The sequence below is a fragment of the Myotis yumanensis genome, unplaced genomic scaffold (assembly GCF_028538775.1).
Source record: "Myotis yumanensis isolate MYYU_CA2020_CCGP unplaced genomic scaffold, mMyoYum1.0.hap1 SCAF_2, whole genome shotgun sequence".
NCBI classification, from domain to species: domain Eukaryota; kingdom Metazoa; phylum Chordata; class Mammalia; order Chiroptera; family Vespertilionidae; genus Myotis; species Myotis yumanensis.
In genome coordinates, this window is record NW_027223753.1 from 129,818,276 (window position 1) to 129,890,364 (window position 72,089).

Below are 72,089 nucleotides of genomic sequence, written 5' to 3' on the forward strand. Positions count from 1 at the left end.
AGATTGGATCCAGAATTTGTGCTTTCAATTACTACACTGTAATTCTTACTTAAAAACAGGTAATCAGAAGTACAGCCTGATGGCTATAAACTGCATGTAATCCTGTACAAACTTTGTTTCTAATGCATGTTGATGTTTACAGGTAGTACCAGTCATTGATAGTAATAATAATTCAATTTACTATGGGCTGAGCGTCTTACATACATCATGTCTAACAATGATGTTTCAAATCTATTGGGTGATCCTGTATACAGTATATGAATAAAGAACTTACAGAAGTTGAGTCTCTTCCTTAAGTTTTCATAGTCAGTAAGTGGAATCACTAGAGTTAAAGCCAGATCTCTCTGGGTTCAAAAATCAAATATATTATATGGTAGGATCCTTCTCACTTGGGACTATTTGATAAAACAATAATTGTGGTTCATAGTCCATCTAAGTCCTTTTTTAAAAAATATATTTTATTAATTTTTACAGAGCGAAAGGGAGAGGGATAGAGAGTTAGAAACATCGATCAGCTGCCTCCTGCACACTCCCTACTGGGGATGTGCCCACAACCAAGGTACATGCCCTTGACCAGAATCGAACCTGGGACCCTTCAGTCTGCAGACCGACTCTCTATCCACTGAGCCAAACCAGTTAGGGCCCGTATAAGTCTTAATAGACTGCCACCAATATATGTTTGTCAGCAGGTTTGGAAATAAACATGATGTAACAAGAAGGAAGAGAAGGAAAATAAAATTAAGGTTTCAACTTAAGTAACATTAACCTTTAGTCAGCGTGGACCAGGGAAATGGATAAATAGAAATTGACCCACAATTCCAGCTTTAGCTAATGCCATATTTTTTAAGAATAACTTCCAGATGCTGGCTTGGGTGTCCATTTTGCTATTTCTGGCAAAGAAAACTCTTTTGCATTTTGCCAGCCTAAAAGAAAAAGTTGATTAATCAGTGCCAGCCATAATTAGTTCTTTCAGCATAAAATCATAGGACTTTTCCTTGGAATGCTTTTCATTATAAACATCTTTTACTCCATTTCTGCCCACGAGGATGCACATTTATATTTGCACCATGAACTGTGTCAGAGTTTAGTGTTAGTCTGTTGATTTAGTGAATTAAGTATCATGTACCAGCAAAGTCCTGGGGGAATACAAGTAGTCCTAAAGCAATGGCTCTCAAACATTGGTATTTATTAGAATAACCTACAGTGTTAAAAATAACATAGGGTCTAGGCCAGGGGTGGGCAAACTTTTTGACTCAGGGGCCACAATGGGTTCTTAAACTGGACCGGAGGGCCGGAACAAAAGCATGGATGGAGTGTTTGTGTGAACTAATATAAATTCAAAGTAAACATCATTACATAAAAGGGTACGGTCTTTTTTTTTTTAGTTTTATTCATTTCAAAAGGGCCGTAGTTTGCCCACGGCTGGTCTAGGCTCATTGAAGTAACTTAGGGCCTGGGTCTTGGCATTTTTACCAAATTACAGTGATTCTGATACAAAGCAAAGTTTGAGGACACTGGATGGTGCATATCAGCCCTCTTCTAGTTCTCAACACTGAACCAATGTTGCTTCCCAGATTCATGTCTCCTTTCTCTACCTCATTCCTGAACGGAAGCAATAGAGTTTGGTACAAGTTGCCCTTACAGACCCAAATGGCCTCTAAACCAGCTTGTGAGTTACAGCTTCTCCCAGTCCATGTACCCAGTTCCCAACCTGAGCTTAGATTCCAATCTTCTTAGTGCTCCTGGAGTCATCTGGACAAGCGGCCCTTCTGTGCAATACCGGTTCCATGACCAAGGTTACTCCTTGTCTGGCCAGTCCCTACGCCTGGATCCTGAAATATAGTCACTAAAATCTATTTTCATATAAATATCTCTTAAACAATTTACCTACCTCATTTGTTTTTTGAATGCCATCTAACACAGTATTTTCAAACTTTAAAAAAAATCTTTATTGTTGAAAGTATTACATATGTCCCCTTTTTCCCCTATTGATCTCTCCCACGATGCCCCTGCCCCCACCCCTGACACCAGGCCTTCACCACCCTATTTTCTGTGTCCATGGGTTATGCTTATACACATATGAGTTCATTGGTTGATCTCTTCCCACCCATCCACCTTCCCTGCTTTCTTTCTGGGGTTTGGCAGGCTGTTCAATACTTCTATGTCTTCGGGTCTATTTTTGTTCATCAGTTGTTCATTAGATTCCACGTATGAGTGAGATCATGTGATACTTCTCTTTCCCTGACTGACTTATTTCACTTAGCATAATACTCTCCAGGTCCATTCATGCTGTTACAAATGCTAAGAGTTCTTTCTTGTTCACAGCTGGATAGTATTCTATTGTATAAATGTACCACAGCCTTTTAATCCACTCATCTGCTGATGAGCACTTAGGCTGTTTCCAAATCTTAGCTATTGTAAATTGCACTGCTATGAACAAAGGAGTACATATATTCTTTCTGATTGGTGCTTCTGATTTCTTGGGATATATTCCTAAAAGTGGGATCGCTAGGTCAAATGGGAGCTCCATTTTTAATTTTTTGAGGAAACTCCATACTGTTTTCCATAATGGTTGCACCAATCTGCATTCCCACCAACAGTGTATGAGGGTTCCCTTTTCTCAACATCCTCACCAACACTTGTCGTTTGTTGATTTGCTGATGATAGCTATTCTGACAGGTGTGAGATGGTACCTCATTGTCGTTTGGATTTGCATCTCTTGAATGGTTAGTGACTTTGAGCATTTTTTCATATGCTTTTTGGCCTTCTGTATGTCCACTTTGGAAAAAATGAAACTAGACCACCAATTTACACCTTACACAAAAATAAACTCAAGGTGGATAAAAGACTTAAATGTAAAATGTGAAATCATAAAAATCCCAGAAGAAACCATTGTCAGCAAAATCTCAGACATTTCTAGGAACAATATGTTTACCGATACATCTCCTAGGACAATGGAAACTAAGGAAAAAAATAAATAAATGGGACTACATTAAAATAAAAAGCTCTGTACAGCAAAAAAAAAAAACAACCCAAAAACCCATCAACAAAATAACAAGAGACCCCACTGCATTGGAGAACATATTTGCCAATGATACATCCGATAAAGGGTTAATCTCCAAAATTTATAGAGAACTCATACAACTTAACAAAAGGAAGATAAACAATCAAATTTTAAAAATGAGGAAAGGACCTAAATATTCTCAAACTTTGGTATGTGTTTTAGACAGCCTTCAAGATGGACCCTGATGATTCTTTCCTCCTAGAATTCACACCTTTGTGTAATTTCTTCATGTTGAGTGTGGTCTGGACTTCTTGATTCTCTTTTAATGAATAGAAAATTGCATGAGTGATGGGATGTCATTTCTGAGATGAAGTTCTGAAAACACTGAGGCTTCCATCTTGGTAATGTTTCTTTTCCACTCTCTCTCTAGGATTGCTTACCCTGGACACATACAGCTGCCATGTCACGAGGCAGCCTGTGAAAAGGCCCACTTGGGGAGGGAACAACTGCCATAAAACAAGTTGCTGGAAGAAATATGATAAGCCTTGTGTAGTCTAAAAAACCCATTGGACAATTTAAGCCAAGAATCGGTGTTAACGGGCTCAATGAGAATTGCTCACCTCTAGTTCTCGTTTTATGAAAGGAGATGTCCAAAAGAACAAACCACGTTAAATGTACAGCAACTTTCCACAAAAAAAACTGTTGGAAGAAATAAGATAAACCTTATGTGAGCATAAAAATCTATTATATGTATCTGCTAAGACTACTTCTGGCTTGTTCTAAAATAAATGTAGCCAACTTCTGGATTTTATACAAAAGGCTTCATTAGTTAAGAGAAAGGAACAGAGAATAAGGAGGAAAAAAAAACACTGTCTTCTTACGAATTATTGAAGTTCATCTGAAACTCGTGTCTTGGAACGAGAGAGCAATGTCTAAACCGTGACCATACAGCAAGGGCTGTGCAATAAAAATAAAGTAAAGCATATTGGAAATTATGATAATTGAGCCACAAATTTAACAAAGCAGGGAAAGAAATTTCAACATTGTGATGATATTGCACAGAACCCAACTTGTGGTTATTTCTATGAAAAGTATCCTAACGTTTTTCATGTGTAACCAACTTTTTAATCAAGTAAATAATCTCTAAACCCCCAAAAGTTTGCAATTTTTAAACTAACATTTAAAAAATATATATATTTACTTGCTACAGTTTTTTAATGTCTTTTTCTAGCTTTCAGATAATTAGCAATTGAGCAATTTTTTTATGATTGCTGCCAAAATTATATTACTATTTATTTTTATCTGTGTAAAACTAGATATTATAAACATGCAATTTCCCATTTACTGATAGAATCACATGTGTCTTCTGAGAACAGAACAAACTCAGTTTTATTTCTAGTTCCTCCCTCTCCTGAAAGTGAACATATTTCAAATATTCACCTATTCCAATCTACTCCAATACTACAAATTTACCCAATATAAAACTTGTGACACAATTCTTGCTGAATCATTGAACAAATTGAAGAAGGCAAGTGATATGCTTCTCAAAGCTATTTTAAATTATTTCATCATAAGGGCACCATACAATCCCCACAATCTCACCATACTTAAAATTTAATTTATAAACCCATAGTCCTTTCTATACTCACAAATTGTCTTCAAATTCAAATAAATGAGATGATATTGTCAATATTATTTTGTAATTGTATTTTTTTCACTTCAAAATGTTTATTTCATGTCTTCCCTTGTCATTAAATATATAGTATTATATTATCTGGATGTTATTACTTATTTAAACCTATTTCCTGCTATTGAATTGTTTGTAATTTTTAATACAATTAACTCCAGTAAATAATCTTGTGGATACATTTTTGTGTATATCCAAGATTATTTTTTAAATATTGCCAAAGGACCTTCCATGGATCTTTTTAGTACTTCACATTCCCATCTTTTTTATTGAATTTATTGGGGTTACATTGGTTAGAAAAATTACATAGCTTTCAGGTGTACAATTCTATTATACATAATCTGTATATTCTATTGTGTGTTCCCTAACTCAAGCCAGTTTCTCCCATCACCATTTATCCCCCCTATACCTCCCTCTACCTGCCTTGCCCTCTGGTAATCACCATACTGTTACTTGTGTCAATGAGTTGTTTTGTTTTGGTTTTCCCTAATCCCTTCATCTTTTTCACCCAGCCCCGTAACCCCCCTGTGACAGCTGCCAGTCTATAAGTCTGTTTCTTTTTTGTTTGTTAGTTTATTTTGTTCATTATATTCCACATATGAGTGAAATTGTATGATACATTTACACAATGATACACTACTCAGCCATAAAAAAGAAGGAAATATTATTTGTGACAACATGGATGGACCTGGAGAGTACTATGCTAAGTGAAATATTATTTATATCTTTATAAGAAGAAAAGAGACAGGCAGAGACTGTAGTTATGCTGTCACCAGCCAAGGAAGGCCTAAGACTACCAGAAGCTATAAGAGACAAAGAAGGATTCTCCCTTCAAGGAAGCATGGCCTTATTAATGCCCTGATTTCAGACCTCTAGCCCCCAGAACTGTGAGAGATACTTATGTTTTAAGCCATCTAGTTTGTGGCACTGTGTTATAGCATCCCTGAGTAACTAATACAGCATTATTTTCAAAACATCTGCTAATTTAGAAAATGTATTTGCCTGTCCTGATTTTCAAAAATATCTGTTAATTTAAAATGTGAGGATGGTATCGAACTGCTCTGATTTCCACTGGTTACACATTTGTGATGTGGACTAGACATCTATTTCCTTTTCTATAATTGTCTCTCAATATTTTTATATTTTTTCTATTGTTTATTATACCTTTAGTGTACTTTTTAATCAACAAATTAAGGTTATTACTTATTTTCTGTCCCATTTATTGTAACTGTTTTCCTCTAGCTTTTAGTTTCTGCATTACTCCCTGCCTAAATGTATAAAATAAACAGGAATAATTTTATAACATTCATAAAATATTTTTTACTTTAATAAAATAGGCTGTCAAAGTGCAACAAGCAGCAAAAAAATTATTTCTTGGTTTCCCTTATTTGATGATTTTGGCATAAAGCTCATTGGGATATATATATATATATATATATATATATATATATATATATATAGTATTAGTCTAAAAAGAAGAGTCTTTTGAGGGGAAGAGAAAGAAAGTTCTGCATATTTAGTTTTAAGTTAGGGATAGAGCATATTTTCCCATCACATTTATAACAAAAATATTTTTTACTCTCAAATGATTAGTATGTGGACAAACTTCCACTAAGCACAGCAGAATAGAAAGTTGTGTGATTATAAATAAGGTGAAGAAAACTTAACATTAAATTTTTAAAAGAAAGAATGCATATTATTATTTTCTAGAAGGTAGGAGTGAATGATGGAAGGGAGGACGGAAAGGGAATGAGGAAAAAAGCTCAAGAAAACTTTGAAGAAACAAAAGCAATCAGAATACTATTAGATAAAAAATAATGGTGCCTGTGATAAAAAGATGAAGCTAAAGGTAAGTCATACAAGATCTGCAGGAGTTATGATTCTGTCAGAATCCCCTCTCCATGATAAAAGCAAGGGGCCATGGTGATAAGCACTGTGGGAACCTCTACGATAAGGATTTATTTCCAAGAATAGCAATAAAAAGCTGACAAGTACAATTTAATTATGATAGAGTAGGTCTTGAACAGCTGTAAATCTACCACTGGGGTCTGTATAAAAATTAAGATGCAGGAGTATATGTTTTAATTTATTAGATTCTTCCTCAGACTGCTTATAAATCAAAAGAATAGCAGAAACTTCAAGGACAAAACACAGGCTTTGATCTTTTTCTGAGGCCTTCTTGGGTGGGTGAGGTTTTTCCTTTGATTCTGCACAGCCAGTGAGCCGGGATTCCCATGCTTACCCTTTCCTATTCCTTGTTACATCCTCATTCACAAGGCCTGATGAATAGCTACCATGCCATGACATGGTATGGAGTGATAAGATTTAATTGCAATATCTGTGAATAAGGAATCAAATAGAATCTTACAAACCTACTTAATAAATAAACCCTAACATGCAAAATAATACATAAACAATATATAAGCTTGGCTAGTTATGGATAACCATACAGATATTTTTCTGTGAAACACTCAAAACTATTTACTTAACCTTCACAATAATAAGAAGTAGGCTTTTTATCCACCCTTTTATGGCCAATGAAATATTGATTTGCCTTCATATAAGGACAATAGAAAAACAATGGATAATTTGTTCTCCCCCTTATCAAAGGAAAATGTCTTCATAAATCCAATTGTCATTAATGATTTTTCTTATGTTACATTTCAGATACATTGCTCTAATATTCATAATTCAATATGGATAAATAGTATGAAAATGGTTACCCAGTCCTAATTCTTATTTCTCCATCCAAATCTTTTAAATAGCCTCCAAGTTAATGAAATAACCATGTGACACAAAACTGGGGAATATATTGGTGTAGGAGCTTAGAGAGAGTTTCCATGATAAAAGCAGACTGGATGACTTAAGGTGTGCAAAAGACTTAAATTGGTGGCTGCCTAGTTCATAATAAATCAAGGATTTGATCTTCCCTCCAAATTACATCTTACCACTCTGCTCTAACATGACCTTATATTTCTGACCACAGTGATTAAGATTATGGTTATGGTTATGCCCAATTAGTGGACAATTCTATCCACCAAGAGACATTGGACATTTTAGAGATATTTTTGGTCACACAACTGTGGTGAGATGAGATACTAATGGCACCAAATGGATAAGGGCCAGAGATTCCGCTAAACCTCTTACAATATACTAATAAGCCATTCACAACACACAGCTGGCCCAGTATGTCAATATGCCTATGTGACTAATCCTGACCTAAGAACAAATCAAGCAAGATCAATCATAGCTCTTCTTTCTTAAAAGTTATTTTGTGTGTGTGTGTGTGTGTGTGTGTGTGTGTGTGTGTTTTCTTAATTTTAAAGATGGGAAAACAAAGCTCAGTGGTCCTGTGTGACAAAGCTTAGAAAAAATGTGTGTAAAAACTGCCTCACTGAGAAGTAGAGCTGGGAGCAGAAACCTCACAGCCCCGGGGACTTGCAATTCCATCTCTAGTTACATTGCTCCCAGTTACAATCCAGTTTGTCCTAGTTAGTTGTGTGTATTATGTGTGGCTCAGTTGGCTTGACTCCTGGTGACCCTCTGAAAGAGTGATGTTCTGTCCTCAAAAGCCCTGATCAGCTTCTATAAACTCATGCCTATGGCTTCTTTAATAAAGTCATTCCATCTTATATTTGGTCTTCCTTTTTTCCTGCTGCCTTCTATTTTTCGCAGCATTATTGTCTCGTCTAAAGAACTTTGCCTTCTCATAGTGTGCTTGAAATAGGACAGCTTCAGTTTTGTCATTTTATGTATTTATTAAATGTACTAGAGGCCCAGTGCACGAAATTCATGCACTCAGGGCAGGGGGCAGGGTATCCCTCAGCCCGGCCTGTGCCCTTTCTCAGTCCCGGAGCCCTCAGGGGACAACCTTAGCACTGCCGCAGAGGCAGGAGAGGCTCCCGCCGCCACTGCACTAGCCAGCTGTGAGCCTGGCTTCTGGATGAGCGGCGCTACCCCTGTGGGAGCCTATTGACCATCAGGGTGCAACTCCTGCATTGAGCATCTGCCCCCTGGTGGTCAGTGCACATCATAGGGAGTGGTTGAGCAGCTTTAGCATATCATTAGCATATTATGCTTTGATTGGTTGAATGGATGACCAGATGACTGGACACTTAGCATATTAGACTTTTATTATATAGGATTGGGGTGACATTGGTCAACATGATCATATAGATTTCAGGTGTGGGTTTCTATGTTATAAGATCTGTATATTGCACCATGTGCCCACCACCCAAAGTCAAATCTTCTCCTGTCACCATATATTAGTATCCCCTTCTCTCCTTACCCCCCTCCCTCTGACAACCACCACACTGCTATTTGTGTTCAAGACTTTCACTTTTATAATCCACATATGAGTGAAATCATATGGCTCTTAGTTTTTTCTGTCTGACTTATTTCACTTAGCATAATATTCTCAAGGTCCATCCATGTTATTGCAAATGGCACTATTTTACCCTTTGTTATGGCTGAGTAGTATTCCATTGTGTATATGCATCACATCTTCTGTATCCAGTCCTCTATTACTGGACACTTTGGTTGTTTCCATGTCTTGGCCACCATGAATAATGCTGCAATGAACATAGGAGTGAATATATCTTTGCAAATATCTGATTTTGAGTTTTCCAGGTATATATCCAGGAGAGGGATTGCTGAGTTGTATGGTAGCCCTGCCTTCTCATAGTGTGCTTGAAATAGGATGGCTTCAGTTTTGTCATTTTTTGCCTCCAGCAATGTTTCAGGTTTAATTTTAGCTAGGATCCATTTGTTTGTCTTTCTGGTGGTCCTGGGTATCTGTAGAGCTCTCCTCCAAGACCATATTATAAGTGAATCAAATTTTTTCGTATCAGCCTTCTTCACTATCCAATTTTAGCATCTATAAATAGAAACTGATAGAAACTGGAGGGAAGCGAGGGGAGGTAGAGAGGAAAGAGCTGGGGTGTGGAGGGAACTGGGAGGAGGTTGGGAAGGCAAAGGGAATGGGGCTCAGGAAGGATCTATCTCCAGGTTTCTCATGCCAATTGAATGGGCTCATCCTCAGGGCTCTGAATACCATTATTCCAGGCAGTTTGGGTAAGGTAAGCAAACCGCCCTTTTAAACATTGAGTCTAGGGCCAGTTTGCCTGGTTAGGTGGGCATAATGATCAGGGCCATAATAATCTGCTCAGGTGAAGGATCTGGGCTCAGGCAAAGGACAGTTTCTTTCTCTAAAGAGGAAAAATTCAATTACTTTCTGATGGGACATCCCTTTGATAAGATGCTCTCATAATAAAAGTCCCTATCTCAATTCAATTTCACATTACACACTTGAAGATGAGTCATTAAGCAATCCTCTCAACTGCACTTTACTCTAAGTTGGTGTTATCAATTTTGTGATGCAGAGAGAATCCTTTCAATAACTGTGTTTAAAATAGTGTAAAATAACACTGTTAGTTCTGGAGATATGCCTCAGGGGAAACAGTACTCCAAGGAAGATACTTTAAAGCGTATCCACCTCCTGACAGCCATCCCTCTGTCTCCTTTTCTCCCTCCCCTCCCTCTCGCTCCTGTCCTTTGGGCTCCAATGATAATCCTAATGAGCTGTGCTATATAAGTCCTTCTGTTCTTCTGAACTCATTTAGTTTTAGAATTTTCCTAAAAACAAATAAAAATCTTCTTAATATTTCCAGATTAATTGGATTTATGTGCAATTAGAATAAAGGCACCTATTAGCTATCAATTAATAATGACATAATTTTTTTGGTCTACTTTCTAACACTTTCCCTAATCAAGAAAGAAAAAAATAGAAAATGATGGGAAGAGTCCTAACCAGTTTGGCTCGGTGGATAGAGAGTCAGACCAAGAACTGAAGGGTCCCATGTTCAATTCCGGTCAAGGGCATGTACCTTGGTTGTGGGCTTGATCCCTAGTAGGGGGCTTGCAGGAGGCAGCTGATCAATGTTTTTCTCTAATTGATGTTTCTAACTCTCTATCCCTCCCCCTTTCTCTCTGTAAAAATCAATAAAGTATATTTTTTTAAAAAAAATAAATGATGAGAAGAATTAATTTCACCCAGGCCTACTCACTTGTCTGTGCCCCCCTCAAAAATAAAATAATTACCTTTATTTTATTTTTTTTCTAATTGACATTATAGATGTTAAATTGACATTATAGGTAAATCCTCACATCTTTAATAAAATGCACTGCCCTTGAAAATGGATATGGCATTTCTTATTTTGGTCTATATATACATATAAGAATTTAGAGCTATGTATGGGTTCTTATGTTGTTATATAGCAATCCTAAATGTTTTTCTATGACTTCTTCATAGAGGTAGGGTGAGAAGACATGATGTATATATTTGCCTTAGCAGTAAATATAGGGTGTCCCCCAAAATGTATACACATATTCGAATAATTATAAAGGCAGTGTTTATTAAAAGACATTTCCTTTTCAAAATTGAGCTATCAGCTGTTAAAGTGTGTATACTTTTTGGGAGACACCTTATTTATGAATGTTTCATATTTTAATTACAATTTATATGTCTTAAATTTTAATTACTATGAAACCCATAATATATATCTCTTACCCTTGATGCTAACTAAAATAAACACAATAAATTAAACTGTAATCTAACACACACACATGCAAAAGGCTATAAAAATTAAGGACCTTAACCAACTGAAGATCAAGATGACTCATGAACAAAGTGTACTTCCAAAAAACTGATGATTCCAAGGATCTGTGAGTATCTGTAATAAGAACTTTAGAAAATAACTTAGTAATCCCACATTGAAGACAGAATTATCCTTCTGAGCTGAATGTGTCTCCCTTAATTGCCCTTAAAGGTAAATACATTGCCCTTAGTGGTACATACAAATTAAATTCTATGGAATTTCTCTTTATTGGCCTGAATCACAAAAAGACAGAATTTTTGAGTCAAGGAAACTATTTTGAGGATCAAAGGTCGGAGGTATGCACATTGGCTCCTCCCCTGTATCAGACTTATCTGTCCTATAATCATTTCTTTAAAACCTTACTTTTTTTATATAAGAAGTAAATTATTTTGAGACTATTTTTTTATTACTGGTTTAACCTATAACTCTTCCCAGGTGATAGACACATAAGGGGCAACACCACTACTGAGGTGTTATTTTCTTGGTGGGAACTTCACTACTATAATAAAAAGTAATAAATTGAATGGTGGGACTTTAGGAATAAGGATAGATGGTAGAAAGATATTTTTGTCAAAGAAACTTTTTTTCTTAAATTAACTTATATAGACTGCAATTTATACTTATTTCTTGGCGTGGTCAAAACCTCAGTATGATAATACATAATAAATGTCTGATATCTTTGTAAAATGTACTTAATATAAATATACTTTTTGGAGGAGTATGTTCATATCTAAATTTATTCAACAGTTTCCAATTCACTATTAGTATTTTTCTTAAATTAAAAGCAACAAAATTTGAAGTAAAAATACATTCTTTTCTTTATTTCATTCTTTGCTATATATTTAAGAACAACATTTTTAGTATCTAACAATTTTATGTGTTAGGAGTAGGAAGAGGATTCACATGTTTTCTTGGTCTTCATCTTAAACAAATGTTAACTGTGTTTCTCAATATACAGTTTTATATTTCTGAATGCTTGCATTTAATGCAGGAGAAAATAAGAGAGTAAGGCTTTTATGTGGAGGAATCTTAAAAAATAAGGCTTTTCTGTAGATGGAAAAAAATGGGCAAGTTCATAGTCTGCTGAATTCAGGTCACAGATGTCAAATACCAGTTCTTGAAGGGTTGTTCCAATATGCCTAGAACAAGCATGTCAAACTCAAAGGCTGACATGGGCCAAATAAACAAGGTTTAAGTTTATGTGGGCCTCAAACAAACAAAAGCTTCAATTTTCATAGAAACATAGGTTTATTTCAATAGAGACATGCTGAATACAAAGGTCTGAAATAAATGAGTAATTGTTAACAGAAAATAATAGAACATTTAATTTTTTTATTTTTAAATATATATTTTATTGGTTTTTTACAGAGAGGAAGGGAGAGAGATAGAAAGTTAGAAACTTCAATGAGAGAGAAACATCAATCAGCTGCCTCCTGCACACCCCCTACTGGGGATGTCCCCGCAACCAAGGTACATGCCCTTGACCAGAATCGAACCTGGGACCCTTCAATCCGCAGGCTGACGCTCTATCCACTGAGCCAAACCAATCAGGGCAATAATAGAACATTTTAATAAAAATTAATATTTTTGCTTGAACATTAACTTACCAGACACTGAATAACTGTGCAAATTAATAAGCGTAATGCAAATAAACCTATTTTTCTTGTTCTCCAAAAGTGAAATATTTCCTGTTGTGCACACCAAACAGGTCAGTCCAAGACTAATGACGTGGCAATCAGCTGTTAAAATATTTGTTGCTAGTATTAGTGGAGAGAAATGGTGTGCCTGTGCATAAGGAGCAAAAGGTAAATAAATGTAACGCAATTATAGTAATCAGTCATTAGCGAACGTTGTAGTTCATTATTAATAACTAGAGGCCCAAAACACGAAATTCATGTAAGGGGCTCGACCCCTGCCACCACGGGGGCCACCTCTGCCTCAGCTCCCACTACCGCAGCTTTGTCCCGAAGGACATCTGGTCTAATTAGCATATTATGCTTTTATTATTATAGACTATAGGCCCAATACATGAAATTTGTGCAAGAGTAGGTCTTCCTTCCCCCAGCTGCTGGCACCGGCCTACCTCTGGCACCCGGGACCTGGGACCCGGGCTTCCCTCAGGCCGCCAGCACCTTGCAGAGGGAGGCCCCGCCCACCTGCCGCAGCCTGCTGGTTGGTCGGTCACAGCCGCCGCAGCTTGCCTCAACCCTCACAGCCCTGGCTTCATCCAGAAGGTCATCCAGAGGACATCCAGAAGGTCGTTTGGCTGTCCAATCTAATTAGCATATTATGCTTTTATTATTATAGATTATGTATAACAAGATATTGTCAAACTTAAGTTATGAAATTTTTATTAAAACGCTCCTTACATACCATTATATTGGCTGGGCTGCATGTGGCCCACAGGCCATGAGTTTGATATGCTTGGCCTAGAAGGTACCCAGTTAGTGAGTCCAATTGCCTCTAGTGACAACTGGTAATAACTGACCTTTCTATCCCCTTCTACTCACCATCCACTCTTCCGATGGAAAGAACTTGAAACTGGCAATTTCCAAAGCCCTTCACCACCAGGTTTCTCGTTGAGATGTGAAAAGTAGCAACACCCTGCCCTGCAGGAAAACCTGAAGCAGACGTCTGGAAACCAGCAAGGTTTGGGAAAGAGCTCTTTTACTTGGACTTCATAGAGAAACAGCACAATGGAGCACTGAGAACTCAGGCAGCAGGAGGGCCCTCCCATGTCACAAATGCAGATATTCTAGACACACGTGAGATATAAGGTGGTGAGAATCTTAAGGAAACAATCTAATCCACGGATCCAGTTCTAAAGGGGAAAATGGAGGAATGGGATTTTAATAAATTTAATCTCCAATGCATTTTCTCCTATCTCCCCTTCTCTTGACACTTGCTCAAAGGAAATTACGTTTAGACTTCTCTCTTAAGGCATTCTTTCACATGGAGACTCATGAGGGTTCCTAATTACACAACTGTGCTTTGATGATAATGATGACTTTCCAACCACTACTCATTCCCAAGGGTCCAGTTAAATTCCCACACCTATATGAAGTCCTCTCTGTCAATTCCAGCCCATTCTGATCTCACCTTTCCTCTGACCGCCAATGGATTGTCTATTCCATTCTCTGGTCAACTCACACATGCTTTTTTTTTTCTGTCACTGTCTCAAATTGTAATTTTATCTCTAATATCCTTTGTAAACATTTAATAATTGAGGGTTGGTCTCTCTAACCAGATTATAGAATTCTTAAGTGCAGGAATGTACATTGCTCATCCTTATTTTAATAATTTATAACACTCACCATAGGCTGAGTATGACATATGGGGTTCCATAAATTTTAATAAATGATCACTTATTTGCTCACTGTTCTTATTTTAAAGTTTACCTGATACAGCACATATTCTGAAATGAGGTTGCTCTGGAACACGAAGAACCCTTGAAGTAATGCAGTCTCACCCTGCTTCAGTTTCCTACCTGCAGCATAATAAGGTAACAACAGTTGCTGGTCTCTGCTGTGCTGGTAAATAAGAGTGTTGTTATGTGACATACACGCCTTAAGTGGAAGATCTGTAAAATGGAAAACACCTTCATTTTTTTCTAGGCCAGAACATATGGACCAAATTCTTGGGATTAAATCTTAGCTCTTTTGCTTTTGGGCTTTTGGATCAAAAAGATTCTGGGAAAAATCCATATGACCTTTAGAGTTGTAAAACTTATAGTGAGATTCTGTATATAAATATAATTATAAATAAGTAATGAAGACCAAGAGTTGTTATTTTTAATATTATAATTGAGTTCAAGCTTATGTCTAGCATATCATTAATCTGTTTTTATTGTTGTTATTTTTGTTCCTATTCTTTCTTTATTAAGAAAAATTTGAACTTTCCTGGTTAAATTCATTTTTTTCTTTATGACTTTTAAATAAACTTTTTATTTTGAGAAAATTATAGTTACATGGAGTTGTAACTATACAGGAAGATCCTGTGTACCATTTACTCAATTTTTCCCAATAGTAACATCTTACAACGCAGTACTACAACATTACAAAATGTATTGACCTTGATACAATACACCAGACTTATTCAGATTCCCTGGTTTCACATGTTGTACCCGTGTGTGTGTGGTGTGTGTGTGTGTATTTAGTTCTATAAAATGTTTTCACATCTGTAGCATCATGTATTCACCACCACCACTACCATATGTGTTGTTCTGTAAACTGTTCTGTGTACATCACAGTTGCATTGCCGCAAAGATCCCTCCTGTTGTCCTTTAATAACTATATCCAATTCCTGTTTGCCCCACATCCTCCCCTCCTTCTGGTCCTAACCTCTTGGAAGCATTAATCTGTCCTTCATTTCTGCAATGTTGTCTTTTTTAAGCTGTTATGTAAATGAAATAATACATTTTACAACTTTTTGAGATGTGGCTTTTGCACTGGCATTATTCCTTGGATATCAGTCAAGTTGTATGCATCATTATGTCACTCCTTTTTATTTCTGAGTTCTATTTCATGTATAGAAGTACCACAGTTGGTTGACCCATTCACTTATGGGAAAAATCTGCTTGTTTCCAGTTTTAGGATATCTACTTATATAAAAACCATGGGTGCTGTTCATCACATCCAGAAGAACAGCCGTGACTAAGCAGAAGGAAGTCAGTCCTGCAGGGGTTGTCTTGGCAACGGCTTCGCCCTCTCCCAAGCTGTTTCCCGGAGCTGTTTCCTGTAAGGGCGGGGTTTGAGGCAGGAACCCACCCTGGGAGCCTGGAGGCAGATCTTTCTAAAGTGTGCCGCTTGCCAGCACGGCCAGCGGCGAACCTGAGTGGGGGTGGCTGAAAGGCTTAGAAAAGACAGATAAGAGAATGAAAGCCTGGTCTCGGTGGGACGCTGCTTCTCTGAGAGACAGAGACCACGCCCACAGCCATGCCTTTATTTTATAGCAGATGCTACGAGGCAAAGTAAGGGCATGACCAAGATGTTTACAACATTCTCCTGGGTTTCAATCCTACTCAACTACATGCACCTGAACTCTATCAAGCCTATATCACTCAGGCACGTGGGGCCACGTGTTCAGACCATAGGTTCAAGCTTACAACTACAGCTGTTGGCTATAATTGTGATGGGAGGGCCCTGCCCTCCAAGCTGGGACTTGCACGTGACAATGAGAGGACTGTGCCCTCTCATCATCCAAGACAGGGGTCCTCAAACTTTTTAAACAGGGGGCCAGTTCACTGTCCCTCAGACTGTTGGAGGGCCGGACTATAGTTTAAAAAAAAACTATGAACAAATTCCTATGCACATTGCACATATCTTATTTTGAAGTAAAAAAACAAAACGGGAACAAATACAATATTTGTATTTGCATGTGGCCCGTGGGCCATAGTTTGAGGACCCCTGATCCAAGGCTTAAACCTATCCAAAATACTGTAGCGGCTCCCCACAATAAAGTTTTAATTCTGTTTCCTTGTTACTGATGTTGTGGCCCCACCCCATAACAAAGAAACAATTTCCAGAGGATGAGGCCCAGAAATCAGGATTTTAAAAAGATTCCCAGGTGATTCTAATGTGCAGCCAAGGTTGAGAACCACTGCTTTAGATAATATTAAAAATATATCTAAACGTGCAATTCTTTGTCCAAAAAATGAGCATGTTCAAAAATTAAATGAAGAAAATTTGGATATACTCAATGGAGATTTTCACACGTATTCGAGTGATGATTCCATTGATTCCACAGATGATGCTGAAAAGGAAAATTTTCCCATAGAATTTCTTAATAGTATTACTCCTTCGGGAATGCTGTGTCATAAATTAAAATTGAAAGTGGGTGCAATCATCATGCTATTGAGAAATCTCAATAGTAAGTGGGGTCTTTGTAATGGTACCAGATTTATTATCAAAAGATTATGACCTAACATTATCGAAGCTGAAGTATTAACAGGATCTGCAGAGGGAGAGGCTGTTTTGATTCCAAGAATTAATTTGTCCCCATTTGGGACTGGCCTCCCATTTAAATTGATTCGACGACGGTTTCCCGAGATGCCAGCATTTGTGATGACTATTGATAAATCACAAGGACAAACTCTAGACAAAGTAAGCATATTCCTACCTGAACCCGTTTTTGCACATGGTCAGTTATATGTTGCTTTCTCTCAAGTTTGAAGACCATGTGATGTTACAGTTAAAGTTCTAAGTACTTCATCACAAGAGAAATTAGTCAAGCACTCTGAAAGTGTTTTCACTCTTAATGTGGTGTACAGGGAGATATTAGAATAAGTTTAATCACTTTATCAGTCATTGTTTGCATCACTGTTGTTTTTATATCATGTTTTTATTTTCATATCATGTTTTTGTTGTATTCATATCATGTTTTTGTCATTTTCATATCATGCCTCTGTTGTTGTTATATCCTTTTGTTACTGTTTATGTATTAATAAATTTATATATTATTTTCATATACATTTTACTAATTTCCTTTCATCTCTCACACTTCTATTATAGAGAAAGGGCAAATAGCAATATTAAAATATCTCCGCTAATTAATTCCCTTTTTTAAAAAAAAATATTTTATTGATTTTTTACTGAGAGGTAGGGAGAGGGATAGAGAGTTAGAAACATCGATGAGAGAGAAACATCGATCAGCTGCCTCCTGCATACTCCCCACTGGGGATGTGCCCGCAACCAAGGTACATGCCCTTGACCAGAATCGAACCCAGGACCCTTGAGTCCGAAGGCCGATGGTCTATCCACTGAGCCAAACCGGTTAGGGCAATTAATTCCCTTTTAATGTGCATGAATTTCGTGTCCCAGGCTAATAGTTATGAATAAAGTAGCTGTGAACATGTGTGTGCAGACTTTGGTGTAAATTAAGTTTTTCTCTAGGATGAATGCACTAGAGTGTACTGGCTAAGCTATATAACAATTACATGTTTAGTTTATAAGAAAAGGCCACAATATTTTCCAGAGGGACTGTACAACTCTGTATGCCCACATGTATGGTGGGAATATATGATTGGCATCCCAACCAACATTTGGTATTGCCATTATTATTTATTTTCAGTAATAATGCACACATACCTACTCATTCATATGTATTTATATATACACACATATGTAAATACTACACACATTTTATTCTAGTCATTCTGTTAGGTAGTAGCAATGTCAAGTTGTAATTTTAAGTTGCATTTTCTTAATGGCTAATGATATTGAACAGCCTTCCATGTGTTTATTTGCCATCTATACAGCCTATTTTGTGGACTGTCTACTCATTTATTGTGCCAGTGTTCTTATTAGATTGTTTGTGTTTTTACTGATGACTGGGAGCTATTTATATATTTTACATACTTGTCCTTTGTCAGGTATGTGATTTTCAATTTTTTCCCTTGTTTATCTTTTCATCCTCCTCAGGGTGTCTTTTACAGAGCAAAAGTTTTTAATTTAGATGAGAACAATGTATCGATCTCTTCTTTAATGGTTAATGCTTAGATATCAAGTGTAAGATCTCTATGTCTAGCCAGGATCCCATAGATTTTTCATCTTTTTTTCTAAAAGTTCTATAGTTTTTAACCTTACATTTAAGTACGTGGTCCATTTTGATTTAATTTTTGGTATAAGGTGTGAGTTTTAGGTTGAGGTTCATTTATTTGCTTAAGGATGTTCAATTACTCCAGCACCATTTGTTGGAAAGGCTACCTTTCCTCCATTGAATTGTTTTGCACATTTGCCAAAAATTAGTTTGACATATTTTTTATAAATCTCTTTCTGGGTTCTTTAACCTTTTCAAAGTTTATGTGTCTATCCCTCCCTCAATACTAACACAGCTTTAATTCCTGTAACTATGTAACAAGTCTTAATATCAGGTAAAGTAATTTCTCTCACTTCGCTTTTATTTTCCATATAAATTTTAGAAAAAGATCGTCTCCTTCTACCAATAGCCTTTATTTTTATAAGTACTGTATCAAATCTATTAATCAATTTGGGACACTGACATTGTATTATGTTAAATTGTCCAATCCATGAATACGCTATTTCTCTGAATTTATTTAGGTCTACGATTTCTTTCATTGCATTTTTTAACTATCATGTATTTTTAAAAGATTTATAGCTAATATTTCATTTTCCTTAGAGCAATTATAAATGATACTGTTTTTCATTCTTGCTTCCACATATATATTGTAGCATAAAGAAATGTGTGTTGATCTTGTATCCTGTAACTTTGCTGAACTCACTTGTTAGTAGTTCTAGGACTATTTTTGTAGATCTATGGGATTGTCTATATAGACAATAATAGCATCTACAAATAGAGACAATTTTATTTCTCCTGATCTAATCAGTATGCCTTGTTTTCCTGTCTGTTTGCAGTGATTAGAACTTCTAAGACCATGTTTAGTGAGTCAGTGAGAAGGGACATCCTTGACTTATTCACATTCTTAGGTGAAAGTATGTAGTTTTTCCATTAATTCATTTTAAAATATTCAAAATGTAAAAGTTTCTGCATTTTATTTCCATTTCTGAATTAAATCTCCAAAAGCAAAAGTGACTCCAAATCAGATGAGTCAAATAAAACCAACAAAACTTTTTAACCCTGAGCGTGCACCAAGAGTTGGAGCAGGTATCAAGGAGAGAAGGTTTCAGATGAATTATAAGGACTAGTTTGATTACTTATGGAAAAAGAATAAAATGTATCTTAATGTATTAATGATATTCTGAGTTTAAATTTAAGGTTAGCATCTAAGTTATGTTGGTCAGAGACATGAGGTATTTAAATGATAGCTGTCAAATAGACAACAGTTATACATATATATAAATATTTATATTTCTAGAATGCTAAGCAAATTTTATAACTTTTTCATATGTATCCTCTTACAGAACACTGGAAATGAAAGGCTTTTTCTATATGTCCTAATTTATATTGCTTAAAAAGATATTAAAATATAGTGGTGCCAATTATTGCATAGAACATTAGTAAAAAGGAGTACTGAGCAAGCTTCAGTAGATACACATCATGTCAAAATTTATCAATAAAAGTAATAAATATTCTCAGAGACACTATATATAGAAACACATTGGCTATCCTTGACATGCCCAACTTCATAGCTCTAAAAATTAAATTTTGATGGAGATTGGTGAAATGATATACTCTGACTCATTTGCAAACATATGTAATTTTCAAAAATCAGAGTTTTCCTTTTAAATTTATAGAAATACATTTTAGTGTAGCCAAAATATCCAGATGTGTAAAATAAAAACATATGCATATTGGAAATGAGACAGTCACAATCTTCTGGTTTTCCATTTAAATTAGGCAAATATGGATTTGGTAGGTAGCATGTCTCCAAAAAATAGGGTTACATTTGATAAGAGTGATTAAGTGGCCCAGTGCTCAAAGAATGAGATAACGTTTTGAAGTCGGCCAAGAACTCAAGGAACCTGCAGAAAGTTGATGAGTGTTCTTAGAAGGATCTTATGAGCAGGTTAATTTCAATTTTCTGATTGCTTCAACAGGGAAAAAGAGACCACTACTGCCATCTGTTGGTCAAATAAAACATTATTATCTCTGGTCAACAGATCGCCTTGCTGCTAAAGTCTTCCTAAGAAATACAGAGTATTCTTGCTAACACTGACTGCTCTACGTGTGGGTAAATCTAATATTCTGTTAGAATACCAAACAAAAGGCTATATTTAAAACAGACTTCTCCTTTCTGCTCTGTGCATTTTCCTTCCCAGTGTTTTCTATTTAAAAGAGGAGCAATGTTTGCATTCTGACACAAACAAGAGATCTGCATAAACATTTTAGCAGAGAACTAAACAGTGGTTCACTGTGTGTGTGTGTGTGTGAGAGAGAGAGAGAGAGAGAGAGAGAGAGGAAAACGAAGAGATGAGTGGTGGAAAAAGAGGGAAGACAAAGAGAGAAGGTATAATCTAGCATATATTCCTGGTATTGGACACAAGTAGTTAAAAATACTTTTTTTTTTTTTTTTTTTTTTTTACCATTCAGAGCATTAACTTCAGAAAATGATCCTTACCTAAAATTCCAGAATTCCAGTTCCTTGTTCTCAAGGTGTGGACCCCAAACCAGCTGCATCAGCCTCACCTCCTTGCTCGTTAAACAAACAAACAGAACCTTAGGCTCAATCACAGAGCCATAATCTAATGCAGAAGTTAATTTTTCTGAATCATAATCTGCATTTTAAAAAGATATTTAGGTGATTTTTATGCAAATCAAAGTTTAAGAAATGTTATCCTAGTTTGCTCCCATTGATAAAGCAAAAAAGATTCTTTGACATGTTTGCCTATTATATTTATTATAAAATGCACACTTTAAATTTATGTTTAACATCTTTGAAATGAGAATACATATTATAATCTATAATGTCTGATATCTTGGCTAGCAATGGTGGTTGTTTTTTTTTTTCATTTTAGTGGTACATACTGTAATGATGCATTTTGAAATCGGTGGAAACTGATTATGTGAACTATAGTAGGGATCATTTTATTAAGCAGAGAAAAATCTAGTGGGATGAAGCATAAAGCAGGTAATAATAATAATAAAAGCAGTTAATATTTTCTGAGCACTTGCTACATGCCAAATGCATGCATTTTATATTTAATCATAAGAAGCATTATAATCAGCCATCTTTTATAGATAATAACTAAGACTTTAGTTAAATAAACTTCCACACCACCATACAAACTGTAAATGTTAGATTCTGATACATGGTAAGGTATAAGTTAAGGTATATGGCCTAAGAGTTGGAAATTTGTAGGATTGGAAATATTAGAATCGCATATATCAAAGACAATATGGTATTCAAATCTGCCAATGTAGAAAGAATTTTTAAAACTCTGATTATGAGGAACAGACACAAAGGGCAGGCTGGAGTGAGGACTGTGAGCTGGGAGTGGGGAAAGGTGTGCTGGAACTGACAGTAAAGAGGTACCTTTGGGATGCTCACCTTCCCTTGCTGTGTTATCAAGGGCCATCACTCTGCTAGTACTGGAAACACATGTGCAGTGAGTGTGTGGGGAACAAGTGATGGGAATTCCTGTGTTATGTCTGCATCTAGTAAGGTTTTCTTTTTTATTGTATTACTAGGGGACCAGTGCACAAATTCATGCACCTTGAAAGGAACTATGGGCCACGAGGCTGTGGTGGGCACAGGGGTGGGTCTCGGCACATCCTCCGTGCCCCCACCCATGGCCCCTCCTGCCATGGCCCCCAGTCCCCTCTCTGCCAGCAGCCCCCCTCCTGCTGCCGTCACTCCCACACGCTGAAGGTGCCAGCCCCACTCACACCCGTAGCCGGTGCTGGAGCTGCTGCTCACACCTGCTGCCAGCACCAGGCACTGGTCCTGATCGCTTGGAGCCATCAGTGGGTGGGAGTGGCGGTTGCTGCCCCGATTGCCCCTGAGGGATACTCCACCTCCCCCTGCTCCTGAGGGGCAATCGTGGCAGCAGCTGCAGCTCCCACCCACTGAGGGTGCCGAGCGATCAGGACTGGTGCTGGGTGCCAGCAGCAGGTACAAGCGGTGGCTCCATTGGTTATGCTACTATGCATGCATATAAGTCCTTTGGTTGATCTCTAACTCCCCCCTCCCCTGCATTCTCTCCAAGTTTAGACAGTCTGTTCAGTGCTACCTTGTCTCTGGATCTATTTTTGTCCATCAGTTTATGTTGATCATTATATTCCACATATGAGTGAGATCATGTGATATTTATCTTTCTCCAACTGGCTTATTACACTTAGCATAATGCTCTCCACGTACATCCATGCTGTTGCAAATGGTAGGAGTTCCTTGCTTTTTACAGCAGCATAGTATTCATTGTGTAGATGTACCACTGTTTTTTAATCCATTCATCTGCTGATGGGCACTTAGGCTGTTTCCAAATCTTAGCTATTGTAAATTGGGCTGCTATTAACATAGGGGTGCATATATCCTTTCTGGTTGGTGTTTCTGGTTTCTTGCAATATATTCCTAGAAGTGGAATTACTGGGTCAAATGGGAGTTCCATTTTTAACTTTTTGAGAAAACTCCATACTGTTTTCCACAGTGGCTGCACCATCTGCATTCCCACCAGCAGTGCACGAGTGTTCCTTTTTCTCCACATCCTCTCCAGCACCTGTTGTTTGTTGATTTGTTGATGCTAGCCATTCTGACAGGTGTGAGATGGTACCTCATTGTCGTTTGGATTTGCATCTCTCAGATAATTAATGACTTTGAGCACGTTCTGATATGTCTCTTGGCTTTCTGAATGTCCTCTTATGAAAAGTGTCTATTTAGGTCCTTCACCCATTTTTTTATTGGATTGTTTATCTTCCTTTTGTTAAGTTGTATGAGTTCCCTGTAAATGTTGGAAATTAAACCCTTATCTAAGATAACATTGGCAAATATGTCCTCCCATGCAGTGGGCTTTCTTGTTGTTTTGTTGATGGTTTCTTTTGCTGTGCAGGGCTTTTTATTTTGATGTAGTCCCATTTATTTATTTTCTCCTTAGTTTTCATTGCTCTAGGAGCAGTATCAGTAAAGATATTGATATGACATATGTCTGATTTTTGCTGCCTATGGTGTCTTCTAAGATTTTTATGGTTTCCCATCTTTTTTTTTTTTTAATATATTTTATTGATTTTTTACAGAGAGGAAGGGAGAGGGATAGAGAGTCAGAAACATCGATGAGAGAGAAACATCAATCAGCTGCCTCCTGCACACCCCCTACTGGGGATGTGCCCTCAGCCAAGGTACGTGCCCCCGACCGGAATCGAACCTGGGACCCCTCAGTCCGCAGGCCGACGCTCTATCCACTGATCCAAACCGGTTTCGGCTATGGTTTCCCATCTTATATTCAAGTCCTTCAACCATTTTGAGTCTGTTTTTGTGTGTGTGGTGTAAGTTGGTGATCTAAGGACCGCAGATTTTAATGTTGCACAAACAATTAATGGTAGAGCTGAAAGCTCCTAATTTGCATTTGTGTAAACTAGTCAGAGAGGCGGGTAAGCAGGTATAATTGAAGTTTCTTCCCATACAAGAAACATGGCCACAAAGGTGTCTATTTTGCATGTAACAGTTTGGTTTAGAGTTCTCCCAGGTTAATTATTAATGAAATGGGACCCCTACAACTATCAAAATTGTCCTGGTTGGCCCATAAACCATATGGTCAATCTCCAGATAGTGAACTATGATAGAACGAATTATCAGAATTAGCCCTCATTCTTAGTGAGTTTGGGCAATTCAGAAATAGTAGGTTCCATTCAGGTTATTTTGTGTACCTCAGTCAAGAATGTGGCTACCACATACTTAAATCAAAAAGATAAACAGAGCAGTATTTGTATGACTTGGCCCAAACCATATACAAATGTGATCTCTAACAATATCATCCTACAGCTAGACCATCAGGGCAGGGATTCTTTTTGCTGACACTAGCTTATATTTAAGCATATTTATGATGCTATATAAATATTGCTAATGACGGTGCTAATAATATGTTCCCATTACAGGTTGCACTTTTGGTGGTATAAGTCTCCTCCTACTGATAAATTGCCACAGGTAAGTGTGCCAACCAAGAAGAATAAAATAAGCACAACTTAAAAATAATTATGGCAAGAAGCCATTTCCTACTGTCATTAAGTGTTTTAAAGGTTTTTATAATATAATAAAAGCATGCCCTAGTGATTTGTTGTTTCATCATATATGTTTTTTCACAATTGGAAAATTCATTTAACATACAGTCTGTCATCTTAATTGGTAAGAAAGCATGACTGAGCCCTGAGCAGACTGAATTCCCTCAGGTATGCTTAAAAGATCTATTCAGCTTAAGAGGTGCTTTCATGCTCGGTGGGTGCACAGATCTCTCTGTCCCAGCCTGTTTATCTCTGTAAGTCTAGAAACACTTTCCATATTTTCATATATTTTCCCATGTTACTTGAATACATAGTGAAAAATATAGTTACCAAATGACTTTTTTAAATGGGTGAAATGATATTTTCAAAACATAAAAGTAGAGAAATACTAGCAGGATGGAACTTGAAACCTGGATATGTATCCTTAGCAGTAAATGAACCTGTAACCCTCCTTGTACATGCTCCAACCCACTGAGCAACCTGGAGGGCTATTGTTTTCACATTTAATCCTGCTAGTATTTGCCAGGCCATTTTGTTCATAACTTTATTGAATTGTACAATCAGCTTGTTCTTCCAGGTGTTATTAATATTTTTGTCCTCATTGTTGTTGTAAAAACTAAAATTAGTGTTGATGAGCCATTTCCCCAAGGTCATATATAAACAATTAATTGCAGCATAGTTTTCTCTGATTAAAAGGCTCGAATAAGAACTACCAGTTATTTAGGTTTACCATGTGCCATGCATTTTATAAATTATCTCAACAAAGCTGCAAATTATTATCATTTTTTAAATAATAAAGTACTACATAATTGCTCTTTTTTTTCCTCTCTCTTTGTATATAGCTATAATGAGAAGAAAAAGAAAAAGTTAATTTTACTAGTAAATACTCATTCTTTGCCTAATTTTGAATTGGGCAAAATTCAATAGTTTTATTAGCACATGGTAGAAATCATGTATATTTAAGTCCTGAGACTCTGAGAAATAAGCACATGGTAAACAGACCCTTATTTATGCATTTAGGTCATGTTCTTATTTATGCCTTAGTATTTTTAAAAATACCAGATAAAATTGTAAGCCCATGCATGTCTTCTGCATAACTGTGTGGGAGTTAAACCACAAATATTATCTATATTTATGTTTGGCTGTCCCACCCATTTGGCTGTCTCCATGGCCCTAGTTTACTAGGAGTGACACCCCTGGGTAGCAGTGGCGCCACTTCCATTTGGCATAGCTGTCTACACGGGACCTTTCTTTCTGTTGTCTTTATTTGGCACAAACCAGTAAATGAAATCATGCAAAAATGTGTGTCTAGTCATTAGAGATGCCTGGGACTACAACAATGGAAACTGCTAATCTGGCAGTGTACCCTAACAAATGTGTGCCAAGCTTCAATACCCAGGAGCAGTACACTCAGAACAGAGTGCATGAAGTAGTGTACCGTAGCAAAGAAAGTCACCTCAATCTTCCAGCTGGTTGGCAAATTCTCACTGAACTATACATATAGCGCTTTAATTTGAGTTTTATACAGACACTAGAGGCCTGGTGCACGAATTCGTGCATGGGTGGGGTCCCTCTGGGTGGCCTGCAGGGATCGGGCCGAAACCCACAGTCCAAAGCCACCCGCAGCTCCTACCTGCTGCTCCCGTTCATCCCGGCTCCACTGTGCCTGCCTCAAGCTCGTGCCCAATCACTCGAGACTGGGAGAGGCTCACACTGCCACAGCAGCACTTGCCAGCCTTGAGCCCTGCGTCTGGCACCCTCCCAAGGTGAGTGGCCTGCCGGATCAGGCTGAAACCGGCTCTCCAACATCCCCCGAGGGGTCCCAGATTTCGAGAGGGTACAGGCCAGGCTGAGGGACCCCACCAGTGTATGATCGGGCTGAGGAGGGACTGCAGGAGGGCTCCAGGGCATGTCCGGCCCATCTCGCTCAGTCCTGATTGGCCAGACCCCAGCAGCAAGCTAACCTACTGGTCAGAGCATCTGCCCCCTGGTGGTCAGTGCATGTGATAGTGACTGGTCAACCAGTTGACTGTCTGCCCCCTGGTGGTCACTGCATGTCATAGCGAGCAGTTGAGCAGTCAGCATATCATGAGCATATTACACTTTGATTGGTTGTTCGGTTGTTTTGCCATTCGGACTATTTGCGTATTACCCTTTTATTATATAGGATACTTTTTTTGGAGTTACAGAGTATATACGCTCTTAGTAAGTTCTAGGTAAACTGATAACCCATTTTTATCACAGTACAACTCTTTCATATACGTCTACAGATTAGTAATCTGAAAGAAGATACAGAAGTTTTCAGAGTGTTACAAGTCAATCATGCATACTTAAAGTACATACTATGTGCCCAGAATCTTAGAGAGAGAGAGAGAGAGAGAGAGAGAAAAGGGGGAGATTATTTATAGCCTGATTGTGGTGACAAGAAAAGGTAGAACTGGCTAAAAGTATGAAAAACTTTTAGATAACAAAAAAATTTCTTAAACCTCATAGTCAAGCAAGGTTTGGTGCCGCAGGCAGGTTGGAGCTGAATATTGAAAGCTGGCCTGGAGTCACAGAGGTGGTGAATTTAAAATATTAATAACATCAACATTTAGTGGGTATCTGTAATGTGCAGAGTACAATGTGATTGTATAAGATGTGGGGAAACAAAGTGATATATGACAATCTTTTTGCTCAGGATCTTATCATCTAATGAAAAGCACATATCAATAGAAAAACAAAACATATCCCAAATATTTTATATATCCAATGAGCACATTAATTAAATAGAAACAAAGTTTGTGTCAGGAATAAGTGGAAATTAAGGCAAAGAATTATGAATTATAGTGTAATAAATTTGAAAGGGACTAGAATATTATTCAGTTCAAATGTGGCAATTACTTTCACAACCATGAAATCTCTATAAAGACCCTTTACATGACAAGGAGCACACTATTAGATAAATTATGCCTGAGTTGTATTAGGACTATGCATGCCAGGCTTAAAAATTTACACATGACCCATTAAGAGGCAAAGAATCACTGCAAATACTTGAGTAAAGCAAGTTGTATGTTAAAACACATATGCTGGTGATATGTATTAAAATCTATCAATCAGCCCTAACCAATTTGGCTCAGTGGATAGAGCGTTGGCCTGCAGAGTGAAGGGTACCAGGTTCAATTCCGGTCAAGGGCATGTACCTTGGTTGTGGGCACATCCCCATTAGGGGGTGTGCAGGAGGCAGCTGATCGATGTTTCTCTCTCATCAATGTTTCTAACTCTCTATCCCTCTCCCTTCCTCTCTGTAAAAAATCAATAAAATATATATTAAAAATCTACTAATCAATATACCAGTTTTCTGATCCACTTAGAAGATAAAGCATTTCAATGAAGAGACCATTGAATTTGTCAAGCCATGAGGTGATGCAAATTAGATGAACTGTGGTGGCAGCAGAAATAGTGAAATGACGGTTCCATTATTGGGATTAAGAGAGGTTGAAGAAAATTATGGTTTCATGGGAATAAACAATTATTTCAGTTTAGGCATGCTCATTTTGAATTAACAGTGGAGCAGAACAGAAATTTAGTATAAAGGTAGACACATAAGACCAACACCTTTCAGAGTGCCTACAGGTAGATAGAGACAGAGAACTGGCATATTTTGGGTGCCTTTACCTTGATCATTGAGCATGGAGTGAGGTCTTCATCCCATATTGTAATGGAAGTTAAGACTGGGAGTATAAAAAGACCTCATAGTTATCATAAAATTGAAAAAATCATAAATATTTCTGTTTATAATACTAACAAATTGAACTTTAAATCCCATTTTTCTTCCCACATATTCAAAATGATTTCAGGTCTGTTTCATGTTCAACTGTGTGGCAAAATGCACCCCTGAGCTGGAACTGAGTTTTTCCGCTGGTGTACTAATTTACTGCTAAGTCTCAGATACAGCAATGCTGTTGCTTTGTTAAGTGGAGAGCAGCAGCAGAAGCATTTACATACAGTATATGTTTTTTCCTTGCAAAACAAAGAGACCTTAAATTCTGTTTCATCCCTCCTGCTTCCTGCCTTCCAAATACCAAGGGTTGGGCGGGGGCGGAAAGGGCATCAAATAGTAGGATTTCCCTCTATATATAACTTCTGATGAATACCCCAAAACTTGATGTGATAGTTGGCTAATGGTGAGCATAAAGCCAATAATGGAGAGATCAGTAAACAATATGGTCAAATCCATTCCACAGAATACTTTTATTGGACCATATTGAATTAATACAAATGCTTTTGGTACAAAAGCAAAATTATTTATGAAACAATAGAAAAATCTGCTCTAAAGAAGAAAAAAAGCACTGCACATGATTTCAGTGAAAAAAAGAACCAGATGTTACACATACTTAAGAAAAAAAAAAACCAATCCCATGTGCAGTTACCCATAAAATATTCAACACTTACATAGGTTTAGGGCCTACTGGCTTGATTTCTTTCCTCCCTCTCACCTTTGTACTAATCTTCCACATGTCAGCATTTCTTTGAAATCAGGGTGTGTTACTAAAGTAGAGTTTAGAGAGCCAATTGAGGATTGATTTCAGTTGAAATTTTTGTAGTGTGCCCAGGGATGTCCTCATCCATGGAAGAAAGAGGGTGCTGTCACTACGTGGGCGTGCAGGTCACACTGTACCATTTGCTATCTGTAAAACCAGAAGTGGATTGACCTCTGCAAAAAAATTAATAATTGAGCAATGCGTGTGCAAAAAAGGGGTTATGGAAATAGTCCAGATTCCTATGCTGAAGATGGAAAAGTAGATATATATGTCTGGCACAATGTCAGATGCTTTGCATATTTTTTTCCAATCCTCAAAACCAATCTTTAACATATATATTATTAATTCCATTATGTTGATAAAGGAGTTAAAAACAAAAAAAGAGCCTTTCAGTCAAGATGGTGATGTAGGTAAATGTGATACTTGAATACTCCCACAACCACAGAAAAATTATAATAACCTACAGTATAACCATCATTCAGAACCACCTAAAATCCAGCTTAATGGCAGTCCTACAACAAGGGATTTAAAGAAGAAGCCACATCAAGACTGGTTGAAGTGGTGGAAACATGGAAGGGACTGGTCCCACACCCATGTGTGGAGGTTTAAAATCAGGAAGGATATCTTAGAGGCAGAGGTCCCTCCTGAAAATCAAGGGGTCCCAGACCCAGACCAGGTCTCCCAGCCCAGGGTTCCAGAGCAGGAAGAAAAGTCCCTGCTGTAAAAACTAGTGAGGATTGTGGCTGAGTGAGATGGAAGGCTATTGGAGTCCCAGGCAGTTCTGCTTAAAGGGCCCATGCACGGACTTATTCAGACTTACTCCCTCTAAGCTCCAGCACTAGGGCAGTAACTTGAAATAAACTAGGGATATAAAGGGAGAAACTGAATTATCTGGAATAAGACAAAAGTTAGGGGCAGCTTTCTATCAGACAAAAAATGATGGCAGAGGCCATTGTTCCTTTTCTGAGAACCCACCAAAACAGAGCTGACAGGCGGATACCATATCTGAGTCTCCTTCAATGTGGCTCACACTGTTCACCCTGCACTGGTGATTCCCTGAGACCCTGCCCCACCCAACTTGGGAGCCAACCTAAGCAGTTTCCATTGGCTTTTCCATAAAACTGGCCTTTCTTGTGTCACACTTTAGACCTTCCTAAAATCTTTTAAACAAGCATAATCTGATCTCTGAGTACCCCTTACCCCTTGCTAAGTGGCCCCAGGCCCAGCACTAGCAGCAGCTGTCCATGGTTTGGCCACTCCTGGGTACCTGCAAGTCCATCACAAGTAGCAGCCATCTGCAGATTGCTCTTTAGCTTGTGCTGGGTGGCCCCAGGCAAGACACAGACAGTGGCTGACCTTGCACCTCCCTGGAGACCCCAGAGCCTATGCATGCAATGGACAGCTTCAGACCATGCCATTTTATAACACTACTACCTCCACAAGTGACACACTCAAGGGGACGACTGGTTGAGCACCAAAGCGACACTGAAGCACGTTCTGCTCTCTAGTGTTGACCCATGCACATCAGCTCCTCTCCTATAGTTGCAGATGGTCCTCACAGCCAATAGGCCTGGGGGTCAATTCCTCCCATTGAGGTGGCAATAGCAATCAAGGCTCAGCTATAACAGGATAGTAGACACATCTCACACCTGGATCATCCAGCTTGAGTGGCTGTGCCACTGGGACCTATGGGAAAACCTACTAAACAATACCACTCTACCAAATCTAGGAGATAAAGCTTCTCTACCTAATACATAGGGACAAATACAGGGAAGCAGCCAAAATGCAGAGACAAAGAAATGGGCCCCAAATGAAAGAAGAGGAGTAATCCCCAGAAAAAGAACTAAATGAAATGGAGACAAGTAAAATGCCAGATACAGAGTTCAAAACAATGGTTATTAGAACACTCAAGGAATTTAATGAGAACTTCAACAGCATGAAAAAGGATATAGAAACCATAAAAAAATGAACCAGTCAGAAATGAAGGCTTCACAAACTGAAATGAAGAATAATTTATAGGGAATCAACAGTATAGAGTAGATGACACAGATAATCAAATCAGCAATTTGGTTTATATGGAAGGAAAAATACCCAATGAAAACAGCAAAAAGAGAAAAGAACCCAAAAAACTGAAGACAATGTAAGGAGTCTCTGGGACAACTTCAAGAGTATAAACATTTGTGTTGTTAGGATGCTAGAAGGAAAAGAGGAAGAGCAAGAAATTGAAAACCTACTTAAAAAAATAATGACAGAAAATTTATTTAACCTGGTGAAGGAAATAGACATGCAAGTCCAGGAAGTGCAGAGAGTCCCCAAATGATAAACCCAAAAGGCCCACACCAAGACACATCATAATTAAAATGTCAGAGTTTTAAGACAAAAAGAGAATCTTAAAAGCAGCAAGAGAAAAACAGTTATCTTCAAGGGAGTTCCTATAAAATTGTCAGTCAATTTTCCAGAAACTTTGTAGGACAAAGAAGAGTGGTAAGAAATATTCAAAATGATGAAAAGCAAGGACCTACAACCAAGATTACTCTACCCATCAAATCTATCATTTATAATCAAAAGGAAGATAAATAGCTTCCCAGAGAGGAAAAAGCTGAGAATGTTCATCATCACAAAACAAGTATTAAAAAAATATGTTAAGGGACCTTCTTTAAGAATAGAAAAATATATTAAAGTGGAAATAAATACATATCTATCAACAATTACTTTAAATGCAAAAGAATTAGAAGACAAGACCTAGCCTCCTCAGACTATTCCAAAAAATTCAAGAGTAAAGCACACTTCCAAGTTCTCTCAATGAAGCTAGCATTACCCTAATTTCAAAACCAGGTACAGACACCACAAAGAAAGAGAACTACAGGCCAATATTCCTGATGAACATATATGCTAAAATCCTCAACAAAATTCTAGAAAATTAGATCCAGCATTACAATAGAAAGATCATACAGCATGACCAAGTGGAATTTATTTGGGGGATACAAAGAGGTACAATATCTGCAAATCAATAAATGTGATACATCACATAAACAAATTGAGAGACAAAAATCACATACTCATATCAATCAATGCAGAAAAAGCATTTGACAAAATCCAAGACCCTTTATTGATAAAAACTTTCAGCAAAGAAGGAATAGAGGGATCATACCTCAACATACTAAAAGCCTTCTATAACAAACCTACAGCCAACATCATACTCAATGGGCAAAAACTAAAACCATTTCCCCTAAGAACAGGGACAAGACATGGATGCCCACTTCCACCACTCCTGTTCCACATAGTATTGGCAGTGCTAGCCATAGCAATCAGACAAGATGAAATAAAAGGCATCCAAATTAGAAAGGAAGAAGTAAAATTGTCATTAGTCTCACATGACAAGGTATTATACATAAAAAACCCCAAAGACTCCATCAAAAAACTAATAGACTTAATAAATGAATTCAGCAATGTAGCAGAATTCAAAATTAACACCCAGAAATCTATAACTTTTTTATATACCAATAAGGAACTCACTGACAGAGAAACTAAAAAATCAGACCAATTTATCATTGCAACAAAAAAATTAAGATACCTAGGAATAAACTTAACTAAGGAGGTAAAAGACCTGTACTCAGAAAACTGCAGGATATTGAAAAAAGAGATAGAGGAAGACATAAACAAATGGAAGAACATACCATATTCATGGATTGGTAGAATCTACATCATTAAAATGTCCATACTACCCAAAGCAATTTATAGATTCAATGCAGTCCCCACTAAAATACCAATGGCATACTTCACAGACCTAGAACAAACTCTCCAACAATTCATCTGGAATAAAAAACAATCACAAATAGCCACAGCAATCCTGAGAAATAAGAACAAAGTTGGAGGGATTACAATACCAGATATCAAGCTATATTACAAAGCCACTGTCTTCAAAACTGCCTGGTGCTGGCACAAGAACAGATATATAAACCAATGGAACAGAACAGAGTGCCCAGAAATAGACCCAAGCCATTTTGCTCAATTAATATTTGACAAAGGAGGCAAGAACATACAATGGCATCAAGACAATCTCTTCAATAAATGGTCTTGGGAAAATTGGTCAGGTACATGCAAAAAAATGAAACTAGATCACCAACTTACACCATACACAAAAATAAACTGAAAATGGATAAAGGACTTAGATGTAAGATGGAAAACCATAAAAATCTTAGAAGTCTCCATAGACAGCAAAATATCAGACATATGTCATAGCAATATCTTTACTGATACAGTTCCTAGGGCAGCTGTGGGCAAACTACGGCCTGTGGACCGGATCCGGCCGGTTTGAAATGAATAAAACTAAAAAATATAAAATAAAATAAAAAAGACCGTACCCTTTTATGTAATGATGTTTACTTTGAATTTATATTAGTTCACACGAATACTCCATCCATGCTTTTGTTCCAGCCCTCCAGTCCAGATTAAGAACCCATTGTGGCCCTCGAGTCAAAAAGTTTGCCCACCCCTGTCCTAGGGCAATGGAAACTAAGGAGAAAATAAACAAATGGGACTACATCAAAATAAAAAGCTCTGCACAGCTAAAGAAATCATCAACAAAACAACAAGAAAGCCCACTGCATGGGAGAACATATTTGTCAATGTTATCTCAGATAAGGGTTTAATCTCCAAAATTTACAGGGAACTCATACAACTTAACAAAAGGAAGATAAACAATCCAATAAAAAAATGGGTGAAGGACCTAAATAGACACTTTTCATAAGAGGACATACAGAAGGCCGAGAGACATATAAGAATGTGCTCAAAGTCACTAATCATCTTTGAGATGCAAATCAAAACAACAATGAGGTATCATCTCACACCTGTCAGAATGGCTATCATCAACAAATCAACAAATAACAGGTGCTGGTGAGGAAGTGGAGAAAAAGGAACTCTGTGCACTGTTGGTAGGAATGCAGACTGGTGCAGCCACTGTGGAAAACAGTATGGAGTTTTCTCAAAAAATTAAAAATGGAACTCTGATTTGACCTAGTAATTCCACTTATCTACACTAATAAAAGAGAAACATGGTAATTAGCATACGACCGCTACCCTTCCCATTGGCTAATCAGCATATCCTTATGCAAATTAACTGTCAGCCAAGATGGCGGCCAGCAGCCAGGCAGCTGGAAGCGAACATGAGGATTGCTTGCTCCAGGGACTTGCCGGCCTCTGAGTTACAACTCTAAGAAACTATGTACTATGTTGCAAATAAGAAGCTAAACAAAACCCCAGAAAAAAGCTTTCAGCCAGCCGGGATCTCAGAGCTAGAGTTATACATTGTTTCGATTATAGCAGCGGAAGCCTCAGAGCTAGAGCCAGAGCTAAAGCTGGCCCATAATAAAAAAAAAAAAAAAGAAAAAGAAAAAAAGGAGTGGTTGGGAGCTTCAGTCAATTGCCAGACTGAAAGCAGCCCTCAGCTCCTCACCCAGGCTGGCCAGGCACCCCAGTGGGGACCCCCATCCTGATCAAGGACACCCTTCAGGGCAAACCAGCCAGCCCCCAGGCCTCTGTCCTATATAGTAAAAGGGTAACATGCCTCCCAGCACTGGGATCAGTGGAGCCGAGAGGTCTCCTGGCACCAGATCAGCATGACAGGGGGCAGCGCCCAAACGCCCTGATCGCCCTGCGGCTCTGTGTGTGACAGGGGGCGGGGCCACAACCCCCCCTCCCCCACCACAGGCCCTGCTCTGTATGTGACAGGGTAGAGCCATAACCTCCCCATCGGCCCTGCCCTGAGTGTGAGAGTGGTGGCGGCCCAACCCCCTGATCTTCCCTGCTGTGTGTGTGACAGGGGGCGGTGCCCTAACTCCCCTATCGGCCCTACTCTGTGAGTGACAAGGGGGAGCTCCCCAACCCCCTGATGGGCCCTGCTCTGTGCATGACAGGGGGGAGCTCCTCAACTCCCTGATGGGCCCTGCTCTGTGCATGACAGGGGGGAGCTCCCCAACCTCTTGATTGGCTCTGCTCTGTGCGTGACAGGGGGTGGTGCCACAACCTCCCCATCGACCCGCCTTCAGTGTGACAGGGGGCGGTGCCCCAACCCCCCAATCAGCCCTACCCTGAGCGTGACTGAGGGTGGCATCGCAACCTCCCGATCCGCCCTGCTCTGTGCATGACAGGGGGCGGCGCCCCAACTCCCCAATCAGCCCTGCTCTGAGCCCGACCAGGGGCTGCACCTAGGGATTGGGCCTGCCCTCTGCCACCTGGGAGCAGGCCTAAGCCAGCAGGTCGTTATCTCCCGAGGGGTCCCAGACTGCGAGAGGGCACAGGCTGGGCGGAAGATCCCCCCTTCCCCCCCAAGTGCACAAATTTTTGTGCACCGGGCCTCTAGTAGTAATATATTGCAAGAAACCAGAAACACCAACCAGAAAGGATATACGCACCCCTATGTTCATAGCAGCCCAATTTACAATAGCTAAGATTTGGAAACAGCCTAAGTGCCCATCAGCAGATGGGTGGATTAAAAAACAGTGGTACATCTACACAATGGCATACTGCACTGCTATAAAAAAGAAGGAACTTTTACCATTTGCAACAGCATGGATGGACCTGGAGAGCATTATGCTAAGCGAAATAAGCCAGTCAGAGAATGAGAAATATCACATCTCACTCATATGTGGGATATAATGATCAACATAAACAGATGAAGAAATATAGATCCAGAGACAAAGAAACACTGAACAGACCATCCAATCTCAGAGGGAAAGTGGAGGAGGGTGGGGTTGGGAGTAGGGGTAAGAGATCAACCAAAGAACTTGTATGCATGCATCTTACCTAATAATAGACAAACATGTAAATTGACCATCCCTCCGCTATACTCACCAGCCAATCAGGATAGTATGCAAATTAACCCAACAAAGATGGTGGTTAATTTTCATACGTAGGTACAGCGGAGCGAAGACTGAAGGCTCCAGCCTGAGCAGCTAAGGCCTGGGTCCAGGGTGCCGGAGGAAAACTGGTGCCAGCAGCCAGGGGAAGGCAAGTCCTATTGCACGAATCTCTTCATGCATCGGGCCTCTAGTATTAGCATAACCAATGGACATGGACACTGAGGTGGTGGGGGCTTGTCCTGGGGGGTGGGAGTGGCAGGGAAGGGTCAATAGGGGAAATAGAGGCATATGTAATAATTTAAACAATACGTGCAAATTGATTAAATGCTGGAATCAAGAAGACAAATGGAGGCTGAATAGATAACCAAACAAGACCTTTACATATATTGTGAAAGTAAAGGAATGGAAAAAATCATTTCATAAAAATACAAACAAACAAAATGCTGTGGTAGCAATATTTATATCAGAAAAAATAGACTTAAAACAAAGGCTATATAGCAAGCAGAACGTAGCAATTCCACCACTGGGTATTTATCCGAAAAAATTCAAAACACTAAATTGGAAAGACATATACATCCATATGTTCATTGCAGCATCCTATATAATAAAAGGTGAATATGCAAATCAACTGAATGGTGAAACAACTGGTCACTATGACCCACACTGACCACCAGGGGACAGATGTTCAATGCAGGAGCTGCCCCCTGGTGGTCAGTGCATTCCCACAGGGGGAGCACCACACAGCCAGAAGCTGAGCTCATGGCTGGTGAGCCCAGGAGAGGTGGCAGGAGCCTCTTCCATGTCCAGGGCAGCGCTAAGGAGCAGTGAGCCGAGTGTTAAGAACCAGTGAGCAGGTGGGCAGTAAGGAGTGAGGGGTCCCAGACTGCGAGAGGGATGTCTGACATCCCTTGAGGGGTTCTGGACTGTGAGAGGGTGCAGGTCAGGCTGAGGGACCCCCCCAGTGCAGGAATTTCATGCATCGGGCCTGTAGTTATTTATAGTAGCCAAGATATGGAAAGCAACCTAAATGTCTATCAATAGATGAATGAATAAAGAAGTGTTGCATGTATTCAATGGAATCTAACTCAGCCATAAAAATAATGAAATCCAGCCCAGCTTGTGTGTCTCAGTGGCTGAGCATCAATCTATGAACCAGGAGGTCACAGTTTGATTCCCAGTCATGACACATGCCCAGGTTGCAGGCTCGATCTCCAGTATGGGGCATGCAGAAGACAGCCAATCAAAAATTCTCTCTCATCATGGATGTTTCTACCTCTCTCTCCCTTTCTCTTTCTCTCTGAAATCAATAAAAATATACTTAAAAAATAATAATGAAATCCAGCAATCTGAAACAGCATAGAAGGTATTGTGCTGAGTGAAATAAGTTAGATAGAGGAAGACAGATGCCATATGATTTCATTTATATGTGGAATATAAAAAATAAATAAAATAAAATAGCAAGCAGAACAGAAACAGACTCATAGATACAGAGAATATTTTGATGGTTGCCAGATGGGAGGAGAGGTGTGGCTGGGTAAAAAGATGAAAGGATTAAAAAATACAGACTGGTAGTTGCAGAATAGTCACAGGGATCTTAAGTACAACCTAAGGAATATAGACAATAATATTGTATTAACTATCTATTATGTCAGATGGGTACTAGATTTATTGGGATGATCACTTAAATTATAAGAATGTCCAATCACTGGGTTGTACACCTGAAACTAATATAATATTGTATGTCAACTGAAATTAAACAATAAAATTTTTAAAATAAAAAATATATATTTTTCCAGAATTCCAGGAACCGATTTATACTCACCATTTTAATTTGTCTTCATTGATTTTAAAGATGCACGTTGTAGAGTGTCCTGCAAGAGTCAAATAGCATTGACCTTTTTTACCATGTACTCACTGTCTTCTGTGAACCTCCCTTTCATCTTCTGTGATATTTCTACACTTGGGCCCAAGTTTTATACCAGGAAGATATTAATACCAAAGAGAATTAGTGCAGGGCAGGGGAAAATAAATTTGGTATAGAAGAGTCTTAAATTTAAATCTCAGTTTTTAAAATGGGCATTTTAGAGAAACCAGCTATATTTGTTATTGCTTATTCCTGCTGATTGGCAATTTAAAAAAATATTTCATTGAATTCTCATATTTAATAACATGTGGCTTCCTTTAAGTAATAAAAAACCACCAATATTTTAAGGAATATGTGCATTTAAAGTATCAAATATCCTTTTTAAAAAATTGAACTTGAATGCAGAGATCTCTGGAACATTGGTAAACACTAATATCAACCATAGTAGCAATTAAGTATTTATTATATTTTTTAAAAATTTTAAATACTGTTATTTTACAAAGAATGCAGTTTTATATAGAAATAGTATAAAATTAAAACAATAGCTTATTGTTAAAGTTTCATTCTAAGGATAGCAGACATAATTGAGTTGCATTAACTCACAGGAAATAGGACCCAGTGGTGATATCCTGATTACCATTCTCAATTAACATCACTACCATTTTTAGTGCTTATGTTTAATGTCAAAGCATTAAGAGTCTTCCAGGATAAAAAATCTATTAGTGTTTCAAAACTATGTTCCAAACCAAAGAGACTAGAAACAGAATGAAACCAGATGTCATTTGCATTAAGGTGATAATTTTAGCAATGTGAATTAATCAAGTTTCTCAAGGGAAGGCTATAATTTAAAAAGTGGTAAAGAAACTCAGTGTTGAACAGTATGTTGAATCAGCGTGTTTAAGACACAAAATAAGAAATCTGAAGAGATTTGAGAAGTGTTATACAAGAGGGAGAGAACATTACATATTCCTAAATGCCAAGTGTGTCTATTCAAATCAAATGATAATTTTTCCATTTGCTCTTATCACTGGTGAAGCTCACAGGGCCTGGAAATAACTGTGCCTTCAATATATAGTTTTTGAATGAATAAACAGATAAAAGAAAAAAATCAGAGAAGAATAATAGTGGAAAAAAGACTAGAGCAATTCAACCTAGATCTGGATTCTAGTCCTGGTTTTGTCATTAGTTATTTTTAAAACTGTGAGCAAATTATTTAGCACCCAATTATTACATCCCTAAGTTTGGATTACTAGATTTCTAAAATCCCTCTCAACTCTTTTTTCTGTCACAAAAGCTATCTATGGCTTAGCTTTATAAAAATTAAAACCATAAAACATTCTGGAAGTTGAGACAAAGAAAAGGAAATATGGAAAATGGCCAAAAATTAGTAATGGTAGATGATTTGAAAGATTGTGTTTGTTTTTAAGATTGGAGCCATCTGAATAAAATTAGATGAACATAATCCCTTAGGGTCTGAATATATTTAAATAGAAACAACCAATCTAACATACACAGAGTATGGATGCTTGAAGAAAATAAAATGCAAAATTTCCAAGTAGAAGAGATTATAAGTTTTTCATTCATACATTTAGTCAACAAACATGTATTAAATGTGTTCTCCATGCCACCTATCCTGCTAGGTACAGAGGATTAAGAATAAATAAGAGAATCCCTGTTCTCTAGCAAGTACTAGTTTGGCAATGACTTCATAATATTAGTCTAGAAATGTAATTATGAGGATTTTAAAAAATGCCACTAAAAATAAATTCAGACAATAATATTGTAGTCTTTAGCTTAAAATTTATATAGTTTTGAAACATATAAAATTAAAATATAATTATTATTTTCATTGTGGATTTATTAGGAAAGTCAAATTAATGGATTTGAATATTAATTTAAAATAATGACAAGTTAAATGAGTAAAAGAGGCTAAAGCAGTACATTCTCTTGCCGTTTGACCTAGGCAAAATGCAGAAGTGCTCTAAAACATCTTTAAGTAAAGTCTTAATAAATGTATAATGAGATTCATTTTTTCTTTCACAAGCAAGAAATTTATGAAGATTGGGATTATTGAGTAAAGAAAGTAAACACTTTAAAAATTTTAAACACAAACTAAATTTCTTTGCCAAAATGTTCTATTAAATTAAGTTGTATTAGTTTAAAATTTCCATCCATTCTTATGAGCAAAGAACATTTTAATTATGTTATGTATTTGAGGTATTACCAAATTTGTATTATTTTTGTTTAAATATTTTTTTTTTTAGTTCTAGTGAGGTTCAACATATTGCCATATGTTTACTAATGCAATTTCTTTTAAACAAAGTGTTTGTGATGGCATTTTACTACTTACTAGGGCTTGCTGTTCTATATTCTTCTAAATTGTATGTGCTTTTAAAAGCAAATGTATTAAATTTTCATCATATTTTCTATAAATATTAATCCCCTATTTAGAAGTTGCCTATTTGGTGTAGGCCTGTCTATAATTCAATTTTTATATATTTAAAGTTTAATTTATAAAATATCATTTAAAAAAATACAATGGGATATTTTACTTAATGCCATTTATAAAATGTAATATTTTTAATTACAAGTTCTATGGTTCTAAAAAATAATATAATTCATGATCAAAATGTCAAGTTCTGGCATTGCAATATAATCAATACATAATTTATTTATAAATAAAATATGTAGTTCAAGTGTTAGAGTAAAAAAATTCTTGATAGTTGAAACAGGATTTATGAACAAAATGATTTTAGCTGGTGGAACTACCAACAGAGTTTATAGTAAAACTAGAGGCCCATTACACAAAAATCCATGCCCTGGTGGGGTCCTTCAGCCTGGCTTGTGCCCTCTTGCAGTCTGGGACCCCTCGGGGGATGTCCACCTGCTGGTTTAGGTCCTCTTCCTGCAGGGAGTGATGCCTAAGCCGCAGTCAGACATCCTCAGCACTGCCGGGGAGGCGGGAGAGGCTCCTGCCATTGCCGCTGTGCTCACAGCTGACAGCCTGGCTTGTGGCTGAGTGGAGCTCCCCCTGTGGGAGTACACTGACCACCAATGGGCAGCTTCTGCATTGAGCATCTTCCCCCTGGTGGTCAGTGCATGTCATAGCGACTGGTCGTTCCCAGTCTTTCCACCATTAGGATCAATTTGCATATTACCCTTTTATTACATAGGATATAATAATAATACAAAGTAAATAACAATTATGGTTTATTGAGTCCCTTCTGTGTGCCAGGCATTGTGCTAAGTGCTTTATTACAAGTATTTACTCCACCAAACTCTGAGAGTTTTGCCTTCTCTGAAATAAAGCCTATTATTGGAGAGCAGGAGGGAGCTCTTGTTAAGAGTATCCTAGAAAAATTCTGGAAATGTAATAAGGCATTGACGGTGTTTGGGACCTAAGGGAAATTTTGCCATTCTTCAGCACAATAGTTTCCTGAAATGTTCATATGTACTATTTTTATTGTATTTATTTCTGAATTAGAAGGGAAATCCATGGTAAATGATTTGGGGAAATCCTGAGTTAAAACTAAATGTTTCTTTCCTGCAGGACTTCTAAACACTTTTTACAAACTTATATGCACTGTCATCCTCCAAGAAGACAATATGACATTCAGTATCAACTACGCACATTTGACCATAGAATATCCTTCTTTTTGAGCCTAGATATTCATGGAATATTTTAAGTAATACATTAACCGTTTATGTAACAGTCTTAAATGGAAATGGCAGTCAGGAGATTAGGTTACTAAGGCCCTTCCCAAGCAGAACTGCATACTTAGAGGGGGCTCCCTTGTTTAACCTTGCACCCCACTCTTGGTATATCCTGAAGAGGTACCTTCTGCCAGAGGAAGAAACTCAGAAGAGAAATGGGGCTGAGAGAAGAAAAATGTTACTGAAGGGAATAGGTTCTTCATTGGTATCCCAGAAAAAGAATTTCAGGGACACTCACACAGGAGTTCTACCCAATAGTGGCAAGATTTATTACAGCGAAAAGTGATAGTAAACTCTGGAAGAAGCACAGAGAGGGCAGGCTAAAGAGCTGCCCTGAGGTCCTTGCTAAGATTCCATATAGTTTCTTGATTTTGGAAAAGAACGGGCTTTCTTTCAAACTGTGCAACCTCTTTCCAGGCTTTTCTGGGTCCTGTGCTATTCCCCCTATCCAATCTCTCTTTTACAAATTTTCTCAGGCCAGTGGCCCTCCTCCTTTTATGGTTGCCATTTTGGCTCCTACTGGCATGCCTCATAGTTCTCCTTCCTCATTTGGCTTCTACTGAACATGCACTTTGTGAGAGGAATTCCTTCACAGTTTCCATACCCCCACCCCCCTCACACACACACACCTTGTGTAAGTCCTGTGGGCTCCCCAGGTGACCCACAAGCTGTCTTTCCTGCCCATTCAGATGTTTTTGTCCCTTTAGCAAAGGATGCCAGCTCCTGGTTACTCCCCAGGGTGACTGAAAGCTATTTTTTCCTACCTAATCAAACCTAATCAGATGTCTGTTTTTGTTTGCTCCCTCCTCTTTAGTTAATATCTGTCTACTCTAACAAAGGCAAGATACTTTATAAGAACCTTCACAGTACCAGGTACTTTGCCAAGTTCTGGGGATAAGGAAGCTTAAATCTGCTTCAAGGGAGATAAGTATACTAGTATACACAGTCATAATGCCACAGAGAAATGCAAAGTTAGGGTGGTGATGTTCTGGGAGCATACAGAAATCACATCCAAAGTTCTCTTATGAGGTGTCAGAGGATTACTAAAGAAGAAAGTTTTTATGTGAATATTGGAAACTGAGTTGTTAAGTTCATAGGTGGTGACACACTTCAGGAAGGGTAATAAAGGAGAAAAGGCATGGAACTGTGAAAGAATATATAGGTCATTTGGGAAAACAAGTGATTTGGTAGATTACAGGTAGGGTAGGTCAGGGATGAAAGTATAAAGGGTCCCATTTAATATAAACAACATACATAATCTTTGAAAGGTTTTGGCCAGGGGAGTGACATGAGTGGAAAGGTCTTTTAGAAAGGTCATTGGGGAACTTTGCAGAGGCTAAGACGGGGAAAGGTGAGGATGAGGCAAGGAGAGAAGTCAGGCATGAAGGCAGGTGAGAAAGGCTGTCAATCTCCTTTTATACTAAACAGTAGAGATAGGATGGAGAGAGGATAAAGTTGGGCACTATTTGAAGGTATTTAGAAGGTTCTGACAGTACTTGTGATGTGTTGGCTGTGCATGTCTAGGATGAAAAAGAGATTGAAAATAACAGCTTTGTCAAGGGACCATGGTAGGATTTTTTCTTTCAAAAGGATCTAAGAACATTTCATAATCTACACTAATAAAAGAGAAAAATGGTAATTGGCGTACGACCGCTACCCTTCCCATTGGCTAATCAGCATATCTTTATGCAAATTAACGGTCAACCAAGATGGAGGCCAGAAGCCAGGCAGCTGGAAGCGAACATGAGGCTTGTTTGCTCCGGTAACTGCAGACTGCAACGTTCCCCGCCTCACTTGCAGGCCTCTGAGCTGGCAGTTTGAAACTTTGTAACAAATATAGCCGGCTGGGATCTCAGAGCTGAAGTTATACATTGTTTCGATTATAGAACGGCAAACAAACCAGCAGCGGAAGCCTCAGAGCTAGAGCCAGAGCTAAAGCTGGCCCAGAAGAAAAAAAGAAAAAGAAAAAAAGGAGCGGTTGGGAGCTTCAGTCAATCGACAGCCTTAAGGCAGCCCTCAGCCCCTCACCCAGACTGGCCAGGCACCCCAGTGGGGACCCCCACCCTGAAGGGTGTGTAACCAGCTGCAAACAGCCATCATCCCCTCATCCAGGCTGGCCAGGCACCCCAGTGGGGACCCCCACCCTGATCCAGGACACCCTTCAGGGCAAACCAGCTGGCCCCCAGGCCTCTATCCTATATAGTAAAAGGGTAATATGCCTCCCAGCACCGGGATCAGCGGAGCCAAGAGGTCTCCTGGCACCAGATCAGCATGACAGGGTGCAGCGCCCAAACCCCCTGATCGCCCTGCAGCTCTGTGTGTGACAGGGTGTGGCATCCCAACCCCCCTCTCCCTCCACGGGCCCTGCTCTGTCTGTGACGGGGTAGAGCCATAACCTCCCCATCGGCCCTGCCCTGAGTGTGACAGTGGTGGCGCCCCAACCCCCTGATCCGCCCTGCTTTGTGTGTGACAGGGGGCGGTGCCCTAACTCCCCTATCGGCCCTACTCTGTGCGTGACGGGGGAGCTCCCCAACCCCCTGATGGGCCCTGTTCTGTGCATGAGAGGGGGAAGCTCCCCAACCCCCTGATGGGCCCCGCTCTGTGCGTGACGGGGGCGGGGGGGCAGCGCCCCCACCCCCTGATTGGCCCTGCTCTGTGCATCACAGGGGGTGGTGCCGCAACCTCCCCATTGACCCTGCCTTGAGTGTGACAGGGGGCGGTGCCCCAACCCCCCAATCGGCCCTACCCTGAGCGTGACTGAGGGTGGCATCGCAACCTCCGGATCCGCCCTGCTCTGTGCATGACAGGGGGCAGCACCCCAACTCCCCAATCAGCCCTGCTCTGAGCCCGACCAGGGGCTGCACCTAGGGATTGGGCCTGCCCTCTGCCACCCAGGAGCAGGCCTAAGCCAGCAGGTCATTATCTCCCAAGTGGTCCCAGACTGCGAGAGGGCACAGGCCAGGCTGAGGGACTCCCCCTTCCCCCCCGAGTGCACAAATTTTTGTGCACTGGGCCTCTAGTTCTAATATACTAGTAAATAGCAAAAAACTACAGTCTTCAAGATAAATTGACATACTAATGGTATTTTATTTTATGACTATTTATTCAGATCATAAAAGTAAAACATGCTTACATTAAAATATTTCAAAATATAATTGCTGTAATATTTTAGAGTATTTCCTTTCATAAGCATACTAGATGCCTGATGCATGAAATTAATGCAAGGGCCTTGGCCCCGGCCCATGCCCACCACCGCCACATCCAGGGGCCTCTGCCACCTCTGCTGCAGCCCCCACCCACCGCGGCATTGTCTGGAAGGAAGGATGTCGGAAGGATGTCCGGCCTAATTAGCATATTACCTGTTTATTATTATAGATGAGGGGGCAGTGAGTGAGTGTGCATGTTTATGAGTATGTATGGTGGAGATCCATTTTTTTATTGTTGAAAGTATTACATATGTCTCCTTTTTCCCCGGATTGAAACCCCCTCAGCCACGCCCACCCCTCAGGACAAGGCCCCACCACCCCAGTGTCTGTGTCCATTGGTTATGCTAATGCGCATGCATACAAGTCCTTTGGTTGATCTTTAACACCCCCCTTCCATGCCTTCTCTCTGAGGTTGGACAGTCTGTTCAGTGTTCCCTTGTCTCTGGATCTATTTTTGTTCATCAGTTTATGTTGTTCATTATATCCCACATATGAGTGAGATCATGTGATATTTATCTTTCTCTGACTGGCTTATTTTGCTTAGCATAATGCTCTCCAGGTCCATCCATGCTGTTGCAAATGGCAAAAGTTCCTTCTTTTTTACAGCAGCATAGTAATCCATTGTGTAGATGTACCACTGTTTTTTAATCCACTCATCTGCTGATGGGCACTTAGGCTGTTTCCAAATCTTAGCCATTGTGAATTGTGCTGCTATGAACATAGGGGTGCATAATCCTTACTGGTTGATGTTTCTGGTTTCTTGCGATATATTCCTAGAAGTGGGATTACTGGGTCAAACAGGAGTTCCATTTTTAACTTTTTGAGAAAATCCCATACTGTTTTCCACAGTGGCAGCACCAGTCTGCATTCCCACCAGCAGTGCACGAGGGTTCCTTTTTCTCCACATCCTTGCCAGCACTTCTTATTTGTGGATTTGTTGATGATAGCCAGTCTGACAGGTGTGAGATGGTACCACATTGTTGTTTTGATTTGCATCTCTTAGATGATCAGTGACTTTGAGCATGTTTTCATATGTCTCTTGGCCTTCTGTATGTCCTCTTATGAAAAGTGTCTATTTAGATCTTCAGGCTGCCTTTCTGGGCACAGCCTCCCACAGCTGTGGGCTTAGATCTAGAGTCCACGCTGCCAGCAGCCCTATGAACCCCCTTTCACAGTTGAGTGTTACACGTGCCCCAAAGGACGTGGACATGGTGCAGCGCAGTTTCCTTCTGACCCTCTCCTCCCTGTTGTGCACATGTCTCTCTCTCCAGCCCAGATCCCTAATCCTACCATTTACCAGGCATCTCCTATCCTTTCCGGCCACAGATTGTCTCACCAGCTGTGTTTAATTAGCCAATTCCTGGTTGGGTGTTATTTGATTCAGCTGTTTCTTCTATCTGCTCCATGAGAAAGGGCAGGACACGTCTGTCTATGCAGCTGCCATTTTGTCTCCCCCAGAACAACCTCCTTAGGAGCCCATGGCCAGGGAGGCTGGAGTCTGGTGTTCATGGGTTTGCAGCCCAGGCAGCTGGTCCCGGTCCGGTGTGGCTGTAGGGTCCGGGTGGTGTCCGAGGTCTCCCCGGGTGGAGGTGAGGCTGGGCTCCCAGTCACAGCTGCTCTCCCTTCAAGATGGTGCGGTCTCTGTGGCAGAGCCAGCTGCCCCAGGAGAGATTTCAAGCAGCAGTAGAGACTGCCCGGCTAGGGGAGCCTGGACCGCCAGCCTCCAACAGTCCTGAGGAATATAACTGTCCCTCACTCACACACACACACTCACACACACACACACACACACACACACGCACACACACACGCCCCACACGTCCACACACTCCCGTTTCGCTCCCTCACTTACACTCTCTCCCTCACTGCAGTCCTGAAAACTGCCATCTTGGATTCTCTGGAGATACAATTTTTATACCTTGCTATAGGCTGAGTTTTTGTTTATTATTATACTAGAGGCCCGGTGCACAAAAATTTGTGCACTCAGGGGGGAAGGGGGGGGTCCCTCAGCTCGGCCTGTGCCCTCTCGCAGTCTGGGACCCCCTCGGGAGATAACGACCTGCTGGCTTAGACCTGCTCCTGGGTGGCAGAGGGCAGGCCCAATCCCTAGGTTCAGCCCCTGGTCGGGCTCAGAGCAGGGCTGATTGGGGAGTTGGGGCGCCGCCCCCTGTCATGCACAGAGCAGGGCAGGTCGGGAGGTTGCGATGTCACCCTCAGTCATGCTCAGGGTAGGGCTGATTGGGGGATTGGGGCACCGCCCCCTGTCACACTCAAGGCAGGGTCGATGGGGAGGTTATGGCTCTACCCTGTCACACACAAAGCAGGGCCCGTGGGGGGAGGGGGGGTTGGGGCACTGCCCCCTGTCACACACAGAGCAGGGCCTGTGCGGGGGGGGCGGGTTGGGGCGCCGCACCCTGTCACACACAGAGCCGCAGGGCGATCAGGGGGTTTGGGCGCTGCCCCCTGTCACGCTGATCCAGTGCCAGGAGGCCTCTCGGCTCCGCTGATCCCAGTGCTGGGAGGCATGTTACCCTTTTACTATATAGGATAGAGGCCTGGTGCACGGGTGGGGGCTGGCTGGTTTGCCCTGAAGGGTGTCCTGGATCAGGGTGGGGGTCCCCACTGGGGTGCCTGGCCAGTCTGGGTGAGGGGCTGAGGGCTGCTTTCAGGCTGGCAATTGACTGAAGCTCCCAACCACTCCTTTTTTTCTTTTTCTTTTCTTTTTTTTTTTATTCTGGGCCAGCTTTAGCTCTGGCTCTAGCTCTGAGGCTTCCGCTGCTATAATCGAAACAATGTATAACTCTAGCTCTAAGATCCCGGCTGGCTGAAAGCTTTTTCCTCGGGTTTTGTTTAGCTTCTCATTTGCAAGATAGTACATAATTTCTTAGAGTTGCAACTCAGAGGCCGGCAAGTCAGGCGGGGAACGTTGGAGTCTGCAGTCATTGGAGCAAGCAAACCTCATGTTTGCTACCAGCTGCCTGGCTGCCAGCCGCCATCTTGGCTGACAGTTAATTTGCATAAGGATATGCTGATTAGCCAATGGGAAGGGTAGAGGTCGTCCGCCAATTACCATGTTTCTCTTATTAGTGTAGATCATGAATATTTTTTTACATATCTCTTAGTCTCTTTGGGCTTCTCGAACAAAAATACTCTAGTCTGGGAGGCTTAAGCAACAAACATTTATTTCTTACAGTTGTGAAAGCTGGGAAGTTCAAGATCAAGGTGTTGGCAGACTCAATGTCTGGTGACAGCTGGCTTTCTGGTTCTCTCCTTACCCTGTTTTCTCCTGTTTGGTATAAATCTAGACAGTCATCTTCTCCATGTGTCCTCATCCAGTGGAAGGGGTGAGGGAACTCTTTTATAAGGTCACTCCCAACCTTGAGTCTTACAACCCCCTGACCTAATCACCTTCTAATGTCTCCATCTCCTAATACCACCACAATGGGGTTAAGATTTCAACATGTGAATTTAAGAGGGACATAACACTGAGACTATAACACCATCATTATTCCTCAGCATCATTAAAATTCATTTTAATGACTATTTTATAGTTTGTTTTATAAATGTCTTACAATTAACTTTTCCCTTTTTTTGATATTTAGGTTGTTTCTTACCTTTCTCTCCTTTTTTTTCCATTTAGATGTCAGTGCCTTGATAAATATCTTTCACTTGAGTGTTTTCAGATTTTTCTGATAATGTTCTTGTGATATGTATCTAAAAGTAGACTTACTTTGTCAGAGGGTATAAACATTTCCAATGTTTTATGAATATTTAAGTCATTTTCCAGAAAGTATGAAACATCATACTACTTATTTAATTAATCATTACCATATGACTTTTATTTGATGTATTTAACCTATCTATAAATTATGTTTTTTCAGTTTTCATATAACATTTTAATTCACCAGTTTTGGATTTTAAAAAGATTAGCTAGAGGTTGTATTATTGTTAATTATATTTCCTTAGAAAATATATTTTCTTCTCCCTAAAATGAACCACATAGTTTCTTTATAGATTTAGTTTTTAACATATTTTTTAAAATAAAAAAATTGATCAAGAATGAATGTTATTATCCTCTTATATGTTTAATATATGTTTCTAGGTTCTCCTAAAATTAACATTGCTCATGGTAGAAAATTTAGAAAAATATGACAAAATATATAAGAAACAAATTACAAATTATAACCCTACCATCTAAAGAGAACTAATATGTATCTCACAATGGTAGTTTGGGCATTTTTTTGTTCAGAGATCATTTTGTTTTGACCTGATAGCCTAGAACAGTCCATGGTACATGGCTGGTATTAAACAAACATTTGTTAAATAGATGAATATTTTTTAGTTTAATTTCAATATTTTACATAGATATTTACAATAGCTAATGTGTATTGATTTACATACCAAGCCTCATCATGCTCAATGCTAAATGCAAGATCGCATCTAATACAGCAACCCTGTTAGGTCGGAACCAGTATAGGCTCAATGGGCAGATGTAGAGTCAGCTTTAAAATTATTAAGGTGCCCATAAAATGTCATATAACAGAAAACAGTTTAAGCTGTGGTAGGTTCCCAACTATCCTGCTTATGGAGGATATGATTCTCACCATTACACAATTCTGCCCCCACAACAGGCAAATTAACCACAATCATTTCATTATGATTTATTATTTTAAAACTCTATTGCTAGTAAAACATTTCTTAAATCCCCAAATGTTTGATTCCTTGGATTTAGTAGGACTTATTAAAATATTTTCATATTTTTATAATTCCAATATTTTATTTGACTAAATATACAATTGTAATGCTTACTATTATAAGCAACATTTAGTGTGCTTTCTTATGATTACTTGAGATTTGATTGCTATTAGTAAAATAATTAGTTCAAGAAAATGATTCCTTTTAAAGTTGCTGATTCAAACTAAGTAATTTACATACTCTGAAAGATTGTTGATGTACTCACTACAACTACACAAGCAGGCATCAATTTTTTGATGTCAGGACTTCTTTAGATTCTTAAAACTTATTGATGAGTCCAAAGAGCTTTTGTTTATGTGACTCAGTGTTACCTATATTTACCATGTTGGAAATTAAAAGCAGAAGAAAATGTAAACGCATAAGCATTCTTTTAGTTATTAGAATGATCATTCATCATATATTAGATAATCTCTAGAAAACTCCACACTACAAATATGAGAGAATGAGAGTGAAAAGGTCAAATTATATCATGGTGTTATTATGACAACACTTTGACTATATGATTTCTAGGAAAAGTTCTTAGAGATTTCCAGGGGCCCCCAATTCCTCTTTGAGAACCACTGCACTACACCATACCTAGTATTTTAATTTACTATGTAAAAAATTTTCCCATTTAAATAATATATTTTCCCTGTTTTAACTTGCATTTATTTGGATCGTTGTCCTTGCATCTCCTCCTTTATGATCTTCTCTTCTGATGTATATTTGTCTTTCACTTTTCCTATTTCAAAATCTCTTCACATTTTCACTTGAAATGTAGACAATAATACAACTTTGCTTTTCATTTTCTTTCCATTTTGCTGAAACAAATTCACAATTCTCATTATTGACTGTTCTAGCAAACCTTAAACTCAGAAGCCCTCAGAATAAGTTGCCCTGACTTCATACATGCCACAGCTGATCTGTGTGGCCCTGTGGAAATAATGGCTCTGTCTTGAAACTCTGATAACACCACCTCTTTTGTGATTTAATTTCTTCTATTGATTTTACAAAGAATTCGTTTCTAAATGATGCCTACACTTAAATTTCTAGCCATAATCTGTCAACATTTTCCAGCTTAATACATAAAATTTCAATGCATTCTTCATAGAATATTACAAGATTCAAATTGTTTCAACTGAAATTGTATTGTCTTTTCTAGAACTTAGTTTTAGTCATATTGCCTTCAATTAAACGTAATTTCCCATGTCTAAAAAAAGCTAATTTGATTTTTTTTTTTACAACATGATTGAGTTTATCTCAAATGCTTGCAGCATTTGGGTTTATAGAAATTATGTTCTGTCAAAATATTTTATAACGGTAGCATTAAACATTGCCCTGAGGAAATAATATTGCTAAAAGTTGAGTGAGAAATAATATCTTGGTGCTATGCGACATTAGAATAATTTTTTATTTCCTGGAGATAATATATTATGTCTACACTTTTGAAAGAGAATCTATATTTGCCCACAAAGTAGAATATTTAAATGGGAAAGTTAAGGATTCATGATGCATTACTAAATTATGAATCTAGCAGCCACCTCTATACATTTCTACTCATAAAAGCCCCCTTTCCACTTTGGACTAAATGAAGTGGTTAATAGTTTGGGCAGAGTACTTAGCTTCTGAAAATAGCCTGCAGATAATGGATGACATTGGTGATAAATATAATACACAGCTGACAATCTACATACAGTACGGGTGCCTATGGTAGTGCATGCTAATTAGCAAGCACCCCTGGCGACTCGATGTACCCTCCCCTCCATCTGTTGCTTCACTTTGAGTTTTAAACAACTAGAATACTGAGTATTTGAAATTACCTTTAGTGCTTTTAGTTTAAGTATATGTATGTATATTTAGTCAAATTATATGCATATATATAATATAATACAGTAAATAAATAATATCAACTCAAGTATTTAAGAACTTTTCTACATCTAACATTGTTTAGGCTAAATATTCAAATATTTGAAAGAAAATTTCGGTGTTTATCTGGACATCAAGTATCTTTTTAGTTTGCTAAACATGGTAAAATCAACTCTGAGTATTGTGAGAGTAATTTCATAGAAAATATTACATAAAATAGCTAAAAATAACCCAGACTGGGGAAATTGTCTCATGGTTTGAAAAAATAAATATTGTTTTTTTATGGAATATGAAACCATTTAATGATATCTATAATGTGATGAACTTTAAAAGCAAACTTACTTTATAGAATAGTTATTAAAATATGGATGATTATAATCATATTTCCTGGGTTAAAATTGATATTCTGCCATTTATTAGCTATGTAACTTTGGTCAAGTTTGTTTACCTCTCTGTCTAAATTTTCTCCTTTGTCTCAATGTTTATATTTGTAAGATGAAATAATAGCATCTCTAAGGTTGTTATGAGGATTAAAGAAGCTAATATTCACAAACATTTATAACAGTTTCTGCCACAGAATAAATTATATAAGTGTAAAATGAATAAAAATACTATGTTTATCTTATCTTTACTAATTTTAGCTTTGGAACTGTGCTAAGATATTCAATGATGTGATTGTGCTAATTATAAAATTCTTATTCTTCTCATATTGTTCTTTTAAATATAATTTTATTAAATAATAATAATATCATGATAGAATGAATTCAGTTGATTTCTATTCACATTTCATCATGAATAAAACATTAGATTTTCATTTAAAAGATAAAATATCTATTTTCATACTGACTATTGCTTTTTGGAAGTGTTTCCAATGAAACACAGGTCAATTAATATCATAACTAACTGTGATTATTAGTCAATTTACCAAAAACTCTTTTTAAGAGCCACAGAAAATCTTGCATTGCCTGTGAATTTTTTCTAATTGAACAATAGACCATAACTAATACCCTGGAGGTATAGATTAGATAATTAGTCACAGTGTGCTCTTTACTGAAATTAGCTAAACCACTAATGATGGACAATATAACATGAGAGTAAACAGTGTCCCTATCACTCTCTATTTGCTGATATTTTCCTTTTTAAAATGTGTTTTCAGATATAATTTTTTCTATATCTTGGTCTGAATATCTTTAATTTTAGGATGGAAGATTTTATCACATAGTTCATAATTAGCAGTAAAACAGTAATGCAAAAATGGACCAAAAAAATTGCTTAACTCTCTTCTGTTTTTGATATAAGTTCTAAAATATATTACCCTAACCGGTTTGGCTCAGTGGATAGAGGGTCGGCCTGTGGACTCAAGGGTCCCAGGTTCGACTCCGGTCAAGGGCATGTACCTTGGTTGTGGGCACATCCCCAGTGGGGAGTGTGCAGGAGGCAGCTGATCGATGTTTCTCTCTCATCGATGTTTCTAACTCTCTATCCCTCTCCCTTCCTCTCTGTAAAAAATCAATAAAATATATTTTTTAAAAAAATTTTAAAAAATAAAATAAAATATAAGGCATACAATTGAGAAAATTAACTTTTATTTCCTGTTTTAAAACATCAATACAACTAATATTCCTTAATATTTAAATATTATAAAATTAGAAAATAATACTCCAGTCAATCAGTATTATATCTGCATACTTTATAATAAATATCAAACAACACAGATAAAATCCTACAGTTATAGTCAAAATCTGGATGCTTTGTTTACATGATCATTTATATTTTTTACCTATTCTGGTAATTGGCTTTTATGGCTGTCATTAAATACCTAAGGTCAGCCCTTAGCAAATGTCTTAGAAAGTAGGAGATTTGGGCAGATTAAGCTTGTCAGTAATAATAAAGAATAACTCCTTTATCAGTTAACTTTGCTATGTTACAAACCAGCCCCAAATTTAAAATAACCATTTATCATTGTTGATGATCTGCAAGTTGGCTGGGTGGTTCTGCTGATCTGGGTTAGACCTGGTTAATCTTTGCTGGATTCCTACATATACCTGCAGCCATCTGGTGGCATGGTGGGTTCTGGCCACCTGGGATAGCCTAGCACTCGTGTCTGGATGTTGCTCAGCTGATGTCTGGAGGTAACAAGAATAACTGGACTATTCTCTCATCACGCAGCTGTTTAGCCTAGGCTTGTTCACAGGGCAGGCAAGAGAAAGAAAGTAAAGAAACACACAGATCTCTTAATGGTAGGCTCAGAACCAGTTACTTCACTCTGCTGCGTTCTATTGGTTACAAGGCCAGCCCAGATTCAAGAATGGAGGATTAGATTCCACCTCTTGAAGGCAGTAACAAAAATAATTACGGTCATTTCTTGAATCTACAGCAGCCACTCTGGATAATTTAGGAATAAATCATATTGTTTAACTGAGCTGAGGCCTTAGTACATGAGCCCCATAACTGAAAAACTTACTTTTTTTTTTTTGCCTCTGCAGTCTTCTCTATATAATATTATCAAGGAGATGAGAGCATGAAAAAATAACCAATTAAACTGTTTGACTGTTGATCGACAAGAGAAAATTTCCAGACCAAAGCCTTTTTGATTCCATGTATTAAGTAAAATGTCTTTCTTTCTTTAATTAATTTATTTTTAAATATTCTTTTTATCGATTTCAGAGAGGAAAGGGGAGAGAGAGAGAGAGAGAGGGAGAGAGAGAGAGAGAAATATTAATGTTGAGAGAGAATTATTAATTGGCTGCCTCCTGCATGGGGATTGAGCCCTGAATCAAACCCGGGACCCTTCACTCCACAGGTCAATGCTCTATCCACTAAGCCAAACCAGCTAGGGCCCTCCCTTTACTTTAAATTAGCTAAGTGAAAGTAGCCATTTCAGTGCTGAACAAAGTTTTATTCATTTAAAAATACTTATTCAATGGAGCCCCAGTTGAATTGGCTCTTAAACTCCAATGTAACAGTATAGTCCAGTGATGGTGAACCTTTTGAGCTCAGCGTGTCAGCATTTTGAAAAACCCTAACTTAACTCTGGTGCCATGTCACATATAGAAATTTTTTGATATTTACAACCATAGTAAAACAAAGACTTATACTTTTGATATTTATTTTATATATTTAAATGCCATTTAACAAAGAAAAATCAACCAAAAAAATGAGTTCGCGTGTCACCTCTGACACGCGTGTCATAGGTTCGCCATCACTGGAGTCTAAAGTTAGTATTCCCAGAACCTGCCTGTGATCTCTAGCTGGGGGTGTTGTAACAACCTCTAGGGCTCTAGTCACTTCTGTGGAAATGTACTATGAGCAATGCTTGTAGTTTATTTTCTTGTTCCAAGCACCAGAATCTTGCTTTGCAGTTTGCAGTGAAGGCAACTGAATTGCTGTGCTTTTTTGTGAAAGAGTATTCCAACTCTGATCCTTATACAAGTGACAGGAAGGATTAGTTGAGAAGAATTTATATGATATACATTAATGTTAGCATAGATTGCATGCCTATATGCAAGCTTGTTTCTCCTCTTACACTCTCTATCTCAATTAATGGTATCGCTCTCTGTTATTTCATAAGCCAGAAATCTGAAAATCTTCCTTGACGGCTCCTCTCTTTTATTCCCTGTCTATAATGAATAACCATGTCATACAGATTTTAATTCCTTCATATCACTGCCATCTGCCTTCATCTCACCATCCTTCACCGTTACTGCCTAACTTTAAGCCTGATTAAGTTACTGCAATTGTGTCCTGACATTTCTTAAAATCAGTCTCATTTCCTTCAGTCCATTGTCTATGCTGCTGCTAGAATTAATTTCCTAAAATATAGTTCAATTTACTTCATTCACATGCCTAAAATTATACAGGGACTCTTCATTCAGGATAGAATCCAAACCCACATCTACATGGAAAAAGGATTTTAAAGCACAACTCCTGTATTTATTACCACAAGGTCTACAACAAAACAATTAGTGCTATATGTGGCCACATTCCAAAAATGTGGTGGTGCACGTTCTATGTAGAGTTACTAAGAGTGTGGCTAAACCTGTTTTTGCAACCCTCAACCTATCACCTACTTCCAGGCTGAGCTTGGAGATTTCAGAATGCTTCAGCGTCCACCCTCTCTCGACACCCAGATGTACATGGGAGCACTTGTCTGCACACACAGACTCCCAAGCATTGGGTAGGAGAAGGTGGTTCTTCCCTCTTGATCCAAGCCAAGAACAGTCTTTAAAAGAAATACTTGACCCTTGACATTTTTTAAGTACAGAAACTGGTACCAGATCTATAGCTTAAAATGTGACAAAGTGGATGTCAGAGAATAGAGACTGTCAAGGGAACACATTTCAGTAAGTACAGAAAAGAGGTATGTGATGCTCTCTGACCTGTGGGCAAGACATGCACTGTGTGTCAGCCAAAGCCCTTCCAAATGTTACACAGATGACTGCCTGGTAGGTAACAGTGGGATGGGCCTCCGGATGCCCAGGGACCTGAAACCAGGATCATAAGTAGAATGTTTGAGCCAATAGTGCTCACCCCAATGACACTGCAATTGGAGGTCACCAGCAAGGCACGTACCTGAGGAACTCAGAAAGGCATCCACAGGAAATATCAGTATTAGCAAAGGGCCACTTTCATAGGGCCCTGTCAGTAGATTACTCTGTGCCTGTCAGAAAGCTCTTTTCTATTTCTTATATCTTCCCACTTCTAGTCACTAACCCTGCAAGAGGGCCAGGGCAGCTCAGGGATGAATTTGGGGAGGGGCCAGAACAGTAAGGTGATCCTCTCCTTGGATAAACTCTCCTTACTCCTGCCTAGTAACTTGAGAGTGAGAAATAAAGGCAGAGTTGGGGATCAGAAAAAAATAACACCATTTTTTAAAGCAAAATTTCCTTACCCAGAAAGTGACTAGAAAGTTTTCTAGAGAATGTATTCTTTATACAACTAGAGGCCTGGTGCACAAAATTCATGCACTGGGGGAGGGTCCCTCATCCCAGCCTGCCCCCTCTCACAGTCCTGGTGCCCTCAGGGGATGCCCTACTGATGGCTTAAACTGCAGTCTGACATCCTTCTGCGGATTGATCAGGAAAATATGACACCCCCATCACCCTGCTGCTGCTGCCACTGCTGGCCACCAAGGTGTTTTCATCAACTTGGACTCCAGTCCCTTCACCATGAAAAAGTGACAAGTTTCTTTAGGCATTTTCAAGATGTCTCTTTCATAGGATATGACATTTCTTTCTTTTTTTTTTATCCTCACCTGAGGATATTTTTCCATTGATTTTTAGAGACCGTGGATGAGAGAGGGAAAGACAGAGAGAAACATTAATGTGCAAGGGACACTTCGATTGGTTGCCTCCTGCATGAGCCCTGACCTGGGCCCCAGCCAGGGAGAAGCCTGCAACCTAGGTGCATGCCCTTGATCAGAATTGAACCTGGAGCCTGCAGTCTGCAGGCTGAGGCTCTATCCACTGAGCCAAACCAGCTAGGGCAGGATATGACATTTTTTAGCCCCTCCAGCAGTGGACCTTCGTTTTTTCCTCCAGGAGTGAGGTGGAAAAACCCTAGATCACCTTCTTGGATGCTTATTACCCAAGTTACCAAGAACACTGTGAGTGGTGTACGGGGAGCTTAGCCAATGAGCAGTCAGAAAAGGTATTTCCTCTGTAGCTCACGCACAGAGGTGGGCCTGCTGGGGCGCTGTCTCCCAGTGGCTGTGGCCTTGGCACGCCCCCCTGCCTCTCCTCTCTTGCTCCAGGGCAGTGGTTCTCAACCTTCCTAATGCCACGACCCTTTAATACAGTTCCTCATGTTGTGGTGACCCCCAACCATAAAATTATTTTCGTTGCTACTTCAAAACTGTAATTTTGCTACTGTTATGAATCTTAATGTCAATATCTGATATGCAGGATGTATTTTCATTGTTACAGATTGAACATAATTAAAGCATAGTGAATAATCACAAAAACAATATGTAATTATATATGTGTTTTCCGATGGTCTTAGGTGACCCCTGTGAAAGGGTCGTTTGACCCCCAAAGGGGTCTTGACGCACAGGTTGAGAACCGCTGCTCCTGGGCCTGCTGGGGCTGGAGGGCGGAGGCGGTGGCCTGGGCACGCCCCCCTGCATGTTGTTCTCTCAGGCTCCCAGCCGCGCCCGGCCCCTCCTCCTGAGCTGGTCGTGACCATTATGACATCCCAGCCTAATTATATATAGATATTCACAGATATGTAAAAATCTGATGATATACCTTTGCAGTACATATTTGGTTCTTTTCTTTGTCAACATAAGAAATGTCCAAACCTGTAGAGAATTTTTAGGAGTTTATTTGAGCTAAATTGATAACATATGCCAGGAAGTAAAATCAAAATGGATTAAGAAAATGCTCCAGAGAATGGCCGTTTTTGCAGCTTATTTTATACCTAAGAATAAAGGGGGAGACATAAGGAGGGTTCCATGAATTAACTGGCGATAGATTAAGGTGCGGGAGAAAGCATAGTGGGGAAATCTCTAGGATTAGATAAAAGGCAAAATGGAAAAACACATACATTTTACATTGGTGGGTGCAGGATAGTTAATAATTGACATTTACAGCACATAGAGATGGTATTCAGGGAACAGCATAATAATGAGGGGTTCTGTGAACTTGCACTCTGGTACCTGTGGCTGTGCCTTGGAGGGATAGGAAAAGAAAACTGCTCAGACATTGCAAAGATGCTCAAGAACAATGGACAGAGCTCACTTGAGGCAAAGATTGACCTTTGCTAGAGACACTATAGGCCTGAAACGTGACTACCTGCCACGGCCTAACCAGTTAAGAGTTTGTGATCAGACCATCCTGTGTGACTTTCGGTCTTTGAATTTGCCAGTCCTGCCATGTGGCCCCTGAGCTTGTCAAGTTTAGTGCATAGCCCCCTTTTCAGTCATTATAGAACTAGCCTCTCCTTAGCCACAGAAACACTATGTACTTGAACAGATAATACAAAATTCCCTAGTGTTTATCTCAGAAAGGAAAATAGAGCATCAAAACTTCAGAAGTTTCCTCAGTGGTAACAAATACCTGTTCATAAAACACAGAGAACTCTGATTAAAGGGATCTGAGAATCTGGGGAAATATTCTCTGGTAATCCCTCTGGCAACATTTAATTATAATGCAGTCCCCCTCCCCAGGCAATGAGTTCAATCCATTACACCATGAGCAACAATCTATTTACTGCAACACATTAAGAAATTTAAATATCTGGAACAGGTCATATCTCATTTGCTATTGCTGATTAAAACAAATAATGGAATAAGATCTCTCTCTCTCTCTCTCTCTCTCTCTCTCATTATCATCACCATCATCATCAGCATTGCACTGTGTCCAAAATTATTTTAAAAATAGAGCTAATAGTTTAATACTTGAATAGATATAGTTTTCTAAATTGTGTTAATCATGTGAAACTTAGTTTGAGAACTGTTCCTTTGAGTATTTTTTATCGTGTTTAGGAATTCACATTTATCAATACTTTGTGTTTTTTGTTGAGTATTTCAAGGAGGTCATTTCCACTCTGGTCATCACAATGTGCCAAAATCTGATTTCCTCAGTCACAGAAAAATGAAATCCTCTCTGTACATGGTCTTAGATAATTTTTTAATCAATTTTCATGACTTACCTTTAATTCCTATTCTTACTCTGTGAATTATCAAAAAATGGCACATAAAAAATGACCTAGAGCATGCCACTAGATGCTAGCTAAGTAATGTGCAGTGGGAATAGCTGATCCCATCCTAGACTTGTCCCTCCATGCCCAGGGTTAGAGGACAGACTGCCTTTTCTCCACACTCACATCACATCACAGTTATCAGCTCTTTTTTTTTTTTTTTTTTTTTTTTTTTGTGAGTTAAAGAAGATTTCTCAGACTCCTGTTGGTATAGCATTAGTTCCACTTTTCATACAAGACAAAACCTTGAAAAGACAGATTATCTATGCATATAGGAAATGATTTCCCCTGAAGGGCATTTTCTTTTTCTTTATCCAGTGTATTTTTAAACGTCTCAAGTGATGAGGCTGGCTGTTCAACCAAGTTCAAGAATACACTTTTATTAAGCCCATTATCTATCATTGTGAATTCAAACCTGCTGTTTCCTCTCTGCTGATCATCTATCATCTAACAAGAGCAGGATGACTTTAAACCACAGGAGCAAAGAGCAGTTGTGGACTTGGCTTACAAGGAGATTTATACATTAAATTCCACATTCATTATTTCCTTGCTCAAGTTATATATATGCTCACCCTCCTACTCTTTTGGGAAAATCATAGCCACTGTGGAGAATTAACCAAATATTAAAAAGAAGAAGAAGAATGGATGGATGAACCTAAAATGTAGTCTCTCAAAATTCATTTCTAGAATGTTATTTTTACAGGGAAATAAATCACTATTTTCCACACACAAATAAAAGCCAGAGGGATGTCCTACTGAAGGACTGTCTCTCCTAAACGCCCTTGCTCTTCCTTCATGATTCTATCTGTGTTCCCAGGACAGCAACATTAATTTGACATGGCTGAATTATGCTACCTACTGTTTTCTGTGCAGCACTTTCCGTGCCTGAGGCTGGGTTTCCCGCTTTGGGGATAAGGGGCAGAAAGACATTTCTAACTCTAGTACAAGAAGCAATTAGGCTACAAGTTGTTTAGCTGTAAGCAGTTAACATCACAAACCTAATAAATTATTTGATTATATGGAATGCTTAGAACTTTCACCTCTTTGGTAAATAGACATGAAATTGCAAACTTCATTTTCTTTGTTTTTACTACTTATTTTAATACTAGAGGCCCGACGCACAAAATTCGTGCAAGAGTAGGCCTTCCTTCCCCCAGCTGCCAGTACTGGCTTCCCGCTGGCACCCAGGACCTGGGCTTGCTTTCTTCTGGCCACCAGCAGACACCTGGGACCTGGGCTGGCTTTCCTTTGGCCGCCGGCAGGCACCCGGGACCCGGGCTTCCCTCTGGCCCCCGCTTCATCTGGAAGGACGTCCGGAAGGATGTCCGGTCTAATTAGCATATTACCCTTTTATTATTATAGATTGCCCTTCTTATTCCGTGCTTTGTGGTAGCAAATACGATAGATGCATATTTCTTTTCTTTGACTATATTGTCTTTGTCATTGCTGTTATCAGTGTTCCAGTCAAAGATAGCACCACTTTGTCTCTGCATGTGAAAGAAAGCAGCATTTGTTATTTTTGTTTCCTCTACTCAATTAAAAACAAACAAGCAGGCATAAAACCCTTCATGAACACTAATGAACCCAAAATAGTCTGTAATTAATTTCGAATTCACTACTAGTTTCAAAAACTAGCTAACACTGCAGATTGCATTGACCATGATCAGGCCCTTAATAACAAGTCCTATTGTATGAAATGTGCAAGTCAGCAGAAACACAAAGGAAAACCTTTCAGCTTCAAACACTTCTACCAGCATAGAAAGTAAACAAAGCAAGATGAAATCTGAATTTTAAAAAAGTTTTACACAAGTATATTTCATTCCAGGATCAGTTAATAAATCATTTCAAAGTATTTTTTTTATATTTCATTTTCTTGTGTGAGATCAACTCATTAGAGGTATAAGAGCAAAATTCCACCTTTTTTATTTTCCTAGAACTTCGATCATAATATACCAGGAGTCTTAATAGGTCATCTAAAGTGCTCATAATAGGTAAGTATATAAATGACCTTATCTTTATTATAAAAATTAATGTGAAAATATGCAAAATGAAAGTGTGCACTATTACGTAATTGAACACAAAAGAGATGAAATGTTGGATTATTCACATCTAAACAATTCTCTAATCCTGTTTATATCTAATTACTCCTGAGATTTCTTTGCTTTTGAAGTACTGTGGCAACTAAATCATGAATTTATTGTCATTATCACTTTCCCTGTATATTATAATCATTATTTACATATTGAAGGTAATATAGACTTGTAATAATGATTTCATGTTATTCGTATTTGTTGTTATTTACTTTGAAAGAAATACAGTTTAGAGCTATGATGCTTGCAGTAGTCTAAATGATACAAATCGCATGCTGAATCACACTGCGTCCTCAAACATCACACTCTATGAGTTTAAATTCCAGTTTCACCATTTGCCAACTTGAGGAAACTGCTAAATCTACTCAATACCCAGATATGCTAGTCATATATTAGCAATAACCATCTATTTCATAGGGACAAAAATTGCAGAGGTAATCTAGAGGATTGACTGAAAGAATACAGAAAAGATATTTTCTTCTCCCATACTTGTCCTGTGACGACCACTTTCCACTGAATTCATAGCCTTACCCTCTTTACACGTCCCCCGCCCCATGCAGCTCTGTAACTCATGATCAGTCTTTTCATCTTTCATTAGGTTGCTGCTTCCAGACCCTTCACTCATTAGAGCACAACTTTCACTCATTGAAACACTTTTTTCTTGAATATCTATTCAATGAAAAATCTATGCAATACTACTTTCTCCTACCCTTTGAAAAAATCTCCTTCTAAATTCTTAATGACTTTCCCAACAAAAGAAAACAGATGCTCCCTCCAAAACTCCAGATGCTGTACAACATCTGACTCTACACACAGCTAATTTTATATAAACTAAAGATTCATTTTTTTGCTCTCCCTTAATTTTTTTTCTATAGCACATTGTTCTGCTTATGAATGTTATACATACAGTCAATTATCCAAGCTAATGGAGGCGAGCTGTGGGAGAGATAATTAAGAGCAGTAGATAATCTACCCTGCTATTAGTGCAGGTGTCAGCAGAGTCTGGCCTGAGACATCACTGTAGGGGGTGTGTGAGGGGGATAAGGGAGGCTTGTAGTCCCAAGATAGTCATAAAGTGGCAGGGAAAGACTCTAAGGAGGGGTGAAGGAACCAAGCCTGGTAAGGGAGACCTACTAAAACAGACGATCATGGATCAATATGAAAGTTGTAGATAATTCAATTTATTGTTATGTTTAAGTGGTGGCTTGCAATATGATATCAATTTATCCAAAGTCATATATTTGATTTATATTATGATCAGTTTCCCACTACCCCACTGATTATACACACACACACACACACACACACACTCACATATTAGTGTGTATATATATACATATATATATATATTTCACATATATATTAGAATATATATATATTTTTTTCTCACATTAACCTATCATAAGAATAAGAATAAGTTGGGGCACTTTTTAAAAAATATTTTTTTATTTACTTCAGAGAGGAAGGAAGAGGGAGAGAGAAACATCAATCACGAAAGAGAATCATTAATTGGCAGCCTCCTGCACACCTCACACTGGGGATCGAACCCTCAACCCAGGCATGTACTCTGACCAGGAATTGAACCATGACCTCCTGGTTCATAGGTTGATGCTCAACCATTGGCCACACCAGCCAGGCACCACGGTTATATTTTAAGGTGACAGACCCTACCATCAGCCCCAGAAGTCAGTATCACCAACGTGCCATGGTGATTAGTAAAGGAACTGGCATAGCCCAAAACCAACACTGGGAAATCATTTAAGATACCTATTCTTTTGATTATGGGTCATCACCATTAATTTTTTACATACAAGTCAGAAAGCATAACCTAAAATTATGAGCACTTGGTTTTTAGTAAATCTATTTTTTGTCTTTGTTTTAATCAAGTGGTCTTTTAAATGTTCAAGAATATGTATTCATCTCTACTAATTCAGTGACTCTAGATCAGCGGTTCTCAACCTGGGAGTCGAACGACCCTTTCACAGGAGTCGCCTAAGACCATCGAAAAACACATATATATTTACATATTGTTTTTGTGATTAATCACTATGCTTTAATTATGTTCAATTTGTAACAATGAAAATACGTCCTGCATATTAGATATTTACATTACGATTCTTAACAGTAGCAAAATTACAGTTACGAGGTAGCAACTAAAATAATTTTATGGTTAGGGGTCACCACAACATGAGGAACTGTATTAAAGGGTCGTGGCATTATGAATGTTGAGAACCACTGCTCTAGATAGAGGCCTATTATACAGTGTCCTGACCTAATTATGCACATATTATGGTGATATTGTGTTTATTCTAGAAGACAACAGATTCTATGTAAACATGTAAAATAGATAGAATTAAAATCATCAACCAACGAAAACTAAAGAAATATTATAACCTACATAGGAAAATAGCGAAAGTAGTCCAGAAGTCGTATTTAATGGCTTAAGAAACCTGATAATAATGGAAATTCCACCCTGTCCAGCATTGCTCAGTGGTTAGAGTATAGGCCTGCACACCAGAGAGTCTTGGGGTTCACTTCCCGGTCAAGAGCTCTTTTTGGGGTTGCAGGTCTGATCCCCACCTCCAGTCGGGGCGCATGTGGGAGGCAACCAATCAATCACTGTGTCTCTCACATTGAGGTTTTTCTCTCTCCTCTTTCTCTCTGTTCCCCCTTCCCCCTTCCTTCCACTCTCTCTAAAAATCAATGGAAAAAATATCCTCACTCCTCTGGTGAGGATTTTAAAATAACAATAATAACAATAATAGAAATTCCTTTGCAATCTAAGAGATGCTGTCATTTTTACCATCAATGGCTTCAAAGGAGAAAAAGAGTAGCAGATACAGACCTTTAAATTTATAACCGTTTTCCCCATAGTTTTATGCTGTGGGGCCCTTGTAGCAGAAACACTCCAGGGTCTCAACTAGTGTGTTTTTCAATTACTGATACTATTCTGCCCTGATAGATAGAAAGTGACAAAACAGCACATAAGAAATCATTTTTCATAATCCTTCAGAGTCCAATCTAGCCTCAACCCTGCTTCTCTTGCCATCCTTCATACTGTGGAAACTGAGTTTAGTGGATTCTACAGCCTCAGAGTGGAATCACTTCACATATTTTTCAGCAGATTAGTCCCTGGAGTGGTTCTCTCTTACTCTCAGAGTCTGGTAAAACAGAGTATAGCCTATAAGCATTCCCGCGGAGAAGACATAAATATCAAACAAAATACTAAAACAACCTTGGTTTTCAATATTTCAGGTAATGTATTTTCTTTTAATAAAATCCCAGCATTTTCCCAAGTAGTTGAAGAAATATGAAAAAATCAGATGAGGCATTCAGTACATAAAATCTCAATTGATTTATATACCAGAAATTATGAAGTTTCTTTGCTTAAAAGAGAATTGAATATCCAAGAAAATTAAATTGCAACTTGCCATAAAATAATGCCCCCTTTCAAAGAAGAGGATCAATAATATATCAAATTCTTACAAATTAATATAGTCCATTTTAATTGGCCTCACTTTTGAGGTTAATAGGTATTAACTTCCATTTTTATAAAATATTTCCATCTGAATGACTCCAAGATCTATTGTGCTAAGGATTTTCAGGAGGCACCGGAAGCTAAGGTTGAAAGCAATTAAGGGTGCTTAAATTCCTTTACAAGCCTATTATAAGCCAATATTCAATCAAAACAATCATTGCTAGCCATTTAAAAAATCTACTAAGTATCAAGGGTAATAACTCTTGCATGTTATTAATGGGAATTCTGCAAAGCAAAAGGCTTTTGTATTGGTGTTTGCAAAGACTTTAATTTATTTGACATCCTTGGGAGAAAAAAAACACAAAGAAGAAAAAAAAACCCTGCAGTTCAACCAGAAGAAAAAAACAATTAGTTTTGTCCCCATTATCTCGAAACAAAAAGTGTCAGGGAGCTTCAGGCTAGAATTAACATGAGATAGGCTATTACAGTTGTAAGAGCATTTAGCAGCCTTCCCTACTGACTTCAGGGTGATAATATATTCAAGCCCTGTGTAATCTCTCTTTTGCTGCTCCTTCATTCCTCTCTCCTCCTCTCCTTTACTAATATACATGCTTTATTGTGAAGCATGATAAGAAGTAAGCAGCAGCATTTTTCTACTAAAGTGACATTATTAGTTGGCATTTTACCCTTGGCAAAGTCATGTAAAGAGTCACTGCTTTGCTTATAGGTCACCATTTTTTAAAAGCCAAACACAACATTCAAGTGAGTATAGGGATATTCCATGGCACAGTCTAGAAAGTAAGCTATATCTGGTATTGTTTCCACTAGAAAAGTTGTTTTCACATATTGTTACTTTGCACAAATAAGGGATGCAAATAGATTCAAATGAAAGTTTAAGGGAAAAAATTGTTTAAAACGTGGTGTCATACCTCATAAAATAAAATGCAGTAGTGTTAAGAAAAGGTGAATAATGTATCTTGAAGGTTCATACTAGCTATAATTATTACTGTAAATAATAATATCTACCTAGAACTGACTATTATCCAAAGCACATTTAAACCAAGGCAGCCCCTTTCTTGAAACATACAACTCAAAAGATACAGAAAGTGATAATTGAGCATTTTTAGTTACTTAATTTCTCCAGGTGTTTGTTTAATTTTCTTTAGATCAGTATTAATCCTCTTTGCATTAAAAATGCAAAGCAAAATAAAAACTACACAAATATATCATTTAACATTTGTTAAAACTTGGGCATTACAAAATATAATAAACTAGAGGCCCAGTGCATGAAATTCATGTACTGGTAGGGTCCTTAGCAGCTGCTGGCTACCAGCCGGGTACTCCCTCCCTTCCCCCCGCCAGCCCACCCCCGGTCAAACTCCCAGAAGAACTCCAGTTGAGGGGATAATTCGCATACTGCACTTTTATTATATAGGATAATAGGGTATAACAAGTTAGCATAAGGTGAAATTTATTTTCCTACCAACATTCTTTTTAAGGCAGGTGGTTTCAATCTTGGCACTATTAACATTTAAAGCAACATAATTCTTGCCCAACCAGTTTTGCTCAGTGATTAGAGTGTTGGTCCACACACTGAAGTGTCTCAGGTTTGACTCCTGGTCAAGGACATGTACCTCGGTTGCAGGTCCCCCACCCCCATTAGTGATGTGTGCAGGAGGCAACTAATCAATGAGTCTTTCTCACCTCAATGTCTCTCTCTCTCTCTCTCTCTCTCTTTCTCTCTTTCCCTCCCTCACATGCTTGCATTATCTCTAGAAATCAATGAGAAAAAAGTTCCTCGGGTGAGGATTAAAAATAATAATTATTATTATTTGTTACAGGGGACCATTCCCTATATTGTGGGGTGTTTAGCAACATCCCTGGCTTCTATCCATTAGATTTTATTAGCATTGTACACCCCATCCCACCTGCACATCATGAGTTGTGGTAACCAAAATATAATCTCCTGTGGGGTGGGGAGAGCTCCCTAATTGAGAACCACTGCTCTAAATAGAAGACACTCTAAATTTGACAGTGTTTATTTACATCATTGACATTGAAAAAAGGAACCATCAACAAAGTCTCAGTTGCAAAATTTGATTTAAGAAAATCAAATACTAGCTATGGGTAGATAGAGCTGAGCTTCATGTACATTTCTTATATGCATTCTTGGAAATTGAAATATGAAGAATCTATGAGAAGCTTAAGATTCAAAAACTGGGAAAATTGTTAAATACCATTGTCTTAGTCTGTCTGGGCTGCCATAACAAAATACCATAGACTGAGCTGTTTAAACAACATAAATTATTTCTTGTAGTTCTGGAAGTGGAAGTTTGCGAGCTGGGTGCCAGTGTGGTCAGGTTCTGGTGAGAGATCTTTTTCTGGTTTTGGATGGCTGCCTTCTCACTGTGCAACTCACGTGACCTCCTCTGCATGTACAAGGTGAGAGAGTGAAAGCAAGTTTTCTCTGGTGTCTGTTCTTATAAGAGCACTAATCCCCTCATGAGGACCTAATCCTCAACCTCATCCAAACCTAATTACCTCATGGAGTCCCCACCCGCAAATACCACCACACGGGTTAGGGCTTCAACATATGAATTTGGGGGGTGGGGACACAGGAACATGCAGTCAATAACAACCATTCCATTTTTAACTTTGAAATTGCTCATTGGCTCAGATAAAATGTAAAAATATCTGTTTCTCTGTTTCTGAAAGATAAACAATTGTCAGTTATTTTTTAGTATTTTGTATATATACTCAGTGTGTGTTCAAATTAGATAAGCATTATTAACACTACTTGACAGTTTTATTGGTATTGTTTAATTTGAATTACTGTAGGTCTTGAACTTGTCATCATTTGTGTTTTATTCATACATACAAAAAATAAAGAGAATAAAATAAAGGGGTACAAGTTCATTTATCCCAAAGTTATATGGAACCACAAAAATTAAATAAAGTTGTTTCATACTATTTACTACAAAAATAATCTATAAGGTTAACATCTGTCTGTGGACGAGGAGAAGGAACAGTAACTCTGAGAGGCCTTGAGGATTGGACTGAGGGGCCTCTCTGACAAGTAACTGAGAAAGATTCTGGTGGATCATTTCAGGACAAAAGCTGGGAACGCTTAATGACTCATCAAGCTCAACACTTAGGAATTGTACAATGTTTATGAAGTTTATACTGTAACAAAAATGTTTAAAAGCTTGTTAAATCCTATGTAATTAAAAAATGTTTTTGAATTACATAAAATCTGAGTCACACATTTATTGTGTTTGTAGATTCAAAGGTAAATAAGACAGCCTCAATCTTCAAATGGGTAAAAGTCTAAAGAAAGATTTAGACCTGTGAACAGTGATAAATGACATATATGAGCAGAGTTGTTTCAGAACACAGACAAGGAAGTAATTAAGTGTACCTGGGAAATCAGGAAAGATTTTGTAATAAGTAGCATTTGAACAGGGTCAGAATGATAAAAGCCCATATTGCTGCAGATTAATTATCATAAAGTAAGCTACCTTTAATGAAAATGTATAAATACAGGTTAGCTGGTTATACATAGATTTCAGTATTCAGGTAGTTTCTATGTGCTTGATTAAAACCATAAAGTATGAACTTGAGCCTGCCAGAGTGGCTCAGTTGGTTGAGCATCATCCTGTGCACCAAAAGGTTGCCGGTTCAATTCCCAGTCAGGGCACATGATTGGGTTGTTGGTTCGATCCCTGTTTGGGGTACATATGGAAGGCAGCCTGTCAATGTTTCTCTCTTCTCTCTCTCTCTCTCTCTCTCTCTCTCTCTCTCTCTCTCAGCATATCCTTGAATGAGGATTAGAAATATATATATATATATACACATATATGTATATATATGTATACACACACACACACACACACACTAGAGGCCTGGCAGATGAAATTTGTGCACGGGTATGGTCCCTAGGCCTGGCCTGTAATCAGGACCATCTTCCCCAGCTGCTCGCAGCCAGCCCTGCACCCCGCTACCACCCACCCCTGCTTCCCCGTTTGTCACCTCTGTGTGTGGGGCAACCAGCAGGGTGGGGGCCTTGGCCTGGTGCTACCTGCATCCCCTGCCCCAACACCCACCCCCGTTTCCCTGTTCGCCATCGGATGATTGGAGCCTGTCAGCCAGGAAAAGGAACCGAGAGGTGGTCAGTACGCCTCATAGTGACTGGTTAAATGGTCTCTCTGGTCGTTCTGCCGTTGGGGTCAATTTGCATATTACCCTTTTATTATATAGGATAGAGGCCCAGTGCACAGGTAGGGGCCGGCTGGCCTTCCCTGATGGGGGCCCCAGATTTGGGTGGGGGTCCCCACTGGGGGGCTGGGCTGGTCAGGGCGAGGGGCCGCAGGCAGTTTGCAGGCCAGCCACACCCCCGATCAGGGTCGGGGTCATGCTGGGGGGGGGGGACCGGCCGCGGTCATTCTGATCTCTGGTCATTCTGCCATTTCAGTTGCTGGGTTTTTATTATATAGGATAAACTTGATGAAACTCAGACAATTCAGAAAGAAATCTCTTGCCTTATTACCCAGAACATTATTCAAATAGTAAAATAGTACAGTAGTAGGCATGGGAATTTGTTTACACTCTATTTTAGGGAGCCTTTGTCATTGAAGTAAACTTTGCTTGTTACCATGTAACAATTAAAAACAAAGGGTGAAGAAGTCAATACAAGAGATGAAATAATAAAATGTCACATAAATGCTGATGGAGAACATTATGCAAATTTATACTGTGCAAATGCTTAAGCATGATCTTAGTAATAAAGAGATACAAAACATGAGCAAATTGCCTAAAAAATAATTGCCAATCATCAGTGACTGATCATGAATACAAAAATTGACCCTTGAGGAAGGTTTTGTTCTCATAGATTCAAGCTTTAACCTTGAGGGAATTGAAGGTTTCTGGAAGTGGATCAGAAGCAGTAACCACATTAACCAGAACTTGGAGTCATTGAGAGTTGTGAGAAAAAGAGCTAATTTTTATTTTCATGAAATCCTATGTAGGCATAGGAATTTCTGTGTTTTTGTTGCTAGTGTATTTCTGAGAATCACTTTTCTTTCAGAATTGTACTTTTGACAGCCACCATTGAATGATATTGCTGGAAAATTTGCTCAACTAGGGGTAAAACTCAAATTACTTAAAACCCCTATTTACTTTACTAACATGATTTTAATTTGGTGATTTCCCTCTTCTCCTTTATGCAAAATTCTTTCAAGATGGAATAGCGGAGGTGGTCGACTCTCAGGAGTGCTCCTGAAAGCTTAAACTCTGAAAATAAGCTATTCTTCCTACAACCATATATTATTTCATATTTATCAGTCTCTTTTTCTACACTACATTTCTGCTTTGATCCCAACTGGAAATGCTATGATTAGCCCCACCCTTCTCTAGCAGCTCTGTGCTGATTTCACCATAATAACATTTTCACCACTTTCCTGAATTATCTCATTTTCTCATCTTTCTATTTCCCCCTCTGAACCAATCATTGTCCATGGAGCAATACAGGAACTACCTTCAGTTCTCTTTTATTATCAATGCCTCACACACTGGTAAAGGTGAATCAAGTAGCAATGTATATTGGCATCCACACAAAGTTATGGCTTCTAATTTAAACCTTACCATTAAAGTGTTTACTGTTAAAATTCTCTTTTCCAATTCCTTCAGGCATTTGGTGTAGATGTTTATCATACTCTTTAAATGCCCAACTATATCCTACACTGTTAGAAAAGATACATGTCAGTCAAAAAATTCATAACTTCCCTGCCATATTCAGTTATCTATATAGAGTGCTAAACATGCTTCTTTTCTTCTGTCTCTGAGATCAGATTCCTCTTATTCCCAGAGTAAACCTCTGACCCATGAACTGGAACTTTTATTCTCTTTCCTTCTTTAGGCTCTCATTCTACTAATTATCCTTTTTCTCTTTTGCATTATTGAAATTCTGTTTTACTTACCTAATTAAAATAATTCAAGTCTTCTTCAATTTAAAACAATTCCACCTCCCACGCCCATTACCCCCAAAAAACTTATTTCAATATTATATTACTACCTCCTCCAATTACCAGCTTATCTCCTTTCCTCCACTTGGTCAAACTTCTTGAAAGAATACTTTATACTTACACTTGTAAATATCCTAATTTTCCATTTACTTCTCAGAAATCCTATATAATAAAAGGCTGATATGCAAATAGACCAAACTGCCAAATGACCAGTAGCTATGATGCGCACTGACCACCAGGGGGCAGATGCTCAACACAGGAGCTGCCCCCTGGTGGTTGTGAGCTCCCACAGGAGGAGCACCACTCAGCCAGAAGTTGGGCTCACAGCTGGCAAGTGCAGCAGTGGTGGCAGGAACCTCTCTTGCCTCCACAGCAGTGCTAAGGATGTCCAACTGCCGCCTAATTTCATGCACCAGGCCTCTAGTGGAATATAAAGTAGTGTAACCTGGCTTTAAAAAGCTATATATTGTTGGGCAAGTTATATTAGCTTTTCTAAGTCTTTAAAATTTTAATACCTACTGTGAAAAGTTAGTAGGGGAAGCAAATGGCATAATGTTACATATTACTCGCACAATGCCTGGCATTGTGTAAGTGTTTCATAAATATCATCTATCATCACTCTTATTCTTTCATATTCCTATTGTTTCTATTGTTCTTTAACCCACTATGATCCAGTTTCTCCCCATAATATCAACAATCCTAAGGAATTGCCCTTGCTAGAGTCACCAAAGACCTCCTAATTGTCAAATCTGTTTTAAAAGCTTTATCCTATTTTTATATGCACATTTGATGCTTTTCAATATTCCCGCCCCTTGAAAAACTTTTCTTCCTTAATGCTTACAGTGGCCTTTTATCTTAGCTCCTATCACTGTTTCTTTTATGCTATCCTTTATTGACTTTTTCTTAGTGAGCTCTTAATGCTGAGTCTCACCAAGGCTTCATCCTTGACTGTTTTCTTCAGTTCCCTGCATGTTCCTTAGGAGAGTTCACTTCAACCAGGCTGATGGCTCTAGCTCCACATCTCTAAGCTCTGAACTTCTATGTCCAACTGTGTACTGGATGG